This window comes from Pistacia vera, unplaced genomic scaffold (genome assembly GCF_008641045.1).
Source record: "Pistacia vera cultivar Batoury unplaced genomic scaffold, PisVer_v2 Contig837, whole genome shotgun sequence".
NCBI classification, from domain to species: domain Eukaryota; kingdom Viridiplantae; phylum Streptophyta; class Magnoliopsida; order Sapindales; family Anacardiaceae; genus Pistacia; species Pistacia vera.
The window spans coordinates 157802-229890 of record NW_022196709.1 but is presented as its reverse complement, the minus strand read 5'-3'; the positions used below and the strand labels follow the sequence as shown (position 1 = coordinate 229890).

Below are 72089 nucleotides of genomic sequence, written 5' to 3'. Positions count from 1 at the left end.
GAACTCTCAAGTCAAAAAACAAATACTCCACTCAGTTCAACAATTGTGGGTGGCAGCACTTGAAGGGGAAAGCTCACTCTTCATTCGGTCCATATGTAATAACTCCATTCTACGAATATACTCATAAAATTATACGTAGTGAAAACACATGTAAAATAACATAAATAGTTGGGCCTAAATTTTTCTTTTATTAAACATATACAATCTTTACACAAAAAGTTATATCATGTACAAAAGCATCAAACACAAGGCGGACAGTGTAGCCATTTCCCTTCGCTTATCGACGCCCATCCGACCGTGTTCTCACCTAAATCCTGCAAAACATAGAAAACAACGAGGTGAGCACAACTAATGCTCAGTAAGTAAATCCTCTACCCATCTATCCCCGTAACTCTCTCTCTAATTCTTTCCTTACAAATTCCCACTACTCTCTTTGCTTTCTCTACTAGTTTCTCTCTCTATGTTTCTCTTTCTTTTCTATTCACCCTCTCTCTCTAGCAAGTCACGGCTCCATCTGACCGGAGGCACGGCTGGGACTCACTCCCACTCTTCGTGACTTTTACTCAATCTAGCCGATCGGACTCGGTTATGCATGGATTCGGAACCCTTGGCCATGTGAGTACATAATCTCTCTCTCGGGTAAACTCGGGTATAGCCCTCATCCGCATGCACTCTCACGGGCTACACCACTTCTCTCTGATACTCATGCCGCTCTCTCAAAGCGGCGTACATGCGGGAATACTCTACCTATTACTCACAGGTTCCCCATCGCACAACCTACTCTATTCTCTTGTCTAGCACTACTTTCTCTTTATTCTCTAGTGCTCATTCTCTTTCTCTCTCTCTACTCTTAGAAATTTCTCTACTCTCTTTTCGTAATTATGCATGGTTAATGCATATAGATGACTCATGCTCATTAATGCACTTATGAGATGCATTTATGCTATGTAGCAAAAATTAAGGCTTTCTACTATTACGCATGCTTCTCTTGAGCATTTCATCATACAACTCATGTGCATATAAAGCTCTACTTTAACTATAACTTTTCTCTTTTCTTTAATTATCCAAAATGGGAGAAAGGCTCCCTTATACTCTCTAATTTCCCTGTCAAAGGAAAACACTTCTATACATTGCTCAAAACTTCATTCCACTTCAATCAAACTCAACCCAACATCAAGCAATCTCAACACTTCTCATATTTAAGTATATGCAATAACAAGTATAAATAACATCCATCTCATCTCAAATTCTCAACAACATACTTACACATATATAAATCTATACTCAAAAGATTTCTTGAATCTCAACTTGGTTGGATTTACTTACCTTGTGAGGAGATAGCTTCTCTAATACTTCTCCTTTCCTTTGGTAGCTTGATTTCTCTCTACAACTTTAAATAACAACCACAACATAAGACCTTAACCAAAACATAATAAAACTCTCATCTAAAGCAAGAATCCTTACCTTAGGATGCTTTAGATTAAAACTCTACTAAAAATTACTCAAAAAGTCCTTAGAAATCCTTGGAAGATTAAAGGAAGAGGCGGTGGAAAATGGATGAAATGAAGGGTTCTCCTTTTTAGCTCAAGTTATACACAAGCATTCCCATATTGCCCTTACTCTTTCTTGGAAATTCAATCCATATCCTTTGATTCCTTACAAACACACCCCTATACAACTATATTTTCCATGAAATTTCCTTACATTTTACTGCCCACTTTTCCTGCTAATTAGGGGTAGAATGGTCAAATTGCCCTTAAGGAAAAATATCTAAAACTTAACAAAACTTTTCAGCCGACCCGTCGCTGTGGCGAAGACAATTTCGTCACCGCGGCGAAACACTCTAGCAGCAACTCCATGGCTGCAGCACCTCTTCGCCGCGGCGAAGCCTGTAACACAACATTTCGCCAAGTCTTCATAATTTTCAGGGCAAACACTCAACCAACTCAACATACAAATTGAATCAATACACATGTAAGCAATACAACAAATCTTGAGTACGTACCTCAAGTGGGGCGTTACACCATAACACATGCATATTGCTTTCCCATTCAGCTTATTGCTTAAAACAGGCATGCCATGCATGTCACTTCTCCAAGTGTTTCAAGTTGTCTACTATGTTCATCTTCTATCAATTTATATTGACTCGGATGTGAGGCCCGAATTACATCGACCGTCGATCACACTGATAGGGCCTCGATACTTAGCATCTACAAATCTTTCAACTACAAGTGATTTACATCGAGTCGGACGTGAGACCCGAATTACATTGACAGTCGGTCATACCGATAAGGCCTCGATACATCTTCAAATAATTTCAACTCCAATGAATTTACATCGACTCGATCACGAGGGCCGGATTACATCGACAGTAGGTCATACCGACAAGGCCTCGAGACATCTACAAATAATTTCAACTCTAACAAGTTTACATCGACTCAGTTGTGAGGCCCGGATTACATTGATAGTTGGCCATACCGACAGGGCCTCGATACGTCTACAAATAATTTCAACTCCAATGAATTTACATTGACTCGGTTGCAAGGCCCGGATTACATCAACATTCGGCCATACCAACAGGACCTCGATACATCTACAAATTATTTTAACTCCAACGAATTTACATCGGCTTGGTTGTGAGGCCCGGATTACATCAATAGCCGATCATACTGATAGGGCCTCGATACATCTACCAATTATTCCAACTTCAACGAATTTACATCGACTCAGTCGCGAGGCCTGGATTACATTGAGAGTTGGTCAGACCAACAAGGCCTTGACACTTTTAACATCTACAAATTTTTTAACTACAATTGATATACATCGACTCGGTCATGAGGCTCAAATTACATCGACAGTCGGTCACACTGACAAGGCCTCAGTACTCAGTGTCTACAAATTTTTTCAACTATAATTGGTTTACATCGACTCAACCACAAGGCCTAATTCCTTGATTCTTTTTTCATCTACAAGTCGGTCACGCCGACTCGACTACAAGGCTTGACTCCTCGAATTTCAACTACAAGTCGGTCACGTCGACTCGGGCATGAGGCTTGATGCCTTGAGTTCAACTACAAGTTAGTCATGCCGACTCGATCATGTAACCTAAACACCTAGGTTTTCTATTACATGTTGATAACTTCTCCTAAGTCAGGTTGGCTAAGCGAGTCTTCATATTTCTCCCAACCTCGATTGGTCAAGCATTCACCTCCCAACTCAAGGTGGTCGAGCAAAATCCTCCCACCTCAAGTTGGTCGAGTGAACTTTCTCCAAACAACAGTCTATCTGACTTAACGAGCTACTAGCACTAATCTGTTCAGCCTGCACTCATTCGATTAAATCTACTCTCTAAGCTAAATACCTTCTAACTTAGAGAGTAGGGTTCTTGGGCTTGACGAGGTCTAATAACAAAATAAACATGTTACGGCCCAAGGCCTCAGCCCAATCCCGATTGGGCCTACGCTTAAAATCACCTTGTGAACTACCCATTCTATGAGTTTGGCTATCCTACAAGTTAAGTTGAACTAAGTTCTGGTCCAATAGCCTACAATAGTCCATAAATAGGAAATCAGAATCATATTCTATTTCCCCTTTTACGGAGATTCTGAATCTTCTTGTTAGGAAAACAATCATACATGGTAGCTAATTATTACCATTCTGATAGCTTTGAATAGAACTACGTTATCTCATCAAGGCTGAGGTACATAAATAGTGTCAACCTCAGATATCCTTGATATCTTTGTATTCAATTACTAGACTAATGATCAGAATAATAAATTAGATTGAGCAACAACTCAATCCCATTATGGTCATAGATTTAGTGTCATTGCCATTTACTGAATTTCGCAGTGAAATAACTTCTCGCTACCCTTGATGTAGCAAATTACTACCATTCTGATAGCTTTGAATAGAACTACGTTGGGCTAGTGTCAAACTCCACCAATCGGTGCACAAGGCACTCCGATGATCTCAAGTCTAAGGATCTCAAGTCTAAGGATAACATGCACCACCATTCGTTAGAGGATTTATTCCATAGACACTAGGGTTACTATCCATATGGAATCCTCTAGTGGGTCTATCCAATGAACTTGCCTACAGTAAGCACCCATGTGTTGCATCAGGTTGTTAGCAAACAACCTTGACAAGTGAGATCAGTCACTACCTTTCGATAGGGTCATTCAACACTATGATACCCTTACCATATTATCTGTGTCCTTAGTTAGAATAATACCGGGGCTATGGAAATTTCTAGAATGGCCACCATATGTGACATAGGGTTCTCACTATCAAGATTTGAAACACTTGATACCCTTATCATGGTTCTACCATCCTAAGGACATATATCAAAACACACAATTATGATTTACACAATATAGAAGAATATGGCTTTTATTGATAAATAAACATTATTATAATAAGTCAATTCTACAATAATTGATTGGCTCTAGGGCACCTGCTCTAACACATAAATGGATCTCTTCAACTTGCATACCTTTTTTGCTTGTCTATAAAAAACAAAACCATCAGGTTGTGTCATGTAGACGTCCTCTTCAAGATTTTCATTCAGGAAAACAGTTTTGACATCCATCTACTAAATCTCATAATCTTGGTATGTAGCAATTGCTAGCATAATCCTAACGGACTTCAGCATTGCTACTAGTCATAGTCAATCCCATGCTTTTGTTTGAAACCTTTTGCAACCAGTTGTGCTTTATAGGTTTGCACATACCTATCCATGTCAATCTTATTCTTAAAGACCTATTTACAGTCTATGGGTTTGACCCCTTCATGTGGATCCACCAGATCCCATACTTGGTTCTGGTACATGGAGTCCATTTTAGATTTCATGGCTTTTAGCCATTTTACGAAATTTGGATATGAGAAGGCGTCGTTGTAGGTTTTGGGCTCATCATCTTGATAGACCAATATGTCACCTTCTTGAGTCATGAGAAAACCATATCTCTCGGCTCACGATGTATTCTCCCAAACCTACGCGACCCTTGTATTGGTGGTTCGCTTTATTACACTCTCTATGGAGTGACCTCCTCATGATGCTCAACCATTTTCGTTGGCCCATCATCCTGTTTGTTATTTGATGCATCTTGTGGATCTACTAAGTTCTACCTTTCTAACACCATCTTCTTTTAGAAGGAAAACTTCCAGCTCATTTAGATTGTAGAAATAGTATCATGTTGTCTCTTTAGTATACCCCACAAAGGTACATTTCTATGACTTTGAGCCAGCTTGTTCGAAGTCAATTTCTTGACATAAGCATCACAACCCCAAACTCTTATATGAGAAAAAATAGGTTTTCACCTGTTCCATAGTTTATATGGTGTCTTATTTACTGATTTTGATGGTACATGATTCAGTGTATAAGTCGAAGCCTTTAGGCCATAACCCTAGAATAATGTGGGTAAATCTATGAAACTCATTATGGACTGAACCATATCAAACAAGGTTCGATTCCTCATTTCAGACACTCTATTGTGTTGAGGTGTATAAAGAGGTATGAGTTGAGATATTAGCCCACATTCCTTAAGGTATGAATCATACTCTAAGCTCAAGTATTCTCCTCCCCTATTAGATCTTAGAACCTTGATGTTCTTGCCTAGTTGATTCTTGACTTCATTCTTAAATTTTTTGAACTTGTCAAAAGATTCAGATTTATGTCTCATTAAGTAGAAATATAAAAATCTACTGAGGTCATCAGTAAAAGTGATGAAGTAAGAATATCCACCTCTCGTTTGTATTGTTAAAGGTCCACATACATCACTACGGAAGATGCCTAACAGTTCCTTTACCCTTTCATCATGTCTAGTGAAAGGTGACTTGGTCATTTTGCCTATTAGGCATGACTTGCATACCTCATAAGACTTAGAGTCAAATGGGTCCAAACCTTCGTCCTTGTGAAGTTTTGCTATGCGAGTCTGGTTTACATGACCAAGCCTACAATGCCAAAGGCACATTTGATTAAAGCCATCAACTTTGACTTTCTTATTCTCAATCATAAACATACCTGATGAAGAAGATGCATTCTTCTTCTTGCTTGCTAGGAAGGCCTTGCAATGTTTCTTCTAATGGTCTGGTTTACCACAATAGAAGAAAACTACCATCCATTGTCACATACAGACTTAAGAGTATCCTAAGGTTTGGACTTGAACTTGGGTTTGGTGTTAGCCTCACCCTTACTTTTGTCTGCCCTTCTATCAATATTAGTGACTACTATCACTACTGGCTTCAACCTTTTGCTCTACAATCCTTAAAAGAGCTAAGGGAGGGACCTCTCATTCATGCTCATGTTATAAATGAATTGAGAATCAGGTAAGGACTAAGTTAATTGCCAAATCACTATCCAAACCAGAACCCAAAGTCTCAACTCTCTTTATATACCCAATCATGTTGAGTACATGAGGACCAACTTTGGCACCCTTATCCATCTTGCTATTCCTAGGTGATGTCATCACCATGCTCTTTGAGGTAGAGCCTTCCCAATGGTATAATTTTCTTTCAAATGCCTAGTATAATCCAAAGGTATGAATACATGTCCGTAAAATTATTATCATCCAGCTTGTTTCCTTTTGATGATTGAATGCTATGGGTGTCAACCCATTCAATGGATTCTACAAGTACAAATTTTAAACAAAGTTAATATCTTTAGGAATTAATAAGGCCTTTTATTAATTAATTTACTTCCACTATTTTACTCAAGCTAATAGCCCTCACCATTAAACTTGGGAAGGCTTGTTGGTATTCCTAGTAGACCGAAATCCCATCATTCCTAATTTGACCTCTTAGGAGGGTGAGTCGATCAAAGTAAAATGAATAGGTAGGCCACAAACTTTAATTTACACAATATAATAGCACTAACATATTAAACTCAAATGTAAACAAAGCGGACAAACCAATTACACAATCCAGTGGCACCAGCCATTGGCCTCAAGTGTAACTTTTGGATCAATGAGTTTGAATACTACATGCCCACTCGAGCATTTTTAATATGCACTACTCTACCATGCCTCTAGTGTATTTATCAACCCTTCAAGGAGGCGAATCCGCAAAATACATCTAGTTAAGTCATAACCCATGACTATTAAGGAAAAACTCCAATGATGATTAACCTTCTAAAGGTAGAAGTGGCTCTTCATAGGGGCGAATGAGACCACGACAAACGATGGTTTGATTAATCCCATGGTGATGGAAGGCTCGTTTTAATGTTGACTTAATATCATTATAAGGGGTTTTTACTTTAATTAATCTAACAAATTTTATATTATTTAGCATGTTATAGTCTTGGCATTCAACCTTAGCATGCCTCTATAATAAGACAAAAAAATGTGGTGGTACATGGCCAACCTAAAACCAATTTCGTCGAGCTTTGTGAAATTTGGTAGGTCACCCTAGGTTCATACATTCTATTACAAAAATGTAAAATCTTCATGTAATGCCTACATCAAGGTACATAGCTTTATTTATGTCCTAATACTCTTAGTTGAATTTTGTTAAAGTTAACTTGAACAAGTGTGAAGAAAATTCCTTAAAATTTCATTAGGGGTAAAATGGTGTTTTCACTCATAATTAGTTGAAAAAGTGGGGAGTGAAAAAAGGTAGAATAACATGAAGAAGTTAATAAAAATGAGGGCAATATGGTAATTGACTAAGGGACATAGATGGAATTTCATAGAAAGTGCAAGGGTAAAATGGGAAACTAATAAGTAATATTTTGTTGAAATTAAGAGTTCAAGAATGAAACCCTAGCCACTCTTCCCCTTCCATTCACGCCATGTAACGCCCACATGGAGGTACGTAATTTAATTTATGCTCTTATACCTTTAGTTGATTTTTTTGCTAAAGTTATTTTGAGAAAATGTGAAGAAAATGCCTTAAACTTGCATTAAGGGTAAAATGGTCTTTTCACTCAAAATTAGTTGAAAAAGTGGGGAGTAAAAAGAGGTAGAATTTCATGGAGAATGTATTAAAAATGAGGGCATATGGTAATTAACTAAGGGACATAGATGGAATTTCAAAGAAAATGCATGGGCAAAATGGGAAAGTATGCATATTAATATGAGATATTAAGAGTTCAAGTAAAAAAACCCTATCATTCTCTATTCCCTGTCACGCCACTTCACTCTCAATTTCTCTCATCTCTTCAACAAATTTCCAAGGGATTTTAGAGGGCTTTTGGTTGGATTTTGGTAGAGATTTGATCATAAGCACCCAAAGGTAAGAATTCTTGCAATAGATGTGAGATTAATTTTTAAAGTGTTGAATTCTTATAGTGTTTATGCTTAGGGTTTTAGAGAAAGAACAAGTCTACCAAAGAAAGAGAGATTCTAGGGATTCTCAGCACAGGTAAGGAAATCCTACCCTAAGTATGATTTAAGTTATGTTGTGTAGAGAACTTTCTTTATGCATATATATGCGTTATATGTAAAATTGTTGATGGATTTGTGGTGAATATGATTAGAACCTATCCATAGAAGTTGTGTTGGTGTAGTTGTTATTTGATGAAGGTTTGGATGAGATTTGGAAGAATTGAAGTGAAAATTTTGAATTGTGTATTTTGGGCAATTTGGTGTTAATTATGGAGTTTATTCCAATTTTTTGTGGCCTAAATAGAGATAGAAGTGTAGCCAATTAGTGTTGATTTGTGCACATGAATTGTTTGATGAAATGCCAAAGAAGTGCATGTATGAGAATGATTATGTGTTACTTTGGTGAGTTTGTAGATGGTAGAGAGACATTTTGCATTCTATAATGCATAATTGCTGTAACAACTACTTCTTTCTACCAAATTAGTAATATCGATTAATAAAAAGTAGCATATTTATCAAGGTTGGGCCCAAAAATTTCTTTACTTAATAATCACATTCTTTACAAAACAAAACATCATATGTACAAGGACTTTCAAAACAAAACGAACAAGGGACAGTGTAGCCAAGTCTCCCCGCTTGCCGACGTCCATCTGACCAAGTCCTCACCTATTCCTTGTACAACAAAGAAAACAACGGAGTGAGCACAAAGATGCCAGTAAGTAAAACATTCTCTTACGCTATCATCCCCGTGCATTACTCTCAATTCTCGTTGTATTCTTATCAATTTCTAATTCAAATTCTCATTTCTTTCTTTTTCTTTCTTTTCTATTCTTTTCTTTTTCTCAATCTCATCCGCTTTCTCATGGCGGAAACCGCTCTCTCTCTCATAGCGGTTTACATGTATTCCGCTCTCTCATGGCGGAGTCTGTCTTCCTCATAACGGATCACATGCATTCCACTCTCTCATGGCGGACATCGCTCCTTCTCATAGCGATTTACACCATTCCGCTCTCTCATGGCAGACCGTTCTTTCTCATAACGTTTACATGAGGGTAACTCTATACTCACGAGTTCCCATCGCACAACCTAGTTTCTTCTCTTTTCTATAGCACTTAATAATCATTTTATCTTCTAGTGCTAGTTCTTTCTTTCTCTTTACTCTAAGAGAATTTGTTCTTTTCTTTATCTCTATTCATAGAGTGTTTCTTTCTCATTTCTCATGTGATTACTCAATTAAACATATGCATATGGATGACTCATGCCTAAAATCCTTCATATTCATTCATGAATGCAAATATGCTATGTTCATAAAGTAAGTTTCTCTAGTTCTACTTATGCTTCTTTTAGGCATTTCATCAAACAATATGTGTGCATACATAAACTCTATTCTAACTTTAATCATATTTCTTTCTTAACCATCCAAAATTGAGTTCAACTCCTTTAAATCATCACACATCCTGCAAAGAAAAACACACTTCAAAAATTCCTCTCAATTTCTCTAATTCTACCCATACTCTACCAAAATTTAACAACACAATCCACCTTCTCAGTGGTAAAATTCCTTCATATAACAACATTGAACTCATTCATGAATTCATCAACTCATTTCACATAAAAATTCAAGCATTAATCATAGATCTAACTCTCTACACATCATTCAATCAAGTAAATCACAACTTAGGTGAATTACTTACCTTGGACACAAGTAGAACCCACTTAAACTCCCACTCTTGATGGCTTGACACTTTCTCTTAACCTTCAATACAAAACTTAATAAGGATCCCATTCTTTCCACAAATAAAAAGTCTTCTAGAGTAATTATTACACTTTTAGTGCTTAGATCAATTTGTAACAATTCTGTCAAGCTCTTCAAGGATCCTTGGAATCTTGATGAAAAATTGAGAAAATAAGGATGAAGAGGCGGTGGTGAGAAACAAAATGAAGGGGTTTCTAAAGCTAACCCTTAAAATCACATATTTTTCTCCACTCTTTCCCAAAATACCCTTACTCTCTCTTTGAAATTCCATTTAAGACCTTTCATTCTTGCAAACACAAACCCAATCAAACTATTCTCCAGAATTTTCCTTACAATTCACTCCCCACTTTTCCTGCTAAAAGGGGTAGAATGGTCATTGATCTCAAAAAAAGAAATCTCAAAAACTCAAGGGGATCCAGCGGGTCTTCGCCGCGGCGAAGCTATTTTCTTCGCCCTCGGCAAAAACTCACAGAGGCCACCTGGGTAGAGCACTCCTCTCGCCGCAGCGACAAATCTTCTGGCCCCGACAAGACTGTAACCCTAAAATTTTGCCAAGTCATACTAACCTTCAGAAAAACACTCAACCAAACCAATACACCTTTTCATCCAAGATAACCAAACAATATTAAAACATGCAAACTCAACTAAGGATAATCAATAAACATTCGAACCATTCATCAATCTTAACTACGTACCAAGTGGGGTGTTACAATTCTCCCCTCCTTAAAAGAATTTCGTCCCCAAATTCAGACAAACACTCCGGGTAACGGCTTTGCATGTCTTGCTCTTTCTCCCAAGTAGCTTTTCAACCTTGTGGTTTCTCCAAAGGACTTTCACTAAAGGAATACTCTTATTCCGGAGCTCTTTAATCTTCTGGTCCAAAATCTGAATTGGACCTCCTCGTACAAGATTCCCTTCCCCAATTACATTCTCTATATTCAACACATGGGAGGGATCACTTACATATTTCCGTAACATCGAGATATGGAAAACATCATGCACTTTGTCCATGCTAGGTGGTAGTGCCATCTTAGGCTACCTTCCCCACTCGTTGCAACACTTCAAATGGACCAACAAATCTCGGTGCTAGCTTCCCTTTATTTCCAAACCGCATTACCCCTTAAGGGGGAAACTTTCAAGAAAACTTTATCACCCATTTGAATTCAACTTCCTTTCTCTTCATGGGCATAACTTTTTTGTCTATCTTGGGCTTTTTGCATTCTGCTTCTAATAGCTTCACATCTTCATCATTTTTCGGAGTCATCTCTGCCCAATGCTAATTTCAGCTCATCCTTCTCACCTATCTCATCCCAATGTAGTGGAGACCTACATCGTCTACCATAGAAGGCCTCATACGGTGCCATCTTAATCGTCGATTGATAACTGTTATTGTAAGCAACTCCATTAAGGGCAGCATCTCATGCCAGATACTTATAATCCATACAGCAAACTTGCAACATATCCTCAAGCACTTGATTTGTTCTCTCTGTTTGTCCATCGTTTGAGGATGGTAAGCGGTGCTAAAACCAATCTAGTACCTAGGTTCCTCTGTAAGCTCAGCCAAAAATGGAACAAATCTAGAATCTCTGTCTGAGATTATCGTCTTGGTACCCCATGAAGTTTCACTATCTCTCTCGATATAAATCTGGGCTAGCTGATTTGAAGTAGTGCTTTCTTTCACCAGAAGGAAATGGGCTGATTTTGTCATATCTATCCACAATCACCCAAATGGCATTAAAACCTCTCTGAACTCTAGGGAGACCTACAATAAAATCCATTGAGATACTCTCCCATTTCCACTCAGGAACTAAGTGGTTGAAGCAATCCTGATGGCCTTTGGTGTTCTGCTTTACTTGTTGACAAACCAGCATTTAGCTACAAACTCCGCAATCATTCTTCATACCTGCCACCAGTAGCCTTTCTTTAGATCTTGGTACATCTTGGTTGCTCTCGGGATGAGCAGTGTAGGGTGTGTCATGAGCTTCCATAAAATTCTCTTCTCAACTCCTTACCTGAGGGATGCACAACCGATCCCTAAACGGAGGACGCCCTCTACCATGGAACTCTGGTCTCTCATTCTTATGCACTCTTTGCAATAACTCCTGACACCACTTATCAACCACTTGCTTTTCTCTAATTTCGTCCAATAGGGTGGACTGAATTCTAACCTGGCAATCCCTCCTTGAACCACTTCAATTTGTTCTTTACAACACTCATCTATTAGCTCTCTTGACTAGTGAGTCGGGATAAATGAGCCTTTCTACTAATGCATCGGCTACGACATTAGCTTTCCTGGCTGATATTTAATCTCCACATTCATAGTCTTTAACTAGCTCTAGCCACTTCTCTGCTCATATTCAGCTCATTCTGAGTAAAGAAATATTTCAAGTCTTATGGTCTGTGTAGAACTCTTTGCACCCATATAGATAATGCTCCAGATTTTCAAGGCAAAGACTACCGCTGCCACTCTAAATCATGCTTAGGGTATCTTGTCTCGTACTCTTTCATTGCGAGAAGCATAAGCTATCACCCTACCTAACTGCATCAATACAGCACCCAGTCCTTGTAGTGAGGCATCTGTAAAAATATCATAATCTACCCCCTCTGAGGCAACACTAACAAGGAGCTGATGTCATTTTTTCTTTACCTCGTGAAAACTCCTTTCACAAGCCGTTGACATATAAAAGGAATTCTCGCTTGGTAAGAGCTGTCAATGGCTTAGCCAACTGGGCAAACCCTGCTACGAAGCTGGTATAACCTGCTAGCCCCAAGAAACTTCTCACTTCTTTTACCAATTTCGGCCTTTGCCACTCAAGTTGCTCTACCTTACTAGGGTCCACCGAAATCCCTTCATGAGAACAGTATGGCCTAAAACAACTTGATTCAACCAGAATTCACACTTGAAAACTTAACATACAACTTCTTTTCTCTCAATCGTTGTAGTGCAGTCTTAAATGCCCTCATGCTCTTCTCTCGACTTAGAGTAAACCAGGATATCATCAATGAAAACCACAATGATTGATCCAAGCATCATGAAGAACCCGGTTCATCAAGTCCATAAACACTGATGGGGCGTTCGTCAACCCAAAAGGAATCACTACAAACTCATAATGCCCATACCTTGTACGAAAGCGGTCTTCGTATATCTTGTTCAACCACTCTCACTTGTGGTACCCTGACCTAAATCAATTTTCGAGAACACTGCCGCTCCCTTTAATTGATCAAATAAATCTCATCCGAGGTAGTGGGTATTTATTCTTCACTGTCACCTTATTCACTCTCTGTAATCTAGACACATCCGTAACGATCCATCTTTCTTCTTCACAAAAAGAATTGGAGCTCCCCAGGGGGAATGACTTGGTCGGATAAAACCTTTATCTAAAAGCTCTTGGAGTTGATTCTTCAATTCTTGAAGCTCGGCAGGGGCCATTCGATAAGGGGCTCTTGATATTGGTGCTGTCCCGGGTGCTAGTTCAATACTAAACTCAACCTCTCTCTCTGGAAGTAAACCCGGTAACTCTTCGGGAAACACATCCAGAAATTCTCAAACTATAGGCACCCTCTGAATTTCTGGCTGAGGAACATCACCACTCTGCACTACATGAGCAATATATCCTGAACAGCCCTTTCTCAGCATCTTCCTAGCTTTCAAGCTACTGATCAACATACTTAATTGATGGCCCTCACCGAAGCTAAACTTATCTCCACTATCAAGATTAAACCTTGCTTTCTTCTTCCGACAGTCAATTTCTACTCCATACTTCCCTAGAAAATCCATCCCCAATATCACATCAAAATCAGGCATATCAAACACTATTAGATCAACTAACAGTTCTCTTCCATGAATCATTACAGACTCTCCTGGGAGCATCTCACGGGTCAAAACACTAATCCCATCGGGTAACTCTATCCTAATGGGTTGATCTACCACAACAGGCTTCAGACCCAATCTTTCTATCATCCCATGAGACATAAAGGAATGCGTGGCTCCAGAATCTATTAAAGCATAAAGAGGAAATGTATGAAAGAATAACTGACCAGTTACAGCTGAAGGACTGGCCTCTACCTCACCCTGTGCCACGGTAAACACCCTGGCATTCGTGCCTCTAGGGGCCTGTGCTGCTGGTGGAGGAAGAGCTTTACAATCTCTCATTAGGTGCCCTGGCTGACGACACCTATAACAGATATTCGGACCGAACTCTTTTAGACACTCCCCCAAATGATTTTTCCCACACTTAGGGCACAGAGTGACTCCAGCTGTTCTAGGCCGTTTACTCTGCCAATCGCCCCTGTTCTTCTTTTGTTGGAACCTCTTCTTGTTCCTCATGTCTCTACCTCTTCCAATCTCAACTCTTTCTTTCTGCGGGGCAGGGGGCGGTTCATTCTATACTATCATGGATGGCCCTTCTGAACTCATCTTGTTCACATAAATTTCTGCTCTCAAAGCCTGATCTAATGCTTCCATATAGGTATGTGGGGGCTCTGCTCCTATCATAACATCGCGGGCTATTTCGGACCTCAACCCGAGGACAAATTTCTCTCTTCTCAACTCGGGTGTACTCACTATCCCAGGTGCAAACCTCGCGAGAGAGTTGAACCGAATTGAATACTCCTTCACTGTACTCATCCCTTGCTTCAGATTAATAAACGCTTGTATTTTCTCATGGACCCGGTCAACTGTTCGATACTCGGTCTCAAACACTCTTCTAAAATCTCCCCAAGTCATGGTTGCCGTGTCATGAGTCTCTTCCATCAATTCCCACCAAATTCGAGCATCAGCCCAAAATAAAAAACTGGCATAGCTGATCCTCTCTCTATCATTCATGGGAAACAGGGCCACAGTCCGCTCAACAGACTTAAACCACTCTTCAGCTTCTAACGGGTCTCTAGTACCCCTGAATTCTGGTGGCCGATGCTGACTTGCAAGCCCCTGAATCGGATCCACCCGATTCTGTACTATCTGAGGTACCGGCCCTTCTGGCTCTTGCCTTACGGGCGGTACACTACTAGGGGTCTCATTTCTCTCCGGTGCAACTCTCCCCTGACTTTCTGCTAACACCTGCTGTACAATGGTTCGAATCATTGTCGCATCAAAGGCAAGGGGAGTTTGTTCCGGCGGGTTAGAGGGTTCTCCCTCATTCATCACACCCTTACCCTTCTTTCTATTATTTTTTTTTTTTTTTTTTTCTTTTTTTTTTTTTTTTTTTTTTTTTTTTTTTTTTTTGTTTTTTTTTTTTTTTTTTTTTTTTTTTTTTTTTTTTTTTTTTTTTTTTTTTTTTTTTTTTTTTTTTTTTTTTTTTTTTTTTTTTTTTTTTTTTTTTTTTTTTTTTTTTTTTTTTTTTTTTTTTTTTTTTTTTTTTGTTTTTTTTTTTGATGTTTGTTGGTTTTTTTTCTTTTTTTTTCTATGTCTCATCTCAAAAATAACCATTTTCACATCAACTTCAAATAATTCATTAATAGAAAAGGATTAACTATAGTGGTCGGATAAGACTCGTCGTAGCGGCGAGAATGACCACTGTCCCATCCCAAAATCATTGCTCTGATACCAAAAATGTAACAACTACTTTCTTTCTACCAAATTCGAATATCGATTAATAAAAAGATAGCATATTTATCAAAACAAGTTGGGCCCAAAAATTTCTTTACTTAATAATCACATTCGTTACAAAACAAAACATCATATGTACAAGGGCTTTTGAAACAAAACGAAACAAGGGACAGTGCAGCCAAATCTCCCCGCTTGCCGACGTCCATCCGACCAAGTCCTCACCTACCCCTGTACAACAAAGAAACAACGGAGTGAGCACAAAGATGCCTAGTAAGTAAAACAGTCTCTTACGCTATCATCCCCGTGCATTACTCATCAATTCTCTTGTATTCTTATCAAATTTCTATTTCAAATTCTCATTTTTCTTTCTTTTCTTTTCTTTCTATTCTTTTTTTTTTTTTTTTTCAATCTCATACGCCTTTCAGGGGGTATGAGATTGAAAAAATTGAGAGAAAATAGGGGATGAAAGAGGCGGTGGTGAGAAAACAAAATGAAGGGGTTTCTAAAGCTAACCTTTAATATCACATATTTTCACTTTCCCAAAATACCCTACTCACTCTTTGAAATTCATTTAAGACCTTTCATTCTTTGCAAACACAACCCCAATCAAACTATTCTCCAAGAATTTTTCTTACAATTCACTCCCCACTTTTCCTGCTAAAAAGGGGTAGAATGGTCATTGAGTCTCAAAAGAAAGAAATCTCAAAAACTCAAGGGAAACATTCAGCCGAGTCTTCGCCGCGGCGAAGCTATTTTCTTCGCCTCGGCGAAAACTCACAGAGGCCTCCCGGGTTGAAGCACTCCCTCTTCGCCGCGGCGACAAAACTTCTTCGCCCTGGCGAAGACTATAACCCTAAAATTTTGCTAAATCATACTAACCTTTAAGAAAAACACTCAACCAAACCAATACACCTTTCCATCCAAGGATAAACCAATCAATAATAACAACATACAGACTCAACTAAGGATAAATCGATAAACATTCGAACCATTCATCAAATCTTAACTACGTACCTCAAGTGGGGTGTTACACTAATACTGTTTAACTGACTGAAAACATATAAAGTCAGTACTCTTTGTATCTTGTAATCTATTTTTCTCAATCAAAGTATAAGAGAATTGTTTCTTTTATTTTTCGGTTCTCTCTTTTAACTCCCTAAATCACAAAGTTCACATGGTATCAGAGCCTTTCACTCACGTCAATAACAACGATCTCAGATTCTAATCTGTCTAGAACAAACTCTAACAAGATGATTCAGAGCTCATCCAACTCCTTCAATTCAGCATTTTAGTCAAGCCTTTAGGTTGTCACTCCAAAGTTGACCAGAGACAACTATAAAGACAATTACCGCTTCTGGAAATCGCAAATTCTCTCAGTTGTGGGAGCTCATGAGCTCGAAGACCACCTAACAGGTCTTGTTACTTATCCTGCACCTTTAATTTCATTAGAACATGAAATATTGAGTGAATTAGGAGAAATTAGGTCAAAAGAAAAAATTAATCCCGATTATGTTTCCTGGAAAAGACCTGATAAATTTCTGGTAACTTGGCTATTAGCCTCAATCCCTGAATGCATGTTCACTTATGTGCCAAAATGTCAAACCTCTACATCTATTTGGTTAACTCTTGAGAGTGAATTTCTGAATGACTCTAAATCTATAGGTCTTCATCTAAAAACTCTGCTTCAAACAACTCAAAAAGGAAATCTGAGTATTAGTGATTATGTTAAGAAAATGAAAGGGATAGTCGAGAGTTTATCAACTAGTGGCCAAATGATTTTTGATGAAGACTTATTTTAGTTTATTTTGGATGGTCTTGGACCTGAATTTGATGCTATGATAGTTAATCTCACCTCACGCACTGAATCTAAGTTTGACTTAATTACTTTACAAGAAGCACAATATTTGCTTCAGAAGTGTGAAATGAGGATTGAGAAATTTAATTTAGCTGATTTTCCAAATAGTTTTCTTCATATGGTTGCAGTTAGTACACCAAGAACCAATACACCTTACCCTAATCCTTTACCTACACCAGTTCCAGCATCATCCATTACTATTTCAACTGCTGGATCCTTTAACTCACCAAATAACTTTACCTCATTACCATTTGCCCTTAATACTTCCAATCCTTTGATGCCTCAACAATGTCCTTCCTATTATGGATTACCTGTACCAAACTTACACACATTAAGTGACCAATTTCATGCCTCAACCAACATAGGACAATATGGAGTTCCTTTTCAGAACTATAGACCATTTGGTGTTCCCCCCTTTGGTAGAGGAAGAGGTAAAGGAAATCCAAAGGGCAAACCTATATGTCAAGTCTGTAATAAGGTTGGGCACACTGTTGTTCAGTGCTACCACAGATACAACTCCATATATAATGGCCATCCCCCATCCTTTGGAGGACAAAGCATTGGTGACTCAACCTATCCATTCAATCTTTCTCACAGTGGACATCAGAAGTATGACTCTCATAATAGCTATTAACAACAGTAGCATGTCCAAAATTTTGTTCTTGCATCTTTAGGATACAAACTGCCCAGTTAACTAACACATTCACCTACTCTTGTACCTACCCCTGCTCCCAATCAAGCCTACTTTGCTGCTCAACATCCTCTCTCTCTTGGCATCCCTACTCACACTACACCACCTACAATCTAAGATTTACCTTGGTGCATGGATTCTAGTGCCACAGACCATGTCACCTCTAACTTGAACCAATTGAGTGCAAGAAGGAGCTATGATAGAGCTGAACAACTTTAGGTTGGCAGTGGTGAGTTTTCTTGATATTTCCCATACTGGTTTTTCTCTTTTGCCTAGTTCATTATAGTCCAAATCATTATATCTGAAAAATGTTCTTTGTGTTCCACATATAACCAAAAATTTACTTAGCATTTCTAAATTTACAAAGGATAATAATATTGTGGTTGAATTTTTTGCTAAATGTTGTGTGGTGAAGGACAAAGTTACCAAACAGGTGCTACTGTAGGGAGATCTTAAGGCTGGCTTGTATCAGTTGAACTTGACTTCTACCTTGTCTCCAAAGTCTTCACCAATCAATGGTTCAATAGCTAGTCTTCAATCCACTGCTCAATGTCCTTCTAATAAACCACATCGTCAATTAGATAATTCAACTTAATTTAGGAACATCAATAAGTATAGAGACATTCTTGTTAATACCAATCCTGTTTTATTTCCTACCAATAATCCTCCTATCAACCCATGTCTTGTTAAGTCAAATGTCAACAAGTCTACTACTGGTCAATGTACTTCCTTTTCAATAAATAAAACTGAAGATTTGAATAATGCTGATGATCTATACTTTTGAATGTACTTCTGCTATATTGCATTCTGTTCCAACTGCTCCATATACTTCTATATCCACGAATCAAACTAAAAAATTGCATAATGATGATGTGTTGTCATGTAGTCATAATTCTAACACTCTGTTTAAGACTGATGCATTGCAATCTACTCCTACTAATCAATACAATTCTGTTGCACAAAATCAAACTAAAGCACTTCATCATACTGCTCATCTGGTTTTTTATTACAATTCTGAAAACTTACTTGATTCAGTTAACTTACATTCTTCTTCTAACCCTTTATATGCTTATGATTCATTGTGACTCAATAATTCTTCTAATATTTGTATGTTTAGTAATTTTTCTAATCCTATATCCCAACCTGCAGCCGCTTTATCTCAAGCTAACAATCTTAGTGCTAATGGCACCTTAGTTTGGCATAGATAATTAGGACATCCTCATAGTGAGGTCTTTATCAAAATCATAACTCAGATTCCTAAATCCTCTTTACCTTTAGTCAAACCTGGTGGCACCCCATTACCCTTTTGTGATGCTTGTCAGGTTGGGAAAATGCATAAGAATAACTTTCCCATATCACATTCTCGAGCCACTTCACCTTTAGAACTTGTGCATAGTGATGTTTGGGGACCTGCCCCCATTGTATCCTTTGAAGGGTTTAGGTACTATGTACAATTTATTGATAACTTTAGTCAATTCACTCGGCTATTTCTTTTAAGAACTAAAAGTGAAGTGAGGTTTGTCTTCATTAGGTTCCACCAAGTTGAAATGCAATTTAACACAAAACTTAAGTGCTTACAAGGGGGGGGGAATACAAAGGTCTCACTTCTTATCTTGTTAATTCTGAAATTCAATTTAGATATTCTTGTGCATATGTTCATCAACAAAATGGTATGAGTGAAAGGAAGCATAAACATACAGTTAAGACTAGTTTGACCTTGCTTGCACATGCCTCTATGAGTTTACAATTTTGGTATTTGAAACTGCAGTCTTTTTTATTAACAGAATGCCTTCTTCTGTGTTGAATTTTATCTTACCTTATCAATTGTTATTTAATCATTCTCCTTTTTCCTCTACATTGAAAGTGTTTGGCTACTCTTGTTACCATTATTCGAGAGACTATAATTAGGAAAAGTTTAATTTCCACTCTAAAAAATGTGTATTCCTAGGGTATAGCTTAATACATAAAGGCTATAAATGTTTGAGTTTAGTTGGGAAGATCTTCATTACACCACATGTCAAATTCAATGAATTAGAGTTTCCCTTTGTAACTGATTTTAGTGTCTCTAGTTTATCTTCCCAAACTTCAGCAGAACTTCAGTCTAATACTCCTATCACCAGTTTTACCTTTGTGTTTATCAAGACTAGTTGTCCTACTTCAAGTTCTACTAATACAAGCTCAATTTACAGACCTTCTTCTATTGCAGCACCTTACTCTCATATTAATCCTTGCTCCACCATTGGGCAACATATTCAACTACACCTTTTTCATCCTTTTCTCCAAACTTAGTTGAATCCATTTCTAATACTTCAGACTTACATTTCTCTTTACACTCTCCACAAAACTCAAATTCCTTCTCTACTTCTCCATCTCCTTTATTAGATACCTCAAATGGTTTTGATTCATCCTCTTGCCCATTACTAGTTGACCTCATCCCTTACACAAACTTAACTACTTGTACCTCTACTTTATCCCAATAAGAAACATCATGCCACCTGGAAGTTGATTTAGGTTTATTACAGTAGCCTTCATCACTCTATGTTCCACAAGTCAACAAAATATTCATCCTATGGTGACTCAAACCAAGTCTAAAACCATCTCTCAAAACAAAGAAAATCTCCTTACCTTAACCTTTACTACTTTACCATCTACTTCAATCACTATTCTTGAGCCTTGTTTAGTTCAAGAAGCCTTGAATTCTCCTGCCTAGTATGAAGCAATGCAGAATGAATTTAATGCTTTTATTACAAACAACACCTGGTCTTTAGTTCCTCCTACTAGTGATATGAATGTGGTTGGGAACAAATGGGTATTTCAAACTAAGTTCAATTCAGATGGATCTCTTAAAGTACAAAGCAAGGCTGGTTGCATGCTAAGGGTTTTCAGTAAGCTCCAGGCCTTGACTATTTTAAAACATTCAGCACCGTCATAAAGCCATCTACTATCAGGATTATCCTTACCCTAGCTGTCACTAATAGTTGGGACATTCAACAAATAGATATCAATAATGCCTTCCTGAATGACACATTGAATGAAACTATCTTCATGAAACAACCCGAAGGATTCGAGCATCCTGATTTTCCTGGTTTTATGTGTAAGGTGCAAAAAGGCTCTTTATAGGTTAAAACAAGCACCCAGGGCTTGGTTTGACAAATTGAAGCAAGCTTTAATTGATAAAGGTTTCAGGAATTCAGTCTCAGATTCTAGCCTGATTATATTAAAGGAAGCTGCACAATTGACCTATATCCTCATCTATGTAGATGACATTTTGATCACTGGCACAAACACTACCTTTATACACAGCCTGGTTCAAGATCTTAATGTCTAATTCTCTCTTAAAACTCTTAGTTCAGTCCATTATTTCCTTGGAATTAAGGCTACTAGAACTGATCAAGGTATTCACCTTAAACAAACCAAGTACATTCTTGATTTGTTGATGAAAACTAAGATGGTAGATGCACACTCTTGATCCACTCCCTTAGTAGTTGGCACTAAGCTTTTCTCTACTAATAGTGAGATATTTAAAGACCTGACTTTGTATAGAAGTATTGTGGGGACTTTGCAATATCTCACCCTAACTAGACCTGACATTAGCTTCATTGTCAACAAGCTAAGTTAGTTCTTCCAAGCTCCTACTGAAATTCAGTAGCAAGCTTGCAAGAAGATCCTTCAATATCTAAAAGGGAATCAAGATCATGGCCTCTAATTTAGACCAGCAGGCTCAATGTGCATTGAATGTTATGCTGATGCCTATTAGGGCGGCAATCTTGATGATAATAGATACACTAGTGGGTATTGTGTATATTTGGGTCCCAATCTAGTGCAGTGGAGCTCTCGCAAGCAAAAGGTTGTTGTTTTGTCATCTACTGAGGCTGAATATAGGGCCTTAGGTCATACAGCAATTGAGGTGGCCTGGCTGAAAAGTCTTTTCTCTGAATTGGGTCTAAATCTGCCTCAAGCTCCTATCATCTAGTGTGACAACATTAGTGTAAGAGCATTGCCTGCCAATCCCGTATTTCATGCTTGAACCAAAGACATCGAGATTGACGCCCATGACATAAGAGAAGAAGTCTTGGCTAAGCAACTTTTAGTTCAATATGTGCCTACAAAACTCCAGACTGCAGACATTTTAACGAAAGCTCTTTCCAATGCTCAATTTCAGGAGTTAAAGGAAAAACTTAATGTTGTAGCTGTTTCTAGCTGTTCTAACTAATTCTTTGCTGCAGTTTTCAAAGGCAAAACTGGTTTTTTGACCTCTGTAAGTAAGAAGTATGTAACTTCCATTTTTGGTTTCCTTTGGTTATCTAAAAGTATTGCAGCTTGCTTTGCTGTAAGCAAGAAGTATGCTACTGCAATTTTTGGTTTCCTTGGTTATTTGGAAGTATTGCAGCTTGCTCTGATTTTTTTTTTTTTTTAATTCATATTTTGGGTTTTAGAGCTAATTTTTTTACCTTTGTGAGCAAGAACTGACTTTCTAAACATAGTGTGCAAGTTTCTGCAAATTCAGCTTTCATCTGGCAATGTTGCAACTCATCTTACTGGATTTTTAGCATCACTTATTGCGTCCTACTGATTCTGCTAACATCAATGTGCAACTGTTAGAGCTTTTTAGCTTCCCAGCTTCCTAGTGCAGTTGAAATTTTTAGCTTTATTTTGCATAGTTCAGCACATAGTGCAGTAGCTCATCTTACTGAAGTAATGTTTGAATAGGAATGTGGACCAAAATTTTGTCGAATCAATTGTCACAATCACAAAATTAAACCTAAATACCGTAGTTAGCGGTAAGCAGGGTCGAATCCACAGAGAGCAAGACTAATAACCTAATGTATGTTTGAGTAGAGGAAATGAAATTGGTAATTTTGATGAATTAAACTAAACAAACTAAATGCAAATAATAAAAGCGTGAAATAAAAACTAATGAAGACTTTATAATAAAAATGTTGCCGTTACGATTTTGGTTCGACACGAGACCAACTCACACAATTCTCCTCCACCCTCTACGATCCCCTAAACCTATAAGGCAAGGTAAATTAACGAAATGACTTTCTAGCACTCTAGGTGTAATCTATCCTGCCTCACTCGATCACTCAAGTTTGATTGGTTAAAGACTATTATTGAACGCCGATCAACACTACAAGATAATACCACTAGTTGGTACGCGATTAACAAATACAATTTGTCAACATGTATCTTCCAATCAACCAACTTCACAATAAACGCAACAACAATATAAATGAAATTAAATCCGAACAGAACTCAATTACAGTTGATGCGAAGTAATGAAAAACAATATTCATCATTTAATTATCTCAAACTCAGCGAGTTCTATGAAACCATTAAATCACAATGGACAACAATATTCGTCACAAATTATGCTCAAACCATATTAAAGTATCGAAATCAAACATGAAACGAAAACAAATATAATTCGAAACACAATACTACCAAATGTCCTACAATTGGGCTCATCCAACAAGTTGAGAGCTTATGAGCAGAGCCGTGGAGTCAATCTCAATCTTGCCAACGCCGTAACAGACAACCGGGAACTCAACCGCTCATGGTGGTATCGATGGAGGCTGAAGCTGTAATAGCTGCTTCCACTCATATACTCATAAAATATACATAATAAAAATACATGTATGATAACAAAAATAGTTGGGCCCAAATTTTTCTTTATTACTAAATATATACATTTTCTACATAGTACAAATATATCATATACAAAAACATCAAAACATGGTGGACAGTGTAGCTATTTCTCCTCGCTTGCCGATGTCCATCCGACCGCGTCCTCACCTAGATCCTGCAAAAACATAGAAAAACAACGGGGTGAGCACAAATAATGCTCAGTAAGTAAATCCTCTACTTCTCTATCCCCGTAACTCTCTCTCTTCAATTCTTTCCTTACAATTGCTCCATTCTCATTTACTCTATCTCTTTTTACAATCTCTCCATTTTCTGTTTCTGTTTCTCTTTCTTATAACTCTTTTCTACTAACTCTCTCTCGTATGTCACGGCCCCATCTTACCGAAGGCACGGCCGGGACTCGCTCCCGCTCTTCGTGACTTCTACTCATTCTCAGCCGATCGGACTCGGTTATGCATGGATTCGGAACCCTTGGCCATGTGATTGTATATTCTCTTTCTCTCGGGTACTCTCGGGTATAGCCCTCATCCGCATGCACTCTCACGGGCCATACCACTTTCTCTCTCTCATACTCAGGCCGCCCTCTCTTTGCGGCGTACATGCGGGAATACTCTACCCATTACTCACACAACCTACTTTATTCTCTTCTTTTGCACTCTTTTCTATCTTTTCTTCTCTAGTGCTTAAACTCTCTTTTCTTTACTCTTAGACTAGTTGCTTCTTAAAATTCTCTACTCTTTCTTAAGCTATTACTCCAATGCACAATTAATGCATATGGATGACTCATGCTCATTAATGTACTCATGAAAGGCCATTAATGGACTCATGAAATGCAATTATGCCATGTAACAAGAACCAAGGTTCTCTACTCTTACTCATGTCTTTCATAAGCATTTCATCAAACAACTCATGTGCATATAAAAAACTCTACTTTAACTATAACTCTTCTCCTCTCTTTCATCATCCAAAATGGGAGAAAACCCCCTCATATACTCTAAGTTCCTATCAAGGAAAGCACTCCCAAAAAGATTCACGCATAACTCCTCCAACTTCAACTCAATTTCAATCTCTCTTCACATATCAAACACTTCTCAAGATGTAAACATACCCAACAACTATAAACTCAATACACATCTCATCTCAATTTCTAAATAACATAACATACACATGCATACATAAATCTCTACTCAAAAGATTTCTCAAATTTCAACTTGGGTTGGATTTACTTACCTTGTGAGTGAGTGACTCCACTAGCACTTCTCTTTTCCTTTGGTAGCTTGACTTTTCTCTACAACTTTAAACAACAATACTATAAGACTTCAACATATCTATAAAGGAAATTTCACATCTAAAGCAAGAATCCTTACCTTAGGATGCTTTAGATTAACTTTCTACCAAAACTACTTAAAAAGCCCTCTAAAATCCTTGAAAGATTTAATGAAGAGTTGAGAGAAAATGGTGAAAGGGAATGGTGGTGGAGTAGAGAAAATGAAGGGTTTGCTAAACTTAATCCCTTATTAGCTCATAATATAACCATTCTTTCCCATTTTGCCCTTACTCTTTTTTGAAAATTCCATCTTTGTCCTTTAATTCATTGCACTCACACCCCCAATTCTAACACATTCTCCATGAAATTTTCTTACATTTCACTCCCCACTTTTCCTGCTAATTAGTGGTAGAATTGTCACTTTACCCTTATGGAAAATTCTCTAGAAACTTCATTACACATTTCAGCTGGCCCGTCACCGCAACGAAGACTTTTTCTTCGCCCCGGCGAAGTCTGTTACACCAAGATTTCGCCAAGTCTTAACTAATTTCAGGGCAAACACTTAACCAAACCAAAACACTAATTCAACTAAGGGCCAACCAAACCATATTAACAACATACAATCTCAATTAAGGGCAAATCAATAAACATTTAAGCAATGCAACATAAATGAGCTACATACCTCAAGTGGGGCGTTACAGAAGCGGTGGAAACGAAGTTGATCATGGCGGAGAGGCATTAACCGATAGCGATATGATGTGAAGAAGGAGCGAAAACAACCAACGGACAGCCTGGAATACGAACAGTCACACTCGCCAAAATATGTTAGTTTTTGGGTGGGTCTTCCGGCAAATGGCTGCGGAAATGAGATCCAAAGGTACCAATGGAAAGCTCTAGTAATGGGGAGTTCAGATCAGGTCCTGGGGAGATGAAAGATCATTATAAATGGGAGAGATCGTGACTGGAAGGTGAAACGTTGCGACAACGAGATGGCAGATTCCTGCGGTTTTGGCAACAACTAAAGCTTAGAATGGATAGATCCGGCCATAGGGAAGCTAGATCGACCACCAGGGAAGTGTAACGTCACTGAAAAATGGCAAAATCATGGCTAGAATGCAAAAGGTCGCGGCAGCAGAACGCGTCTCATGATGGTGATTTGCAGTGGTGTCGACGAGATGATGATGATCGGTGGACGGGGAAGCCGAAAGGTCGTCAGATGTCACCGGAAAAGGAGATGGAGAGTCACCGAAAAAGTTGGGTGAACAACCTCCCTTGTTTTGCGACCCTTCGTTTTCTTTTTATAGTGAGGATGGCAATTATCATTTTAGTCCCTGCACAAATAAAATGTGACAAAATCAACCCCAAGTTTTATGACAATTTGACCCCTGAATAACATAAATGAGACAAAACTAAACATAAATGAGACAAAACTAACTCTAATTAAAAAATCACACTCTAATATTAATTTACACAATCTCAAAATTCATCTCAAACATGACAAATTGTAAAGAAAAATTAAAATGTGATTCTTCATAAATAATTTCGCAAATTCTTTAAGTGCCTCACTATGATTTCATTATTGAGCACAAATGGTCTTTTTATCACCAAAATAGAGTCACTTTCATGACTTTAATAGCTTCCCAACTTCCTAGTGTAGTTGAAATTTTTAGCTTTATTTTGCATAGTTCAGCACATAGTGCAGCAGCTCATCTTATTGAAGTAATGTTTGAATGGGAATGTGGACCAAAGAGTCAGAAACTCAAACCTTATTGGAGGAGCTCAGTTTGAGTGGGAATGTGGACCTAAGAGTCAGAAACTCAAAACTACTGGAGTTAAGTTTGAGTGGGAATGTGAACCAAAGTGTCTGGATTGAAATGTCAGTAATCAAAGTACTGAGACTTGTTTGTAATTTACCTAAACCGATGTCGTGTTAAGCTACACGGTTTGTACAAAGTTAGTTTCTCCTTCACACTCTTTGCCACTACTGTTTAACTGACTAAAAACATATAAAGTCAATACTCTCTATATCTTGTAATCAATTTTTCTCAATCAAAGTATTAGAGATTTGTTTCTTTTATTTTTCGGTTTTCTCTTTTAACTCCCTAAATCACAAAGTTCACATTAATATATATAGACTGTCCCAAATCAAATCTTGAATCCAAGGATGGGGATGGTAAAGATCCTCCTGCCATTATAACAATTTTGTATGGTATATAATTATTATATATATTGATTATTATAAATTTTTAAAAGGTCAGACATATATATTGACTTATTGTTAAGTATTGCAAAATTATAAACTTAACCACCACTGGATGGCCTGATAATAAAAGAGCAAAATTCAAGGAAGAGAATTAATAAGGCAAACTTACCTAAATGCACTGGGAGAAAGGAAGGCAGGATCCAAAATTCTGGAGGCATTGGGTTGCTTCCAGACCACTCATATACACCAAATATCTACAACAAACAAAGAAAAAAATTAATGAACAAGATTGGGAAATTATATCAACATTTTAAATTAAAAAATTGAATTAATCTTTAATGAATTTATATATCACTATTAAATTTAAATTTCAAAAGCCCAATAATTAAAAGCCCAAGACCACACCCTAGTGTGCTAGTTTTCTTGTGCATGGAGGCCTTTTATTTTCCTAATAAAACCCACTTGCTTACAAATGAATTCCGAGTAAAGAGTGAGAGGCTGTATTTTTTTTTTTTTTTCTTTTCTTTTCTTTAGGAAATTGAGATACCCAAACTCATATTAGAGTCGGTCTAATCTCTAGGGCTATAAAATACCCTACAAACCTAATAGACCAAGGTAATTGGACAAATGTGATAAGTATCTATCCTGCAACTCGAACACAAAACCCTTTGAGTATAGTTAATCCCAGTAACTAAAAGGTTTGTCATCTGACTACAAGGGGAGAGGTGAGAGGTTGTTTTTGTTGCCATAATAAAAAAGAAAGAGACACCCACAAATCTTTGGATAATATTAGATGTACAAAGATTATATATAAAATGATGTGATATTGTACTTCTCTATTGACACGATATTCATCCTAATTTATTGTGTATTTATTAAAATTATTTTTTATATTAATTCATCTATTCATTACGTCACTTGGTATGTGTAGTATTAATCTTAAATTTGTTTTCCATTTTTTGCCAAGCTTCAATTGGTAAGAGAAATCGTTACATATGATAAGAGATATATAAAAAATTAATGGACAAATTAATATATAGAGTGATAAGTACCGAAAGCCAAGTCTTTCCCCAAGAGGAATGTGAGTTGCACCAGCACGGTGAAGAATCCATTTTCTCGCTCTAGCACAAGCATTATCTTCACCACCATCAGGTCCTTCTCCAAGTATACGCATGCATATGTAGCTAAGCACTGTACAATACATGATGCTATGTCCTTCGATATGGAATTCTTACCCTCCATCTTCATTCTGATGATACACTGTTCAAATGCCCTGTAATGTAAGTGCATATCACCAATGGTTGAAGGAAATATAAAGGACCAGCATTTTCAGCTGGCCAATGGCCGTCCGAGGCTTGCAAGGCTGAGAAGAAATGGACCGCTCTCCTCAACGACATCGTAGCTGTTGCATAGGTCATTTCTTCTCCATCCTCCACCTTTACTGCTGGGATTGTTTGTTTGAAATTCTTCTCTCTAAGAAACTTAAATTTTCCACACGTACGATTGTAAAAACAAACAATATTTAGAAACTGAGATATTTATTACAAAAAGAAAGAGAAAGAAAAGATCATTGAATGCATTGAGAATATCTTACGACATTTAATTATTTTGGCATTCAATTTTAGTAGTACTGCAAGTAATTTCAATAAGTTGGGACTTGGCTTAAAATAGAGATAAATTACGTGAAGGAAAAGAGAAATTAAAAGAGACAATGGTACTTATATAAATAGAAATAAAATGGTGGCTACCATTACCAACCTGCATCCGCCAGAGAAGATTGGCACGGGGCTTGAGCTGAAATCAGTTTTTGCAGAAATTTTGACGAGCAGCTTCAACCTCAGCTCGCTCCTTGGTAGTCCCTGATTCAGGATCGAACTCCCATGTTTGCCTTCCCACAAAGTTGTTTGTGCTGTAAAGATACGGATCATTGCCACCCTCCGCAATCTTCAGCTATATATATATCTTCATTTTGTTAAAACCAGCAATGTAAATCACTCAAGATCAACATGTATATATTCATATCATTATTCATATACATGTTCATATATTCATGGAAATTTGCGGAAGTAAAATAATTTAACCACTAACCTCCAACCATAGGAATTTTGTTGTTGTTGTGTTCTTCAAAAGTTACAGACTCTTCCAATGTACTGCAATTCTCAGAATGATGGTTTTTGAGAATCAAAATAATTGTGTATATTGGGAATCTGTAACTGTTCCCTTTTTAAAGCACAAAGAAGTTTTTCCATAAAAAACAACTGGTAGGGATAACTACTGAAAACTACTCAACAGTTTAAATTTTTATATAAAACTAATATATATAAAGTGAAGGACCAAATAGTAATTTTAGGGCAATGAATTTTAACTAATTAAAATTCTAACATTCTCTCACTTGGTCCAAACTTTATTACAAAATCCACAACATACTAGTTGTATATTCTTTATGTTTAATTAGAAAACTAGAATTGCATAAATCATAGCGATAAGTCTTTTTTCAACTAGTATTACCTTCCATGTATTACTATAAAATTTTCTTCTTCTAAATAAATGCTTAAATGTGGAATATTACTTTATGAACAAACCTCAAATGGTTGTTCCAGGTCCTCCAGAATGTTTGTTTGTTTCCAACCAAAATATATACAACTTAAAAAGAGAAAACAAACTAAATTACAAAGCTTTAGAGAATGAAAGTATTACCTCTCACAGTGACAAAGCGGGACATAGTCCCATTTGTACTACATGATTCTCGAACGTCTTTGGTGGCATGCCTTTTGTCAAAGGATTAACAGTCATCTGCTCAGTGTGTATGTGTTCAATGAGCACTTCTTTGGCTTTAATGTTTAATGTCGATGTGTTTTACTTCGACTTCCGCTCTTGTTATTCTTAGCAAAGAACATTGTCACAATACAACCTTATTGGCCTAGAGATAGACTCAACAACTTCAAGCCTAGAAATGAAACTTCTCAACCAAATACCTTGTGTAGTAGCCTCAAAATAGGAAATAAACTCAGCTTCCATGGTAGAAGTGGCAACCAAAGATTGTTTGGTGTTTTTCCAAGATATAGCACCTTCGGCTAGCATAAAAACATATCCGAATGTTGATTTTCGAGAATCAACATAGCCAGCGAAGTCTGAATCTGAATATCTGACAACTTCTAAAATGTCAGATCGCCTATAAATAGGCATGAAACCTTTAGTTCCTTGAAGGATACCTCATGACCTTCTTTCCAACTCTCCAATGATCTAAACATGGATTACTTTGACATCTTCCTAACATGGCAACTGTAAAAGCAATGTCAGGTCTAGTACAGACCTGAGTATACCTTAGGCTTCCAACAGCTGAGATATAAGGAATAGTTTTCATTTGTTCCTTTTCAATCTCAAGTGTAGGACATTGGTTCAGATTGAACCTATCACCCTTAACAATGGGTGCAACACTGGGTGAACAATCCTTCATCTTAAATCTCTCAAGAATTTTATTAATATAGGCTTCCTAAGATAATCCCAAAACATGTTGGGACCTATCCCTATGAATCTTAATGCCAATGACATAAGACGCCTCACCCATATCTTTCATGCTAAAATGTTGTGAGAGAAATTATTTTACCTCATGCAGCAAACCCAAATCATTGGTTGCAAGCAAAATATCATCTACATATAACACAAGAAAAATGATTTTGCCCCCACTGACCTTGTGGTATATACTTTGATCCATGACATTCTCTACAAAACCAAATGAGGAGATAACAGTATGAAATCTTAAATACCACTATTGGGAGGCTTGTTTAAGTCCATAAATGGACTACTTAAGCTTGTAAACCAAATGCTTACCATCACTTGAAATGAACCCATCAGGTTGTTTCATATGAACCTCTTCCTCCAAATCTTTATTGAGGAAAGTTGTTTTCAAGTCCATTTGATGTAAATCTAAATCAAAATGGGCAACCAATGCCATAATGATATGGAAGGAATTCTTTTTAGAAACTGGAGAAAACATTTCTTTATAATCTATCCCTTCCCTTGGCATGAACCCTTTGGTAACAAGCCTAGCCTTGTATTTCTCAATGTTGCCTAATGAATCATTTTTTGTTTTAAATACCCATATACAACCAATAGGTTTCTTTCCAGTAGGCAACTCAACAAGGTCCCAAACTTATTATCCGCCATAGAATTCATCTTGTCAATCATTTCAATATACCACAACTCATATTTACTACTGCCATAGCTTGTAAAAACGTGTCTGGGTCATCCTGAACACCTATGTCACAGTCAAACTGTTGCATATACACTACATAGTCAGTAGGAATTGTTGATTTCTTTGTTCTAATAGATCTCTCTATAATGTTGTATCAACAGTCTCTTGTTGAGATTGTTGCACAACTAGTTGTTCCTCCTATGGCGGAGGTTGTTCATAATGATCTTCTAAAACAATCTCATTAGAACGTGGACTTTCATTGATTGGTTCCTCATTGTTCACCCTATTTGGATGAACAACCAATCTTTTACTTGATATAGGAGCATTATCTGAAACATTAATTTTCTCAAGGACAAAGTCTCTGAGTTGATCACTCCTACTAACCACGTCATTCTCAAGAAATTTGGCATTTCTTGATTCAACAATTCTACTGGAATGGTTCGGACAATAAAACCTATATCCCTTAGATTTTTCCGCATATCCAATAAAATATGCACTAATAGTCCTAGGATCTAACTTCCATTCTTGTGGATTATAAACTCTAACTTCAACTGGGCAACCCTAGACACGTAAATGACTTAAACTTGGTTTCCAACCTTTTCATAAATCAAATGGCATTTTGAGAACCACCTTAGTTGGAACTCAGTTTAATATATACAATGTAGTTTTAAGAGCTTCAATCCATAAAGAATAAGGAAGTTTAGAGTTACTCAACATACTCCGTACCATATCCATTAATATTCTATTTGTCCGTTCTGTTACACCATTCTGAGATGGTGTGCCATGCAAGGTGTATTGAGCCACAATACCTTGCCCATAAAGAAATTTAGCAAATGGACCAAGTGCTTGTCTTGTACCAATGTATCTACCATAATATTCACCACCTCTATCATATCTCACTAGACCTGGCAATCCATGACCCGTACCCGTGGGTAAACTGGTACCCGTACCTAATGGGTAGGTATGGGCCTAGTTAGTAAATTCGCGTTTTATACGCGAATTCACGTATTTTATTAGGGCTGCCGTATAATTCGCGAATTATATACCCTATCCGTATAATTCGCGAATTATACCCGAATTTTTGCCGAATTTTTGCAGACAAAAAAATAATTACATGATAAGGCAAAACGACGTCGTTTTGGTGGGGTTTGACTAAAATTAAAAAAAAATCTTCTTCTCCTCTTTCTCGGTTCTCTCTTCCATAGTCTTCATCTCTTCTTCAAATCTTCAACAATTCAACTCTTTTTTCTTCATCTCTTGACTCTGAGTCTTGATCTCTTCTTCTCTTCTCTTTTTAAATTTTAACTCTCTTCTCTTTTTAAATTTTAACTCTCTTCTCTTTTTAAATTTTAACTCTCTTCTCCAAGCTTTAAGTCCAAAACTTCAACTCTTCAAGCCTCAAGCTACACACTTCTTCTCTTCTCTTTTTAACTCTCTTTGAATCTTGTATGTTGGTGATTTGTTTGTGTTTGTGTTGGTGTGTGAGTAGTAGTAATAGGGGCTGGTGGATTGATGGATTTGTTATGTTGGTGGATTGATAGATTTGTTTGAAACATGTTTGATGAAATGCTTGTGAGAGTTATATTTGGTATCTGTTTTAACATAATATTTCATTTAGTTCTGTTGTTTTGTGTTGTATGGGTCAAAATGAAAAGACTAAAGATCATCTATGAAAGCAAAAGGTAAAGGCAAAACTGCAAAAGAAAAGCATGAATTCATAAAAATAATATTGTCGGGCTTGGATTTGGAATTGGCAGATACTTAAAGAAGAAGAAAAAAGCAACAAACCATCAGTTTACAACCAACGCCAACTGCAAATTGTAAACCCATGTGCACTTTGTCATGTTTTTAGATTTCATAACACTATTATTATTTGACCTTTGAATGTACTGTCCAATTAAATTCAGAAAATAAAACAACTATACTAATTGGAATCCAAACTTTGTATGCGTAGCTATAAAATTAAGGATAAAAATACTAGTCTTAGTTATTGTTCAAATATACTTTAAATTAAAAGGAAAATAAATTGTAGGGTCGACCACAATGGATTATTTAAATGGGGATGTTTTGAAAAGTGCTAAAACCAAGATTGCTATTGCCGTATTTTTCAAAACGTATTATTGACAATGTGTCGTATTAAACCCGTATATATCCGAATCGTATTTTTTCCGTATCCGAATTTTATGACCGAATTTTTACAAACGTATTTTTCACCATTTGCCATATCATACCCGTAAAATTCCCGTACCGTTTTTTTGCCGTACCCGTATTTACTAACTAGGGGTATGGGTATATCATAAAATGACCCGTGTAAAATTGACCCACACCCGCCTGCCCGTGACATTTGCGGGTGGACCAGGTAATGCCCGCGAGTACCCGTGTACCCGCAATTGAATTGAAAAAAAAAAATTTCAAATAAAAGAATAAAGAAAACAAACCCAAGTTATCACTGAAAAAAGTCAAAAAAAAAAAAAAATTGCAACTCTCACTCTCTCAAACTCAGACTCACAGACACAGTACTCATCACTCAACAACTCTCTTCTCTCACACGGCAGTTCAACACAGCAGCGGCAGCACACGCTGGCAACTGAACTCTCCTCTCTTAGACTCACACAGTAGTAGAGCACACTCATCAGTCAACTCTCTTCTCTCACGCAGGTGACGCAGCACAGCAGTAGCACGGCAGTAGCACTCTCTCTACCAAACAAACAAACAAACAAACAAGTATTTTTAATCTCTTTTATCGAGATTCAATTCAAAGTTTGGAATGATGATTTCAGTTTCAACTTCAACAATTCCTTCCTTGAGCATTAAAGCTCCTTTTAGAAACCTCTCCAAACTCTCATCACTATCTTCTCTGCAGTCCCTGTACAGTTCCGTCAGATTCAAATTATTAACAATAGTCGAATTTGTACTGATTTGATTTGTGTTTTGTTCAGCTAAAGAATAAGGGGTTTGTCTAAAGAAGAAGGAAGAGAAAGGTTGTTGGGATTCTAAATAAACAAAATCTGCTAGTGATGGAAGAGAAAGAGAAGGTGGATTTGTATGAAGAAGAAGGAAGAGAAAGGTTGTTGGGATTGTTGAACTTTCTCTCTCTTTTTACTAGTTTTTGCAGGTGGCAGAATTCAGGCTTTAACAAAGAGAGGCGGTGGACTAAGCTTAGTCTCCAATAGGAAATAACAAAAAATGCATAAAAGTCCACTTTATGAGGGTGACCCACGGGTGACCTGTACCCGTGCGGGTGGGTACGGGTCATGTATTTTTCGACCCGTGAGAATTTTTTACTCATGCGCGTTTCACCCGTTACCCGTGGTTACCTGGTCCATACCCGCCCGTTTGCCAGGTCTAGTCTCACGATCTTAATTTGTTTTTCACATTGTTTCTCTACTTCTGTTTTATATATTTTGAAAGCATCCAATGCTTCATCCTTGTGATGAAGCAAATAGAGATACATATATCGTGAGTGATCATCAATAAAAGTGATGAAATATTTCTGACCACTAGAGTTCATGTCAAGGCAACAAATATCTGTGTGCATGATCTCTAAAAGTTGAGAACTCTTCTTGGCACCTTTCTTGGATTTGTTAGTTTGTTTTCCCTTAATGCAGTCTACACAAGTATCAAAGTCAGTAAAGTCAAGAGTTTCAAAACTCCAACATTTACCAACCTTTTAATCCTATCAATAAAGATGTATCATAATCTCTTATGCCACAAAAAAGAAGAGTTTTCACTTATAACAATACGTTTAATACCAGCACTAGCATGTGAAGTCATTAAACTATAAGGAATAGTATCACTTAAATGAATTTTAAATAAAACATCACCCATAGTATCATTTCCAACAATAGATGAGTTCTTAATTAAATTAAAAAAACTACTGTAAAAGTTGAAAGAGTATCCACAAGGTACAAGTTTAGAAAATGAAATTAAATTCCTAGAAGAACTAGGAATATAAAAGGTTCGTTCCAAATCCAAAATAAAATTAGTGCTTAAATTAAGTCTATATTTTCCAACAACTTCAACACGTGAAGGCATCCTGTTTCCCGAATATATGCTGCATTCACTTCCCATCGGTTTCCTTTGATCTAGAAAACCCTGTATGGTATTAGAAACATGGATTGTAGAACCAGAATCAATCTACCAATCATTATGAGAAACACAAATCATATTAGATTCATAACATATAAGAGATGTGAGATTACCTTTCTTGTCAAGCTAGACCTTTTCTTTTAGGACAATCCTTCTTCATGTGTCTTTTTTTTGTATAGAAAAAACACTTCGTGTTTCCTTATTTCCTTTGCTCATAACCTAATGCAACTTGCCTTCTCCCTTCCACTTCTTATTCTTGTTTGAAGTGTGCTTGACATTTCCTATCACCAGATGTGCAGTTTCATTTACTTTTTGAAGCAATCTCTCCTCCTCTTGAACACACATCTTCAAAAGCTCATTGATTGACCATGTAGCCTTTTGTGTGTTATAGGATATCTTGAAAGGAGTATAATGCGATAAGAGAGAGTTTAGGACATAATGCACCAGGAAATCATCATTAATCACCATCTAAAGGGATTTCCACTGAGCAACGATGTCCCTCATTTTCATAATGTGCTCACGAACTCCATTAATATCATTGAGCTTCATGGATGTCAATCTACTTATTAGGATGCTGCCAAATGCCTTATCTGATGTTTCAAACTGAGCATGAATTGCATCCATTAGATCCTTGACATTCTCACACTTTGGTATTGACTTACCAATACTACTCATAATGTGAGATTTGATAAACATCATGCTTAAACAGTTGGATCGCTCCCACCCTTCATACAAAGCAATCTCAACCTGAGTGCTACTATCCGTAGGTGTAGGGGGCTTTTCCTTACAAAGAGCATAGTCAAGATCAATGCACCCTAAATGAAGAAGGATAGCCTCCCTCCAGGATTTGTAGTTATCACCATATAAATAAGGAACTTTATCCTCAACCATCATCAAAGTTTGATCAACTATAGGTATATCAATATATATGCTTACTAAATAAATTATGAGGCACAAATCATCAACAACAGTTATAAGTTTACCAATGTAAAACAAATAACAAATCATAAATGAATCGATATATCATAAAATCTTCCTATAGGTAAAGACATTACGTATTATAATTCACTATCCTTTAATGATGAAATTAGAAATCAATAATATTTCATAATACCTATAGGCTAATTAAGAAATAAGAATAATTTCTATTTCATCCTAATTAATCATGAAAATATAACATTCCATGTGGGTAAAATGATTATATTAACATGATTAACTACAAAACGATGTTATTAACTTTAATATGATCATAATTAATATTCCTTAATGCATATATTATCATAACTTAGATGTTGTGGCTACTGTAAATTAATCAAATATATACGATTATAAAACATCATATTGTTATAACATGGATTACTGCATATAATACAACATAACATAAATCAAAACAAGGATAACACATTATTTATGCATAACAGATTAATACATGACATAAAAACTATCACACGCACTGTCATTGACTCCCACACGCCACCGTGACTCAACCACACACACCACGTGTCTTCACGTGCCGTCACGCCCCTTCATGGCCCTCCAACGCACCTGTACGCTCATGCCCCAAAACACACCTCCCCCATGCGCCTAACGTAAGCACACGTGCGTACATGTGCCATAAGTCAATGCGGGTCAATTTGACCTCGTTTGACTGGGTCGTGTTATCCTTTTACCTGGTTCATTGACCTAGTTTGACCTATTTGACCAGTTCAATGACCCGTTGACTGTCTGACTCGTTGGTCGATTCATTGACCTGGTTCAAATTGTTGACTGTGTTGACCGGGTTGGTTTGACCCATTGGGTTATTGGGTGAGTTTCACCAGGTTGGTTTGACCTTTGACTTTGACCAAGTCAGTTTGACCCGTTTTTATCCTTGACCGGGTCAATTTGACTCATTGACCCAATTTGACCGAGTCTTCTTAATCCATTTTCTGTAACTTTTAAACCCTTTTTTTGCCCTTTTTAACAGCCCAATTCCAGCCATTATATCAGCGTTTTAGAGGGGAAACTTGAATGTGGACGTATGGTCTATGTCAGTGACATCCCAAATGACATTTTCATCCTAATACGGCGCCATGGCTGTCGAAATCATCCAAATGGTAATTTTAACCGAAATTTAAACTACCATTACTTTGCAACCACAACTCCGTTTTTAACAGATAATATATCGCTAGAAAGCTCTTTCAACAAGGATTCCAGTGACACCAAAATCGAAAACAAATTTGATTTATTCAAGACGTTATGTCCTATTAAAATTATAGGTTTAAAAATAAAAATTCCCAATTTTATGCAATATTCTCTAAATTTGCCACAAACAATTAAATGCCAGGTAGTGATTAAAAGAAAGCTCTGATACCACATGTTAAAACCAACAATGTAAATCACTCAAGATCAACATGTATATATTCATATCATTATTCATATACATGTTCATATATTCATGGAAATTTGCGAAAGCAAACTAATTTAACCACTAACCTCTAGCCATAGCAATTTTTTTGTTGTTGTGTTCTTCAAAAGTTACAGACTCTTCCAATGCACTGCAATTCTCAGAACGATGGTTTTTGGGAATCATAATAATTGCGCGTATTGGGGACCTATAACGGTTCCCACTTTAAAGCACGCAAAAGTCTTTCCATCAAAGACAACTATTGGGGATAATTGTTGAAAACTACTCAGCGATTTAAATTTTTATATAAAAGTGAAGGACCAAATAGTAATTTTAGGGCAATGAATTTTAATTAATTAAAATTATAACACATTTTACATGCAACAATAATAATTAAGCTCAATGTTAAATTGGTGATTCCAAAGTTCATGCGTATATTAAAGTACTATTTCAGCTAATCTCTAGAGATAAAAAAAGAAGTAACTTAATTAGATAATATATGTGAACGCTATACCTATAAGATATATGTAGAGACTTGATGTTGAGATGATAATGTTAATTAAGTTTTGGATTTTGAGCTATGAAAATGGTGCAAATTGGAATAATTAAAGAGGAAGAAGAAGGGAAGAAAGAATTGAATGGTTTAGGTCCAGAGAAAATATACAACATTTATATAAAGGACATTTACCCACCCAAGGTATGTGGAATCTACAAGTTTCCACCCGTGCTTTCATACATTGCAAATTCCCACCCAATTTAAAACTCTGTTAAGGTAAATTTTGCTTTGACCAGGTTTGACTAGTAAAATACCCTTCTATACCCTTTAATATAATAATGAGTAAATTAATAAATTATTTTCTAACCCTCAAAATAATAGAATTAGCAAGATCACCATATTCCTTTCAAATTTATTCTAATAATAACCCTTCTTCAACCTTTCTCTTCTCATCAGTGTGCAGATTTGGTCATCGGGATCTTCTCCGCCTCTTTCTCTCTTCTCTTTCTCCTTATCTCTTCTCCACCAATCTCTCTCTCTCTTTTCTCTCTCTCTCTTTCTACTTTCCTCTTCTCCAGAGCAGCCAAATCTAGCCGCTGCCGCCTCTTTCTCTCTTCCCTTTTTTCTCTCTTTTTCTCCTTATCTCTTCTCCGCCTCTTTCTCTCTTCTCTTTTTTCTCTCTTTTCCTCCTTATCTCTTCTCCGCCTCTTTCTCTCTTCTCTTTTCTCTTTCCGCAGTGGCCAAATCTGGCCGTCGATGGTGTTGGTGTTGGTGGTAGAGTTGGAGTTGGAGTTGGAGTTGGAGTTGGAGGTGGAGAGGTAGGGTTGGGTTGGGTTGTGATAAAATTTTAAGATGTGAAGGGTTATTTAAAGTTTTACTAATTTGGGGAGTTAGAGAGATTAAGGTTTACTAATTTTTTGGATAAAAAAACCTAAATACCTTTTTTACCGTAAAACTTAACGCTTAAAATTTAAAATTGGGTGGGAATTTACAATTTATGAAACCACAGGTGGGACAGTAGATTCGCCAAACCTTGGGTGGATAATTGTCCTTTTATAAATGTTGTATATTTTCTCTAGACCTAAACCATTCAATACTTTCTTCCCTTCTTCTTCGTCTTTAATTATTCCAATTTCCACCATTTTCATAGCTCAAAATATTCAACTCCAAAACTTAATTAACATGATTATTAGCTGATAATTAATTGAATCTTTTCAAGCATGATTATTGCAATAATTAACAAATATTATCCTAATAATCTAGCAATTTATATCGAATGTACTTATATATATATATAATTAAAAAAATTATTTCTTCGAAACAATAGAGGGAAGCATTAAGAAATAACTACCAAATTAATCATTTGTTTTTAGTTAATGAGAAAGTGTGAGAGAATTTTGATTATGTTGGTGGACATGATGGTGGATCTTGTGGTTATGTTATTTTTTATTAAGTTTAGGGAAAAATATATGGGATTTATGATTTATAATAGCCACAATTAATTGTCATTTCCAATGTCACCTCATTTTCTCTTTCTTCTTTTCACTTATCACCTCATTTTTTTTCCTCTTTCTCCCCTCATTTTCTCTTTCTTCTTCTCACCTATCACCTCATCTTTTTTTTTTTTTTTTCTCTCTCTTTCTCCCCGTCCTCTTCTCTTTCTTCCTTACTTCTTCGTAGAGGTGAGCATTTAGGACTAGGTCTAAAAACTCAGCTTAAAAACCCGATCTTAGGAGACCTGATCCCAAAACGGGACCAAACCTAAAAAGGAGGGTCTGATCCCTCTACTAGGCCCTCCTCCACGGCCCGGGCTTAGGACCGGTCCCAGGCTTGGGCCCAAATTTTTTTGTATTTTTTTAGTTTAGTCCCTTGTACAATTACATAAACCCTCATATAAATTTTAAAATAAACATAAATTATAAGGGTTAACATACAATTTTACAAAATTTATTAGAAAAAAAAAAACTGAGGTTAAGAAAATTAATAACAATATTATGAATTACAGTTGGAAATATATAAAATTAATTAAGAAACTTTGTCACAAGTCTTATAAATATCTCTTGACTAATAATTCACTTTGAATAATAACAAAATCAAATGCCATGAAACATGAAAGATAGCGTGGTGATAACAAGTAATATTAATCATAAAGGACAATAGAAATTCCCATATATCAACATAAAATTTAGAAAAATCATAATGTGGAACTTATAAATTAAAAACATAAAACTCGTCAAAGATCGTTGATTTGATGATCATGAAGCTCTCTTACTCAACCCCCAACATCTTTCTGATCTCCATAACGATTTCATAGACCTTCTTCTAGTCACACATGGAGTTGGAGACACTGGTTTTTTTATTTCTTAGCCATGAAACAAGCTTCGAGAATTCTTCTTCTACCTTGAATTTTCCCAGAGTCTCATACTTCGAAGCTGAAGACTGGAATCAATACCAAATCCACAAATCCAAAAAGTTCTCACCTCCAAAATAATGTTTCTCTCCAAGCTCTCCTTCCACTACCTTTAAGTTACTTATCACTTCCTTCTTTGCTAGTTCCTACACTTCACATTTCGATTCCAAAACGTCTTCACAACATCAAAAATCTATACAATTATCGAACCAGTTTCATGCTAGTTAAGGAAATCATAACTGAAAACTGAAAAGATTTTTTTTGTTTTTTGGAGTGATTTTTAAACCTCATATAATTTATCATTATCCTCGGTTGCTAAATACACTTCTTTTATATTTAAATAAGTCTCTTTAAACTCCATGTAATACCAAAAAATAGTCTTCTAACCTTATCAGTTTTCTGTTTACACCACTTTTCCTCATTTTTAAATTTGAAACTTATTTTTTCTTCTTAGATCCATCTTGTTATACAATTACTTTCTTCATAGTTTTAGTAATATATGTTCATCGAACAAACAATTATTTGAAATAAAATAAAAGGTTTCAATTATTATTAAAATTTAGAATTAGGGTATAGGGAAGAATTAAAAATTATAAAATAAAGAATCAATGGGTGTAGATGCTAAAAATCTACGGTTGTAGAAATAAGGTCTGATCCTGTGAGGTTGAGGCCACTGACAATCCGTTGTACCTACACATACAAAGAAACCAACATGAAGCGAACGAGAAACACCGGGGCAATGTTTGCCATAGGCAATCTAACGCTCAAGTCAGTAAGGTTGATAGAAGGCTTTTTAGTGAGGGGTAAGGGAAGGAAAGGTTACCTATGGACTTTTGTCGGCGACTAAAACTATTAGAGTAGGTGCTCTAGAGCCAATCAATTATTGTAAAATTGACTCTGTAATAAATGTTTATTTATCAATAAAAGACATATTCTTCTATATCGTGTATGTAATGATATATGTCCTTAGGATGGTAGAACCGTGACGAGGGTATCAAGTGTTTCAAATCTTGATAGTGAGAACCCTATGATCACATATGATGGTCATTCCAGAAACGTCCGTAGCCCTAGTATTATTCTGACCAAGGACACAGATAATACGGTAAGGCTATCATAGTATTGAACGACCCTGTCGAAAGGCAGTGACTGATCTCACTTGTCAAGGTTGTTTACTGACAACCTGGTGCAATGCATGGGTGCTTGCTAGAGGCAAGTTCACTAGACAAACCCACCAGAGGATTCCATATGGATGGTAACCCCAGTGTCTATGGAAAAAATCCTCTAATGGGTGGTGATGCATGTGATCCTTAGACTTGAGATCACCGGAGCGCCTTGTACACCAATTGGTGTAGTTTGACATTAGCCCAATGTAGTTCTATTGAGAGCTATCAATATGATAGTGATTGGCTACATTGAGAAGTGTATCGAGACTATGGTGGATCGACAAAGGATTCATCACTCCTGGGTACGAGAGAAGTTATCTCACTGGGTAATTCAATAAATGGCAATGACACTAAATCTGTAGCCACAGTGGGATTGAGTTGATGCTCAATCCAATTTATTATTCTGGTCATTGGTCCATTAACTGAATACAAACATGTCAAGGATATCTGAGGTTGACACTATTTCTATAACTCAGTCTCAATGAGATAACAAATGATGAAAGGATTGGATTGCACGGTAACCAAACCGTTGACAGGCTGCGGTTTCGTTGAATCAGAATCTATCAGGTGGTCATGATGCCTTGCTAGGGGCCAATCTTGGTCTGTGTGTAGTGAGACGATTAATTGGTGTTAATCACAATACTACACACTGCCAATATGATAAGGAGCCTACGGGTCACACACTTAGAAGATAATTTAAGAATCAATTTGCGAGAAGGGTATTTTCGTCTTTAAGGATGAAAGGGTATTTTGGTAATCTCACAGTGCAATTAAATTTGCTGAGGTTGTTGCCTGTAATTAATTTTAATATTAAAATTAAATTAGTGAGATTATATTTAAATATATCTATGTATATATATTTAAATGAATTATTATTATTAATTAAATGTTAATATAGTATTATATATATTAATTGATTTTAATTATAATAATAATTAATTAATTAAAATACCATAAAGGGTGTGTTTGGTTGCAAGGGTGAACAATAACCGGTGAACAGTAGCCGTTGAACAGTGTTCGTGTCCAAAATCAGAGATATTCGGAGGAGCCTCCAAACGTTAGTATAAACTAAATCCTTGTATGGATTTGTTTTAATACTGTTTTATTTTACGTTTCAGTTTATGCATGAAAACGTTATAAACTGTACTCGGATCTTGGTTCGTGTAATTGATTGATTCGTTTTAAATATTACGTTTTTTTGTTGCGCGAATCCGGTCAGTTACTAACAGTGGTATTAGAGCCTCAGGTACCAGATTATAATGTTTAATCGTTGATTCATAACATGTATATTTGATTGATAACATGTTGATGCATAAATTGATTGTTCTTTAAATCTGTAAAATTATATTTAATTGATCAATCGACTAAGGATATGTTGATGAGTGACTTATTGGTTAGTTGATGTCCTAGTCGAATGCTTGTGCATTCTATTCGATTTGGATCCATATCGTTATATGAAAAACTGCAAAAAGGGTTACTGTGCGATTCACTGTTTTGCAGCGTTAGCCATGGTGAAATAACACTTCGCCGCTGCGAGACGCAAAAAGTGAATCTGGCCGCGACGAAATAAACTTTCGCTACGACAACCTGCCGGAAAAGTAGATTTGGTCGCGGCAAAATAAAACTTCGCCGCGGCATAAAAGTCTCTTGAACGTTTTGTGTTTTCTGGAAGTTTATGGTGTTTACTGCGGCGAAATAAAATTTCGCCGCAACAACCATGTGTGTATGAACTTCGCCACGGCGAATAAATTTCTTCGCCGCGACAAGAAAGTTACTGTTCCGTTTTGCTTTTCTGTTTTTCGCACATGGGGCCAAATTGCAGTTTTTGAACCTATAAAGCCAATAATTCTGCACATGTAAAAAGGGTAATTTAATAATTCCACCCACCCAAATTCAAAATATTAATTTTGGATGTATGCAATGTTCTTGTTTGAAATTGCATGGTGCCCAGTACATGAGCCTTAGACCTTTGGTATGTTTTTGTAATTTTGGGTTTGCTTGTAATTTTATAAAGAAATAGGACCTGCGTGTCCTACCACTCTCTCTTATATCTCCATGTATTTCTTCTTCTCATCTCACTCCCCTCGTATGTAACGCGGGGTTTCTATTTTATCGATGTAAATTAGAATAGGATTTTTATTATAAAATACTTTGTAATGATCGTGAAGAAGAAACGAATGAGCTATGAAGAGGAATAACTTAAAGACCCAAGATTTACTTTTAAACCCCTAGGTTGACCAATCGATTCCTCTAGGCTCAAGGAAATCAATTTTAGTGAGCCATGTATCGGCACGTTTTATTTTGTTTAAAATGCATGCTAAGGTTGAATGTTCAATAACATGCCAAACAATGTCATTCTAACAAAGATAATAATTTGGTGAGACATTAAATAAAAACCCTCAAACAAAGGATATTAAGTCACTTGAAATGTCTTCCATCACCATTTCTTTAATCAAACCATTTTTCATTGGAACCTTGCTTGCCAAAGTGAAGGGTACACTTCTACCAGTGGGAGGTTAAAGCTCATTGGAGTTTTCCTTAATAGTGATGGGTCGACTTAAAATGAATGTTTTGCTTGTTCGCCAAAGCGAAGGTTGATAAACATGTCATAGGCATTGTAGAGAAGTACACTTGTTATATGTACGTGGTGACATGTAGTGTCCACTCTACTGATACTGAGAATCACATTTGAGGACAATGGCTTCGGTCATCGTATTGTATGATTGGCTTGTTGGCTTCTTTCACATTTGAGGTTGATAGTGGGAGCTATCAACTGGTGTGGATTAAGTTTGTTAACCTACCTAATCAACCCATTTTGGCTTGTTCGCCAAAGTGAAGGTTTGAAATGGGCCAGATGGGATCTCAGTCCACTAGGGAAGCCAACGGGCTTTCCTGAGTTAATAGTGAGGGCTATTAGCTTAAGGAAAGTAGTGGGAGCGTTTTTTAATAAAAGACCATATTAAGGAATAATAAACATTATATTGACTTTACTTTTTTGAATTGTAGATTCACTTAAAAAATGAGCATTATGAACTTGCGATCGATAATCGAGAAAGAAAACAGGTTGGATGGATCTAGTTTCTCGGACTGGTATCGTAATCTTCGGATTATACTCAAGTCCGAAAAGAAATTGTATATCCTTGATAAGCCATATATGGCTAAGCCTTATCCTAATGCCACTTAGGAAGTAAAGGATACTTATCAAAAGTTCATTGATGATGTTGATGGCGTTCAATGCTTAATGTTAGCATAGATGACACTAGTGCTGCAAAAGCAACATGAGAATATGGACGTTGCTATCATTATTCTACACCTCAAGGAGCTTTATAAAGGGAATGCTCGACGTGAGAGGTACAAGGTGTCAAAAGCACTATTTGGAAGTCGCCTAACCGAGGGAGCCCAAGTTAGCCCTCATGTGCTCAAAATGATTGAGCACATGGAGAGGTTTGAGACTTTGGGGTTTGAGCTGGATGCAGAATTACAAGTGGATTTAATTCTGCAATCCTTGCCTTACTCTTATGCACCATTCAAAATGAACGTCAATATGAACGCAATGGTGAAAACCCTGTCAGAGCTTTTGAACATGCTAAGGACTACAAAACAGGACTTGAAAAAGTCTAAGCCTATTTTACTAATAACTGCCAGTAAAAGAAAGGGTAAGGGTAAGGGTAAGGGTAAGGGAAAGGCCAAGGCTAATCCCAAGCCCAAGCCCAAAGGACAGGATGCTCTCAAGCCTGTGGGTGGCGTTGGGAAAGGTGGGAAGGTAGTCTGCTTCTATTGTGGCAAGCTTGGCCACTGGAGGAAGCACTGCAAGGCTTTCCTCGCAAACAAGAAGAAGTCAGATACTTCGACTTCAAGTATGTTTATGATTGAGATTAACTTCTCTTCTTCAACATCTTGGGTCATTGACACAGGGTGTGGTATTCACATTTATATTGATGTGTAGGGACTAAGGCAGAGTAGATTGCTCGCCAAGGGAGAAGTGGACCTACGAGTTGGAAATGGAGCACATGTGGCTGCATTAGCTATAGGGACTTATTGTTTGTCTTTGCCTACGGGCTTATTATTAGAACTCAAAGACTGTTATTTTGTACCTGCGATTTCTAGAAATATTATTTCAGTAACCGCTTTGGATAATATAGGATATCGTTTTGAAATTTCTAATGGATTGTTGTCCTTTAGTTTGAATGGTATTCTATTTGGAATTGCAAGGTTATATAACGGATTATATGTTCTTGATTTAAACAATAAGAATATTCTCAACATTGAAACTAATAAAGCTAAACATAGCGATCAAAATCATACATACCTTTGGCATTGTAGATTGCATCATGTTAATCAGACCCGCATTGTAAAACTTCAAAGGGATAGAGTTTTGGACCCTTTTGACTTCCAGCCATTTGAGGTATGCGAGTCATGCCTTTTAGGCAAGATGACCAAGTCACATTTTACATGACAAAGTGAAAGGGCTACTAAACTGGTAGGCATCATCCATAGTGATGTATGTGGTCCACTAACAGTTGAAGCCAGAGGTAGATATTCCTACTTCATCACATTTACTGATGATTTCAGTAGATATGGTTATGTCTACCTCATGAGACATAAATCTGAAGCCTTTGATAAGTTCACAGAATTCAGGAATGAAGTATAGAATATGTTAGGCAAAAGTATTAAGGCTCTTCGGTCGAATCGAGGAGGTGAATACTTGAGCTCAGGGTTTTTTGAATACCTAAAGGTGTTAGGAAACGATCCATTGAGGCAGCGGAAAACAAAAGCAAATAACAACACGGATCATTCCATAGAACCAAGATCAAGGCACAAATTTACAGTTTATATATAAAATAAAAATCTGCAGAAAATCTAAGTATAGGATCAAACCGTAGTAGTCCACACGAAGATAACCTCAAGGAACTAAAGAGGGATTTGCTAGATCCTCTTTAGCCTTAAGAACAAAGAAGAAATGAAGAGTATTTGATTTAAAACCAAAACTCAAATCTGGCATGAGATAGTGTTTTTGGGGCTGGAGGTTTTTGTTTTTTCAATGAATGAATGAATTGAAAAAATCTAACTTATTCACAAAGAAACCTTTTCTTTTATAGTGCAAGTTTAATTGCCCTATTCCCTTATGGAATAGGCTTGGGCTCCAACCCAAACACCTCTTGTTTCCAAACACTCCCAATTAGATATTTTAATATTAGTTCAACATTATCTCAATTAAAATCAATTAATATATATATTTAATATATTAACATTTAACAATAATAATAACTTATTTAAATATATGCGAACACATATTTAAACGTAATCTCACTTATTTTATTTTTCTAACAAATTAAATAAAGGCTACGACCTCAGCAAATTTAATTATACTGTGAAATTATCAAAATACCCTTTCGCCTAAAAAGATGAAAACGCCCTTCTTACTTCTTGAGTCTTAAATTATCTTCTATGTGTGTGACCCATAGGCTCCTCATTATACCAATAGTGTATAGTATCGCGATTAACACCAATTAATCGTCTCACTATACACAGACCAAGATTGGCCCCTAGCAAGGCATCATGGCCACCCGATAGATTCGGATTCCGCAAAGTAGCTACCTGTCAACGATATGATTACCGTACAGTACGATCCTTTCATCATCCGTTATCTCGACGAGACCGAGGCATAGAAATAGTGTCAACCTCCGGTTACTCTCGATATTATGTATTCAGGTACTGGACCAATGACCTGTATTATAAACTAGATAGAGCAACAACTCAATCCCACTGTGGCCATAGTTTTAGTGTCATTGCCATTTACTGAATTGCGCCGTGAGATAACTTCTCCCGTACCCAGGAGTGATAAATCCTCTATCTATCCACCATAGTCTTGATACACTCCTTGATGTAGCCAATCACCACTGTATTGACAGCTCTGAATAGAATTGCGTTAGGCCAGTGTCAAACTATACCGATCGATGCACAAAGCGCTCCTGTGATCTCAAGTCTAAGGATCACATGCACCACCATTCGTTAGAGGATTTGTTCCATAGACACTAGGGTTACCATCCATATGGAATCCTCTGGTGGGTCAGTCTAGTGAACTTGCCTATAGCAAGCACCAATGTGTTGCATTAGGTTGTCACCAAACAACCTTGACAAGTGAGATCAGTCACTGCCTTTCCACAGGGTCGTTCAACACTATGATAGTCTTACCGTATTATATGTGCCCTTACTTCAGAATAATACTGGGGCTACGGACATTTCTAGAATGGCCACCATATGTGCTCATAGGGTTCTCACTATCAAGATTTGAAACATTTGATACCCTCGTCATGGTTCTACCATTCTAAGGACATATATCAATACATATTACAATAATAATGATTTACGCGATATAGAATAAAAATTATTGATTAATGAACATTATTACAAATAGTCAATTCTACAATAATTGATTGGCTCTAGGGCACCTACTCTAACAGAAGGAATGTGGGATAGTATCACAACTCACCCTTCCGTATACACCCCAGCACAATGGAGTGTCTAAAATGAGGAATATGACCTTACTTAACATGGTTAGGCCCATGATGAGTTTTAGTGATCTACCTACATCATTCTAGGGTTATGCCTTGGAGACTATGACTCACGTATTGAACCGTGTGCCATCAAAGTCTATAGATAAGACTCCATATGAACTATGGAGTGGGCGAAAGCCCAATTTGTCTTATCTAAAGATTTGGAGTGGCGAAGCTTATGTCAAGAAATTGACTTCAAACAAGCTGAGCCCAAAATCTGAGAGATGTATTTTTGTGGGGTATCCTAAGGAAACCAAAGGGTACTATTTCTACCACCCAGAACAGCGCAAAATTTTTGTCGCTCGTACTGGTGTCTTCTTAGAAAAAGAATTTTTCTTCAGAAGAACTAGTGGGAGAAAAGTAGAACTCAATGAAGTTCTAGAACCACAAGGTACATTAGACGCAGAACGGAAAGATGTGTCACAAGAAGTGGTTGAACATCTTGAGGAAGCCACTTCACAATCTGTGGATCAAAATGAACCACCTCAAGTAGCACAGGAGCTACGTAGGTCTGAGAAAGTACGCCATGAGCCAGAGAGATACAGTTATCTCATGATTCAACATGGAGACGTACTAGTCTACCAAGACGATGAACCCAGAACCTACGAAAACGCTATATCGGATCCAAATTCCATTAAATGGCTTGAAGCCATGAAATCTAAGATGGACTCCATGTACTAGAACCAAGTATGGTCTCTAGTGGAACTACCTGAAGGGGTGAAACCCACAGGGTGTAAATGGGTCTTCAAAAAAAAGACTAACATGGATGGCAAGGTGCACACTTATAAGGCACGACTGGTTGCCAAAGGTTTCAAACAAATTCATGGTATTGACTATGAAGAACCTTTTCGCCGATTGCCATGATTAAATCCATCCGGATTATGCTTGCGATTGTAGCATATCATGATTATGAGATTTGGCAAATGAATGTCAAAACGACTTTCCTGAATGATAACCTTGAAAAGGATGTGTATATGATACAACCCGATGATTTCGTTCTTGATGGGCAAGCTGAGAAGGTATGCAAGTTGCAGAGATCTATTTATGGACTCAAGCAAGCTTCAAGGAGCTGGAACATTCGTTTTGATGAAGCCGTAAAAGAATTCAGTTTATCAAGAACGGAGATGAGCCCTGTATTTACAAGAAAATGAGTGGGAGCACGATGGCATTCCTGGTGTTGTATGTCGACGACATACTTCTGATCGGAAATGATATACCAAACTTGCAGTCGGTAAAGACTTGGTTATCCAAGTGCTTCTCCATGAAAGACTTAGGAGAAACAGCCTACATCCTCGGAATAAAGATCTACCGAGATAGATCACGTAGGTTGCTTGGCTTAAGTCAAAGTACATACATTGACAAGGTACATAAGAGATTCAGTATGGAAGAATCCAAGAAGGGATTTCATCCGATGTCACATGGTGTATGTCTCTCTAAGGATATGTGTCCTAAAACACACGATAAGAGAGATAGAATGAAGATGATCCCATATGCGTCAACAATTGGATCCATCATGTATGTCATGTTATGTACTAGGATTGATGTCTCATATGCATTGAGCACTTGTAGTAGATATCAATCGGATCCAGGTAAGCGTCACTGGATAGCTATCAAGAACATCCTAAAGTACCTGAAGAGAACTAAGGACATGTCTTGGTTTATGGAGGGGAAGATGAGCTCACTGTAAAAAGATACAGTGATGCTAGTTTCCAAACAGATAAAGATGATTATCAATCGCAATCAGAGTTTATATTTTGTCTCAATGGGGGTCCAGTGAGCTGGAAGAGCTCCAAGCAAAACACTGTAGCGGACTCTACAATAGAGGCTGAGTATATTGTATTATTCGATGTGGCCAATGAGGCAGTCTGGATTAAGAAGTTCGTCACCGAACTTGGTGTGGTTTCTACGATTATTGATCCATTAGATGTCTATTGCGACAACAATAGAGCAATAGCTCAAGCAAAGGAACTACGGTCTCACCAGAAGTCCAGACACATACTCAGACGTTTTCATCTCATCAGAGAAATGGTTGAGAGGAAAGATGTACAGATCAGTAAAGTGCATACTGATGACAATCTCGCCGATCCACTAACGAAGCCTATGTCGCAGCAGAAGCATGAAAAACACTTAAGGTCATTCGGTATTAAATACATGAATGATTGGTTATAGTGCAAGTGGGAGATTGTTAAAATAGGTGCCCTAAAGCCAATCAATTATTGTAAAATTGACTCTGTAATAAATGTTTATTTATCAATAAAAGGCATATTCTTCTATATCGTGTATGTAATGATATATGTCCTTAGGATGGTAGAACCGTGAAGAAGGTATCAAGTGTTTCAAATCTTGATAGTGAGAACCCTATGATCACATATGGTGGCCATTCTAGAAATGTCCGTAGCCCTAGTATTATTCTAACCAAGGACACAGATAATACGGTAAGACTATCATAGTGTTGAACGACCCTGTCGAAAGGCAGTAACTGATCTCACTTGTCAAGGTTGTTTGTCGTCAACCTAGTACAACGCATAGGTGCTTGCTAGAAGCAAGTTCACTGGACAAACCCACTAGAGGATTCCATATGGATGGTAACCCCAGTGTCTATGGAAAAAATCCTCTAACGGATGGTAGTGCATGTGATCCTTAGACTTGAGATCACCAGAGCGCCTTGTACACCAATTGGTGTAGTTTGACACTAGCCCAACGTAATTCTATTCAGAGCTATCAATACGATAGTGATTGGCTACATTGAGAAATGTATTGAGACTATGGTGGATCGACAAAGGATTCATCACTCCTGGGAACGGTAGAAGTTATCTCACTAGGTAATTCAGTAAATGACAATGACACTAAATATGTGGCCACAGTGGGATTGAGTTGATGCTCAATCCAATTTATTATTCTGATCATTGGTCCATTAATTGAATACAAACATGTCGAGTATATCTAAGGTTGACACTATTTCTATACCACAATCTCGATGAGATAACAAATGATGAAAGGATTGGATTACACGGTAACCAAACCGTTGACAGGTTGCGGTTTCGCTGAATCTGAATCTATCAGGTGGCCATGATGCCTTGCTAGGGCCAATCTTGGTCTGTGTGTAGTGAGACGATTAATTGGTGTTAATTGCAATACTACACACTGCCGATATGATGAGGAACCTACGGGTCACATACTTAGAAGATAATTTAAGAATCAATTTGTGAGAAGGGTATTTTCGTCTTTAAGGATGAAAGGGTATTTTGGTAATCTCACAGTGCAATTAAATTTGCTGAGGTTGTTGTATGTATGTAATTTTAATATTAAAATTAAATTAGTAAGATTATATTTAAATATATCTATTTATATATATTTAAATGAATTATTATTAATTAAATTTTAATATATTATTATATATATGAATTGATTATAATAATAATTAATTAATTAAAATACCATAAAGGGTGTGTTTGGTTGCAAGGGTGAACAATAACTAGTGAACAGTGTTCATGTCCGAAATCAGAGATATTCGGAAGAGCCTCCAAACTTCAGTATGAAATAAATCCTTGTATGGATTTGTTTTAATACAATTTTATTTTACGTTTCAGTTTATGCATGAAAACATTATAATCTGTACTCAGATCTTGGTTCGTGTAATTGATCGATTCGTTTTAAATCTTATGTTTTGTCACTGCGCGAATCCGGTCAGTTACTAACAAAAACTACAACGAAGGTGTATGTTCTTAGAGCAAGAACTTTAGGACCAAGTAGGTGGTATTGATGTTGAATGAATAATGAGAGGCATGACCTCTGTTTATATAGTAGTTGTAGGATCTTCATGTCCTAGTAGGATTTTGAGTCCATAGTGGTAAAGGTTTAGTGAATAGGAAAGACTTTGGTTCACTTACCTTTAGTGTAGCAAGAGTCCCAATTCATATAAGATTCAAAATCTTAAACGAATTAGGATAAAAATAGAAATAGAAAGTAGACGTACTAGAATCTGAGTAAGACTCTGGGCCCTTAGTAGTTAACATGGGCCAATGGGCCGGATCCTTGGTGGCTTGAGGATAAGACCCAACCCGGATGGCCCAACTTAATAGATGTATTGGGCCCATGACACATATCTCACGGTAGGCTCAACCGAAATTGGGCCACGTCCCTGGGCCACGTCCTTGGGCCAGGTAATAGGTGTCTCACGCTCAAGACCTGGAAGGGCCTAAGGCGATATTTTAGCCCATAAAATGTGCTTAGAACTTATAATGTCATTAAAAAAAAAAAAAAAGGAGGATTAACAGGCTAAAAATCGCTTTTTATTCTTTTAATTTAAGCATTTAAAAGTATTACTTGGTGTTAACGAAGTCAACCCAAAACCTAGCATGAGCTCGGTGGTGAGGATCTGAATGAAGAAATGGAGATTTTTTATTCTAGACCTCATCAATGTTAGTGAACAATGTTGAGAGATTCACAAATGGGTTTGCCACTATAGATCAAAACTAAGACTAGTTTATGTTAGTGTATGTGCCCTTAAACCAATGATAAATGTAAGGTTTAGGCAAAAATTATATATATAAACGTTGTAATGATTTTATCATTAATAAAATGATGATTATTCTACACTTATTTTGTGTCATCTATATTTTAAGTTGCGTATGTCCCTGAGTTTGTTCTAAAAAGAATTCTATTTTCAAAGAGTTTGAGAATATGAGTATCAGGATTATTTCGGTATGACTCACTCTTAAGTATGATCCTGATTAGATGTGATAATAATCGGGGGTAATGTTATCACAATATCAGCATTATTATGTTGCACCATTGATTAGCGTGAGATGTTGATGGTTGGGTGATGAGACTCATATCGAATATGATCAGTGGACGATTGTTCACATGGGCATAATACTTCAGTCAATGATCATCATTATGTGCATTAGTATTACTTTATCCTTAGACATGAGATGTGATCACGTCTTGTGCATGGGTGCTCATGGTTTTCAGTACATTATCACTAGATTATTTATATCTAGTTGATGTGCAAAATTAATACTCGCAAGCGCACTAATCACTAATAGCTAGTGATAAGTTTACTTAAACTAAACAACTAAATTCAATGGTCGAAATTCTTAATTTACTTAAACTAAACAACTAATACTCGCAAGCGCCCGAATCACTAATGTGCAAAATTAATACTCGCAATCACTAATCGCTTAATTGCAGTGGTCGAAATTCTTAATTTATTTCCTTTAATCAATGAGAGTGATAGTGGGGATTCAGCTAACTTCTCAATCATGTATTGGAATATTTGGCAAATAAGCATTTAAACCCTAAATTCAGATTGTTGGTTTTTCCACTAACCATAGAGAATTCCAATGATCATGTTTATTCTCCGTTTATAATTAATTAATTAAAGTCTATAATCAAGTTGTTAACTAATTATCGTAATCTGCCCTAGGAAATAACACAACCATCCAAATCAAAACAATGATCATGTATTCAATTTGAACTCTTGTTTAATAGAGCTTATTAGCAAGATGATCACTAGAACCTTATTCTCATTTTTATTAAAAAATTAATTTAGGGGTTTTTTTTTGGGAAAGTACAAATCAAGTTAAGTTGAAAAAGGTGAGAATTTTATTTTCTCCACGATCCATGCCGCGGCTTGATTTTATGGCTCCACGGCATCGAATCTTTTCACAAACCTTAAAATTCTCACAAAATTACACATATAGCTACGAAAATTACTGCATAAAGAAAAATTGTCCCAAATACATATTACATTACAAAAGACATTTTATGGCTAATTGAAATTTTTTTAGGGATAAGACTTCCCCCCTCGAAGCTAATATTCAATCTTGCTTTAACTATTAAAATCATGGCAATAACTAGTCATTTAGCTACATATATCAGCTATGGTAAACATTGTAGCTAATTAATGTATTTAGCTATTTGTTTACATGGCAATATTATCATTATTAGCTACAAGTTTAACTATATAGCTATTATTTGTGCATTAGCTATAAAATATTGAAATTTGTAGCTAATTAAGGTATTTAGCTATACAAATTTTATTTCATGGTAATAACAATATTATAGTATCATTTTAGCTACTAGTTTAATATATAGCTAGTATGTATGTATTAGCTATAAATTATTTGAATTTGTAGCAAATAAAGAATGTGAAACTTAATTTGCTACAATCCTTATAGTATGCAACTATAGATATTCTAATTTATCATGTGAGTAATTAATTTTTATTACTATGAATTAAATAATTATAGTCAACATAGTGTTAATCACACACTAAGGTCAAAAATAATTGAAACTTTCAACCAATAGCTAATTTAAAAGAACTCTTCAACGAAAATAATTTGGAGTTAATAATATAGTATTAATATCATACTTAGTCGGCTGTTAATATATTCTAATACTTTTATATGTTTAAAGTGTACAACTTAACTTTCTAGTTTTCATCATCATGCTTCATTTCATATTACGGTTATTTTTTATCTAACCCTAAAAGATATGAAAAAAACTAAAAATACCCCTGAATATATTACAAGTTCTTGTTTTAACCACTAATATCGAAAGAAGTGATCATTCTTATATTATGATCAATGAAATTATATGTCAATTTGAAATTCTTGTTTGTTAATCATGACATCAATATATAAAAAATAATCATATGGCACCCAAAGGAGATGCAAAGGTCCAACCCACAATCCGAGGTTCAATTCCCTGTTGGGCGTAAAAGTAGTACCTTTCTCATGATTTACCTAGGGGGTCACGATGGTGGGTTATTGTGGGATACCTCCCCCTAAAGAATAGTCGATGTATGTAAAGTTAGTATAGACACCTCAGTTATAAAAATAAATAAATAAATAACAATAATAATATGCTATAAGAAGATAGGATTATCCCTCTCATGTATGTTGATCATTGAAATAAATGAAATTGTAGACAATTAGATACAAGGGTGCGTTGGAATATTATTATAATATATACAACTTGAGCAAAATCTCATACTAATATAAATCATGTCTCTTGTTAACGAACTAAAATTTATACCTTACAACTAAGACATACTAGCTTATTGCCAGGCACATTCTTTTAATTTTCCCAATTTCTTAGTTAGAGAAATAGAGAACATGACCCAATTGAAGAAGCTATGAATATACCCAAAATAATCAACATTAACTAAGTGTTTGATTATAATTTACTTGGATTAAGTCATGAATGGTCAATGGATAGGCATACCCAAATTGAGCTTATTGAATGTATTAAAAAACTTGATTATAATTTTATCACATGGTACATAAAAGTTTGCTAGGAGTGGTTCATGTGTCCCCTAGATTCCTACCAACTTTCTATAAATAAAAACCCTTAATTCATGAAAATAAGTTCAACAAATAAATGCTTTTATTTGTAGTAAATTTTTATGCATTTAGCTAGCACTAACTAATTTATTATGCCAATTAATAGGAATAAATTCAAAATTTTAGTATATTCACTATTTTCTTATAATAATAAATACCATCTTTGTGTATATTCATATTAATATTACTTTAATTCAATATTGACATAATTCTTAGTATTTCATTCAATTATTTTATTACTAGCTTAGATTCATATATAATATAGTCTAAAACTATAAATAATTTTGTTTTTTTTTTTCATTGCCATGATTTATGAAATGAAAAGTATTTTACCTTTTAAATTAATTTTTTAAAATCTATAAATGTGTTATATATGGAATTTGTTACAACTGTTTTTGCAAAAATAGAAAAATAAATTTATTTCTCTTAATTTCCTTGCTTGAAGCCTTTCCCTCATCCTTAAACCTTTGCCACTTCTCATCTCCTCTTTCTCAAAACTCTCACCCTTAACCCTAAATTTAGCCAAGCCCAAGCATGCCAACTTTTAATCTCTTTTCTTAGCAAGCAAAACCCTACACCCTTCTCCTTCTTCCTCCCTCTCACAACCCACATGTTAACTATTTCAAGCATGAAGTCTCTTATAGCCCCAGCATTCCACACACACCCTTGTCTCTTTACCTCACAAAGGCCTCACCTTCGCCTCAAATCCAATTTTTGTCACCCTACAACTCTCAATCTCAAATCATTATCTACACTAACCTAAACCCCCAATGGCTTCGCCTAAATTCCTGCTTTTTTTCTGTTCAAAATCGAATCTTGCAAACCAAGGCCTCTAATTCTTCATCATCAGGTGAAATTCACGTGATTGTAGGACCCATTTTTGCCGGCAAAACGACCGCGCTTCTTCGAAGGATCCAAGCGGAGAACGAGAAGGGCAGGTATTTTATGAACTGGGTGGGTTTGCTTTTAATTTAGGTTTTTTGTTTGTTTATCATCGTATGATTTTATGTGGATGGGGTTTGGCTTGAATTTAGTTTAATCATCTATGTTTGGTTGAAAAGGAGAGTTGCGGAATTTTTGAATTTTAGTTTTCGGTTTTGTTATTGTCTTTATGAGTCGATAGTACAATAAAAAGGGAACAGTTTTTCACATGAAAGGTCAAATTTTTGTAATTTTTGAATTTAATTTGATGGAATAGAATGTAAAACTGTTTTTGTTCCATGGTGTGGTGGGATTATCACGAGTGAGGTATTCCCAGCTTTCAGGTTGGCCCGTGTAAAAATTTCTGCCATTTGGATAAATTAATAAGCCTTTTTTTTATTCTAGATTTTTTATGGGAAAATAAGTTTTGTATTTTTTAATTATCTTTAATGAATTCCCTGCAGTTCATGTATACACAGATTAGCGCAGTTTGGTTCAGGTGCCCTCTATGTAAATCTGAATGTCGTGAAGCGGTACTGTTGTTTATTTGTGATCTTGATCAAATCCTTGGATACGATTGAAATACAATTCAAAAGAAAATAAGCACTAGTAACTTTTCTAATGTTGTAATATGTTTGGCAGATTTAAGGCCTTTGCATTTTGTGGAAATATAGTGACAATCTTTAAAGGATTAGATGCTTTTTCTGGGCCAATATGAATCATTCTCTTTCTTCTGGTAGGTTTATTTTTATATCATTGTTTGATGCATTGTTTAATTTTTTTTTCCTCCTGTAGTTTATTTATTCATTCTGTAAATCAAATATTGCAGTTGTTGGGAGGGTTTTGGACCAATGCCGGTCTCAGAGTGTATTCAAGTGAACAATCTGTGTCAGCAATATGCTAGGTCAAGTTTATATATAATCATTATGTTTGAGGTACAAAAGTAAGGATTTGAGATGCTTGGTAAGGGACCAATTGTATGTATAATGGTCAGGTCCTGTATCATCACAGCCAAGTACCCAGATACAGAGTGAAGGCATTCAAGATGTGGAGCTGGCAAAATTGATATGAATCGTGTGGAACAGACATTGCTTGGCAGTCCTTCTTCATTTGATAATATTAAGGGCTCAGCAATGAAGTGGTGGCAGAGAAGTGAGCATGTGAGTATCTGATGATTGTTGCCTTCCTATTGATGCCTTTTAGTTGACCGGGTAGTGATCATGTGCATTAATTGTATGGATTTTCTTTTCTCATTGTGTGTGCTTGCACTTGTACAGGGTTAAATATTGTTGGCTTTTCATTGCTTAGCTTGGTATACTTCTGTTATCATGGACTAATCAGAACATTAATGTTAGATTTTGTAGTTGAGTCATACTGCCTTTTGCCTATAGGATAAATTGTAAGCTATTTTGAAAACTGTACAGGGTTAAATATTGTTGGCTTTTTCATTGCTTAGCTTGGTACCTTCTGTTATCATGGACTAATCAACCATTAATGTTAGATTTTGTAGTTGAGTAGCATACTGCCTTTTGCCTATAGGATAAATTGTAAGCTATTTTGAAAACTGCATATATTACTATGAAAACCATTTTTCTTTTACATTAAACATAAAGTGATACAATCATTACATTAGTCTATATGATTAATATTATTATTTTTTTTCTTCAAATTTGATATTACAGGTTGTTGGAAATTCTTAAATGGTTAGGAAAGGTTGCTATGACATTTAAGCATTCATATTTTGTAAAAAAATCAGTTGATAACATTTTAAATTATGAAAGATTTTATGAGTAAACAATTATTTGGTTGAAAATGACTTTATCAATGTTTTATTTTTTATATTAGAATTTTTCTTATGACATCATATTATCTATTCAATATAAAAATATTGCTATAAATTTGTAATTAACATTAAATTTGTTAATTATAGCAATATTTGTTACAATTGATTTTAATCAAAGCAATAAATTATAAATTCTTGATATAAATTATTTGTTCCATTGCAAATAATTATAATATTTAGCTACAAATCAAAAACATTCATAACAAGTAATTTCAATATTTAGCTATTAACACATTATATCTATAGCAATATCTTTTCATATATAGATACGACTTCTATATACCCGTAGCAAATAATTTAATGTTTAGCTACGAATTCACTATATATGTGGCAAATGATCTTTTTCTTTAGTTACGAATTTAGTGATCACATGGCCAAAATGTTAATATACTTGCCATGGATATTATTTTTGTAGCAAGAATTTTCAAGTTTTAGTTATAAATTTATATTTGTGCAGCTAAAATGCAAACATAGTTATGTTGACTATTCTCCATAGCTATAAAGGGTTTTTGCTATAAGCTTCTTATTGTTATAGCAAAAACATTTAAGTTTTTAGTTATATATTAATCTCATCCATAGCAAAAAAATATTAACTGTTAGCTACATAAGCAAAAAGTTGCATAGCTAACTTTTAGTTGTGTCACTTCTAACTACGATAAGCTACAAAACATTGCATTTGTAGCTAAGCTATTTAGCTACGCAAATTCATACTTTTAGCTACAATGAACGTCATGGTTAGAAATACATAATGTTATAGTAACTCTTTCATGCCGCAACGTCGAATTCTTCTTGCCGCGGCGTCAATTTTCTGTTCAGATAGCTTTTTCGCGTCATGGTGCAGAAAACTCTATCGCAGCACCATCCAATTGCTTCGCATTCTTCTTCCTCTTGTAAACTCCGATTCTTGACCAATTTTGCATGATTTCTTCCAAATGCATTCCAAAAGCTCATGTACCTTCAAAACAGTAAAAATCACCTCAAAGTAACATATTCTTAAGGTAAAACACATAAATAACAACAAAAAACATAACAAAATACTAGGGCAAATATTGGTTTATCACTAGTGTGTAATACTTGTTGGTCATAAGTTAATCAATCATGTATGGAGTCAGATGCATATTCAATAAGGAATCTGATGGCTCGGTTATTATGAGATTGAGTGTTCCAAAGGATTAACGAATGTGGAGGAAGTCTTTGGCCAAAGCATTTGTGTTTTATAAATAGTTTCATAGAAACACTATTCCGTGTTCAAGATTATCCGAATTATATGATCAAGTTAGATATTTGACTATAACATGATCCTCACTTAATCAAAACACAACATCGGAGGGAATGGTGACATGACTGAAACGCTTAATTTATAGGTTCATATGATCCCACTTCATTCATTGATTAAGGGCTATAATATACTGCTAGGTGTCACTCATGGTTCGTAAGGAAGATGGATATCAAGAGTTAATATTTACTTTACCGCCAATCAATAAATGAACCTAAAAAGGTCACACACATTATAGATTTCTAAGTTTGATGAGAATCATGGATTTTCTCATTAAAGAGTTGATGATGATATTAAAGTTTCCAAAAGTCCTAATTGACTAATTAGTAGAATTGGCTAAAAGGGCATTTTTGTAATTGGATAAATTAATTGTTGATTAATTATTGATTAATTAATTAAAAATAAGTGCAAATAAGGAGACTTTATAAATGGGTTTAATAATTAAACTTTGATCTAAATTCGGCTAGCACCCAAATGGGTCTAAGTTTAGTTATTAGTTAATCCAACATAAAATAACTTAAACCAGAATAAGATATTCTAGGGATAGCCTACAAACCCAATATTAGATGGCTAGTTAAAGGAGGCTTAGGGTTCATTATACCTAAGAGTAAAAAAAAGAACAAAAAAAATTACGAAAGGAGAGAACCCTAGCCACCAAATTCACACCAAGAAGATTAGGAACCTATTTGCTATTCTTCTTTGTGTTTAATCTCCATATTCTCTGTCATCCCAAAGGAGAAGTTGTTCTCATTCCATTGTAGTGGAATAATCTCCATCAACGTGAGATCCTGTGTATCAATCTAGAGGTACCACACTTGGGATACTTGAAGAGTATTCCATTGTGAAGTGTGTGTGCGTGTGCGTGTGCGGGTGCGGGTGCGGGTGCGGGTGCGGGTGCGGGTGCGGGTGTGGGTGCAGTTGTGTGGGTATGTGTGTGCGTGTTATTTGCATTAAAACATCATCACCACAATCATAATGGCATTATGGGGAGGAAGTTTTAAAATCCGGACAACCCGCGCTTCTGCTAAACATTCCTAACACCAACACCTCGTATGTATAGCACAATGCATAAGAGAAATAATGACACCGTGCGTGGCGTCGGGGTAAAGGTTTGCCATACAAAGCTGCTACAACAAAGAGCTAAACTTGACATATAATCACACAATATTTAAAAGAAAGAACAAGGAAACAAAACCACTCACTCTCAAGGAAAATTACACAACTCTTTAACATTGATAATAAATTAATAATAACCTAGATCTCTTATTCAACCACCAACTTCTTTTTGAGCTCCAAAACAACTTCATAAACCTTGTGTTGGTCACATAGAGACTTGGAAACACTGGTTTTTTGCATGCATCTCTTAGCCCAAGAGACAAGCTTTGGAAACTCAGCTTCAAAGCTGAAGTTTCCCAGCATCTCAAATGTATGAAAAAAAGCGTAGTAGGGAATGAGGGCCACATCTACAAAGCCGAAGGTGTCGCCCCCATAATAAGGCTTATCTCCAAGCTCTCCTTCCAGCACTTTGAAGATCTCTATGAGTTCCTTCTTTGATGCTTCCTTCACTTCATGATCCGATGTTATTGGCAAATGATTTTTTCATGTTAGTTTGAATTTATTTCATTTTAGTCCTTATAATTTATACTTATTTTAGGGGGTTTAAATAATTTTACAAAGGACTAAAATGATAAAAGGCAAAAAAATTTGGGCTTAGGCCTGGTCCCGTTTTGGGACCAGGCCTCCTCAAGGACCGGTCCTAGGACCGGGTTTTGGAGCTGGGCTTTTGGGCTCGGTCCCAAATGCCCAGCTCTAATCCGAACCACTATAAAAACCCCTCTTGCCAATCTTTTATTTATGTTTTCTGCAACATATATAATCTCAGCTCCATATTCAAATCTAATGGATCCATCACCTGTGATTTTTAAGTTCGCTTAGCGCTTCTCACGTGTAAGTCGTTGGCGTCCAAAATCAAGCATCGACAGCTTTTAATTTATGTTTTTGTTTTGTTTTATCATCGTATGATTGTATGTGGTAAGGGGTTTGGCTTGAATTTAGTTTAATCATCTATGTTTGGTTGAAAAAGGAGAGTTGCGGAATTAGTTTGAAATTTATGTTTCGGTTTTGTTATTGTCTTTATGAGTCGAAAGTACAATGGAAAAGGCAACAGTTTTTCACATGAAAGGTCAAATTTTTGTAATTTTTGAATTTAATTTGATGGAATAGAATGTAAAACTGTTTTTGTTCCATGGTGTGGTGGGATTATCACGAGTGAGGTATTCCCAGCTTTCAGGTTGGCCCGTGTAAAAATTTCTGCCATTTGGATAAAACATTAATAAGCCTTTTTTTATTTTCCTATGAAATTATTTTTATCCTAGATTTTTTATGGGAAAAATAAGTGTTGTATTTTTTAATTATCTTTAATGAATTCCCTGCAGTTCATGTATACACAGATTAGCGCAGTTTGGTTCAGGGTGCCCTCTATGTAAATCTGAATGTCGTGAAGCAGGTACTGTTGTTTATTTGTGATCTTGATCAAATCCTTGGATACGATTGAAATACAATTCAAAAAGAAAATAAGCACTAGTAACTTTTCTAATGTTGTAATATGTTTGGCAGATTTAAGGCCTTTGCATTTTGTGGAAAATATAGTGACAATCTTTAAAGGATTAGATGCTTTTTCTGGGGCCAATATGAATCATTCTATTTCTTCTGGTAGGTTTAATTTTTATATCATTGTTTGATGCATTATTTAATTTTTTTTTTTTTTTTTTCCTCCTGTATTTTATGTTATTCAGTTCTGTAAATCAAATATTGCAGTTGTTGGGAGGGTTTTGGACCAATGCCGGTCTCAAGAGTGTAATTCAAGTGAACTATCTGTGTCAGCAAATATGCTAGGTCAAGTTATATATAATCATTATGTTTGAGGTAGCAAAAGTAAAGGATTTGAGATGCTTGGTAAGGGACCAATTGTATGTAATAATGGTCAAGGTCCTGTATCATCACAGCCAAGTACCCAGATACAGAGTGTAGGCATTCAAGAATGTGGAGCTGGAAAAATTGATATGAATCGTGTGGAACAGACATTGCTTGGCAGTCCTCCCTCATTTGATAATATTAAGGGCTCACACAATGAAAGTGGTGACCAGAGAAGTGAGCATGTATCTGATGATTGTTGCCTTCCTATTGATGCCTTTTTGGTTGACCAGGGTAGTGATCATGTGCATTAATTGTATGGATTTTCTTTTCTCCTTGTGTTGCTTGCACTTGTACAGGGTTAAATATTGTTGGCTTTTTCATTGCTTAGCTTGGTATACTTCTGTTATCATGGACTAATTAGAACATTAATGTTAGATTTTGTAGTTGAGTAGCATACTGCCTTTTGCCTATAGGATAAATTGTAAGCTATTTTGAAAATTGCATATATTACTATAAAAACCATTTTTCTTTTACATTAATCATAAAGTGATACAATGATTACATTAGTCTATATGATTAATATTATTTTTTTTTTCTTGAAATTTGATATTGCAAGTTGCTAGAAATTCTTAAATGATTAGGAAAGGTTGCTATGACATTGAAGCATTCATATTTTGTAAAAAAATCAGTTGATAACATTTTAAATTATGAAAGATTTTATGAGTAAACAATTATTTGGTTGAAAATGACTTTATCAATGTTTTATTTTTTATATTAGAATTTTTCTTATGACATCATATTATCTATTCAATATAAAAATATTGCTATAAATTTGTAATTAACATTAAATTTGTTAATTATAGCAATATTTGTTACAATTGATTTTAATCAAAGCAATAAATTATAAATTATTGATATAAATTATTTGTTCCATTGCAAATAATTATAATACTTAGCTACAAATTAAAAGTATTCATAGAAAGTAATTTCAATATTTAGCTATTAACAAACTATGTTCATAGCAAATAATTATAATATTTAACTACAAATCAAAAGCATTCATAACAAGTAATTTCAATATTTAGCTATTAACACATTATATCTATAGCAATATCTTTTCATATATAGATACAACTTTTATATATCTATAGCAAACAATTTAATATTTAGCTGCGAATTCACTATATATGTGGCAAATGATTTTTTTCTTTAGTTATGAATTTAGTGATCACGTAGCCAAAATGTTAATATACTTGCCATGGATATTATTTTTGTAGCAAGAATTTTCAAGTTTTAGTTATAAATTTATATTTGTGTAGCTAAAATGCAAACATAGCTATGTTGACTATTCTCCATGGCTATGAAGGCAAAGCTTTTGCTACAAGCTTATTATTGTTATGGCAAAAAATATAAACTGTTAGCTACATAAGCAAAAAGTTACATAGTTAACTTTTAGTTGCGTCACTTCTAGCTACGATAAGCTACAAAACATTGCATTTGTAGCTAAACTATTTAGCTACGCAAATTCATACTTTTGGCTACAATGAACGTCATGGCTAGAAATGCATAATGTTGTAGTAACTCTTTCGTGTCGTAGTGCCGAATTCTTCCTGCCGCGGCGTTAACTTTCTGTCCAGATAGCTTTTTTGCGCCGTGGCGTAGAAAACTCTGTCGCGGCACCATCCAGTTGCTTCGCATTCTTCTTCCTCTTGTTAACTCCGATTCTCGACACATTTTGCATGATTTCTTCCAAATGCATTCCAAAAGCTCATGTATCTTCAAAACAGTAAAAACCACCTCAAAGTAACATATTCTTAAGGTAAAACACATAAATAACAACAAAAAACATAACAAAATACTAGGGAAAATATTGGTTTATCACTAGTGTATAATGTTGTTGGTCATGAGTTAATCAGTCATGTTTGAAGTCAGATGCATATTCAATAAGGAATATGATGGCTCGGTTATTATGAGCTTGAGTGTTCCAAAGGATTAATGAATGTGGTGGAAGTCTTTGGCCAAAGCATTTGTGTTTTATAAATAGTTTCATAGAAACACTATTCCATGTTCAAGATTATCTGAATTATATGATCAAGTTAGATATTTGACTATAACATGATCCTCACTTAATCAAAACACAACATCGGAGGGAATGGTGACATGACTGAAACGCTTAATTTATAGGTTCATATGATCCCACTTCATTCATTGATTAGGGGTCATAATATACTGCTAGGTGTCACTCATGGTTCATAAGGAAGATGGATATCAAGAGTTAATATTTACTTTGCTACCAATCAATAAATGAACCTAGAAAGGTCACACACATTATAGATTTCTAAGTTTGATGGGAATCAGGGATTTTATCATTAAAGAGTTGATGAGGATATTAAAGTTTCCAAAAGTCCTAATTGACTAATTAGTATAATTGGCTAAAAGGGTATTTTTGTAATTGGATAAATTAAATGTTGATTAATTAATTTAATTAATTAATTAATTAAAAATAAGTGCAAATAAGGAGACTTTATAAATAGGTTTAATAATTAAACTTTGATCTAAATTCAGCTAGCACCCAAATGGGTCTAGGTTTAGTTATTAGTTAATCCAACATAAAATAACTTAAATCGGAATAAGATGTTCCAGGGATAGCCTACAAATCCAATATTGGATGGCTAGTTAAAGGAGGCTTAGGGTTCATTATACCTAAGAGTAAAAAAAAGAAAAAAAAAATTACAAAAGGAGAGAACCCTGGCCACCAAATTCACATCCAAGAAGATTAGGAACCTATTTGCTATTCTTCTTTGTGTTTAATCTCCATATTCTCTATCATCCCAAAGGAGAAGTTGTTCTTATTCCATTGTAGTGAGATAATCCCCATCAACGTGAGATCATGTGTGTATCAATCTAGAGGTACCACACTTGGGGTACTTGGAGAGTATTCCATTGTGAAGTGTGTGTGTGTGTGTATGTGTGTGTGTGTGTGTGCGTGTGTGTATGTGCGTGTGCGTGTGCGTGTGTGGGTGTGCGTGTGCATGTGCGTGTGCGTGTGCGTGTGTGTGTGCGTGTGCGTGTGCGTGTGCGTGTGCGTGTTATTTGCATTAAAACATCATCACCATAATCATAATGGCATTATGGGGAGGAAGTTTTAAAATCTGAACAACTCGGGCTTCCGTTAAACATTCCTAACCCCAACACCTCATATGTATAGCATAATGCATAAGAGAATACTGACACTGTGCGTGGCGTCGGGGTAAAGGTTTGCCATACAAAGCTGCTACAACAAAGAGCTAAACTTGACATATAATCACACAATATTTAAAAGAAAGAACAATTAGGAAACAAAACCACTCACTCTCAAGGAAAATTACATAACTCTTTAACATTGATAATAAATTAATAATAACCTAGATCTCTTATTCAAACCCCAACTTCTTTTTGAGCTCCAAAACAACTTCATAAACCTTGTGTTGATCACATAGAGACTTGGAAACACTGGTTTTTTGCATGCATCTCTTAGCCCAAGAGACAAGCTTTGGAAACTCAGCTTCAAAGCTGAAGTTTCCCAGCATCTCAAATGTATGAAAAAAGGCGTAGTTGGGAATGAGGGCCACATCTACAAAGCCGAAGGTGTCGCATCCATAATAAGGCTTAACTCCAAGCTCTCCTTCCAGCACTTTGAAGATCTCTATGAGTTCCTTCTTTGATGCTTCCTTCACTTCATGATCCGATGATGCCCACAACATCCTTCCTATAGGATAGATCTGCATTCATAATACCCAATTGTCAGAATATTTAAAGAAGATGTAATATCATATAATAATTTGGAATATTTTGTCATAGCCTTTTCTTTTGTCTATTCTTCTCTCTATAAACCTCCCTTGTATACTACCGGAGGGCTAAGGAGAAATATCCGTATTCCTCCAACGCCATCTGCCTGCGTTGGAGGAAAACTGTTACCCCGATGCAGGTATCAATCTCATACGCCGTTGCCCTGTATGGCCTCCGCCTATGGGGAAATACCAATATTCATCTGGCAAATTTTGTCTGCGCTAGGTCCCAGCATCTGGTTTGGCGGCAGTGTATTTAATAGTGCGCCGTTGTCAGGTCACAGCGTCGGGCTTGGCATCGGTGCATATAGGTCTTTTTGGTGGTTCTTACTAAATAATTTATGAGAATAAAGGAAATGTTACTTACCTTCTTGTCGATGTAATCACCCCAAAATCTAGCATGAGCTCGGAGGTAAGGATGAGAAGGCAGCAATGGAGATTTATGATTCCAAACCTCGTCGATGTACTCAACTATGATGAGAGATTCACAAATGGGTTTGCCCTTATGAATCAAAACTGGGATTTGCTTATTCACAGGGTTCATTTTAAGAAGCAAAGGACTCTTGTTGCTCAAATCTTCTTCTCTTGATTCAAACTCAACTTCTTTCTCTGCCAAAGCTATCCTCACTCTCGTTGCAAAAGGACTATGCAACAAATGCAGTAAAACTACTTCACTTGCCATTGTTACACAAATCTAATAACACGATACTTATAGAACTAAGGAAATTAACTAAGGCAAAAGCCAGTATTTATAGCTGAAGTTACTGACATTATTCATTAAATAATTTATCTTGATTTTCTGGGGTTGATTATAGTTCGTCATTGCTTGCATCAAAAAGTGCTAGTTTCTATCCGAGTTCCAACTTCCAATTCAACAAGCATTTTTTTTCAAGTAATATATAATCCACTTTTTGACCATTGATTTTTCTCCTGAAAGATTAAAAAATAAGATTCTATGAGGGATTATACAGTCTTAATTGTCAAAACAACAGGAAAAAAAGTCACAAAACTCTGTTAATTGTGGTATTATCTTGCTTAATACAGGTTAATTGTGTCAATTATTTCAAATTCAAAAGCTAGGTGTTAGGTTTTTGCTTGAGAAGTTGATGAAGTTGCGGAAACAAGAGCTGACTAATAGATTCAACTCAACTCAAACATTCAACTCAAATAATATTCTATGAAAATATATATGTATTAATTAAGTACAATGTTATAGATTTTCTTTGGTAAACAAATTATAAGTTATAATATTAATAAGTTTAATAATTATGAGAATTACAAAGCTTGATTTCATATTACTACATATATAGTTAAAAAATCAATTATAAATATATAGTAAACTAGCTATAGCGAAAATTTATTTATTGGACCCTTTAGAAGGCAATTAATAAATAATCCAACTTCAAATGGATTTGTAAGCGAGTTTTCTTATAAGATTTTGGACACTTCTATCCGTGTCTTTCACACTTAAAACATGAAATTGTGTTCGAGTTTATTCAATCTTCTCGAGTTTGTTCATCATTTTCTGAAAATTTTAACATTTTAAATCTTTTTTTTTTTTTTTTTTACTAAACACAATATATGAGTTATTATAAATGATATATCACTTAATTAATTAACAACATGATTAAAAAATTTAATTTTGTTTTGTAAATTAGAAAAGGTAAGTAAGAGAAAATAATAAGCTTATTTTTGCTTGAAGAATCGGTTATGAAGATGTAAATTAAGGTAACTAGTTTATTATGTCCAAGATGGATGCATTATATAAACTTTAGGGTGATATGGGGTAAGTGACAAAAAGAAGAGCAAAAATACAACATTAGTAACTTATTTGTAAAGTATTCAATAGTCTTCGAGGATTAATTGAAATACGTGCAAGTTAGTACGATATCCTAATTATAAAATAAAATAAAATAAAAAAGTGAAGTGAAGGAGGTTTTAAAATAGGGGTAAAATTGTGGAAAAAACTTGTATACGAAAATTTTGCCCACAATTCAATTTGAAACATGTTTTTTTAATTTACTCTAAAAAATGGTCTTTCAAGTAATTATTTCATACTTGTAATAATACATAGTTATATTGTTCTACCATAGAAACTGCACCTCAATATTGTTAACTCATTTCACATAAACACCCATACTTCAATTCCAAAAACTTAAATGTAGTTTATGTATTAGGAAACATGCATGTGATTGGTAAATGTTATTGATAAAAAAAAAAAATTATCAATTTAAGTACAACTTTTTTATGAAATGCTAAAAAAAAGATAAAAGTTTCAATTTATTCAATTTAGGGACATTAAATTTTAACTTTGTTCAATTTAGAGACAAAATGGACACAAGTTTCAATTGTCAATATAACGGACACCAAATAGTAACTTCGTTCAATTTAAGAACATTTGTTGTTAATTTTAATAGGAAACAACATAAAGACTTATTACCCTCTATTATTTGGTTTAGTCTTTCAATTTTAAATTTAAAAACTAAAAAAAAATTAAACATTTAGAAAAATTGTTTGATTTCACAGTTTAATTATTAAAAATAATAATAAACTAACAAAAACAAAAAATTTAAATGAAAAAAGAAAACCATGTCAACGTTTTATTGGATGAATTATTTAGTAGACTTTATTTCTTATAAGTTATCAATTATGATTTGCCATTGTTTTCCTATTAAAAATAATTGCAATTAATAGTAAGTGTCTCTAAATCAAGCAAAGTTACTATTAGTGTCTCTAAATTGACCACAATGAAGCTGTGTCGTTTTTTTTTTGCATTTCATGAAAAATTTGCACTTAAATTAATAATATCTATTCAATTGCTCCGGACATGATGAACTTTATATTTAGTATTGATATTCTAGTTATATTTAATTCCATTTTAATTTATACTATCTGAAAATTACATTTTTCAATTTTCTTCATATTCATTACTAAAATTCCAATAATTTAATAATATATGAGTAATTATCGAATATTTGCCCAGGGCCGGCTCAAGAGGTCCCCCCAAAAATGGGGTCCAAATTTTTATAAATTTTTTTTTGAATATATTACAAAAATGAAAACGGTGTATAATTTTTTATCTAGGCCAAGGGGCCCAAAAAAAAGCCAAAAAGACCAAATTTATTATTACTTTTACATATATTCCCACCCAAAGTTAGACGAAATTGCAAGGTTGTATTTCTAGTTTCATATATTCTAATTTACACCCCTAAATTAACACATTGGATTTCTTTTAAAAATGAAAGGCTAAAATAGTCATTTACATGTCTCAAATTACCCACCCCAATTCCATCCCAAAATTCAACATTCACATAAATCATTTTCACCGCTCTCTCTGTTGCCAGCCATTTTGAGCTGATCGGTCGATTTTTCACCAAAATCATCACTTTCATTTCCCAAATGTTTCTAACCTTGATAACCCTCAATTTAGCCGATTTTTTACGAATCTCGCAACCCAACTCCACAGCGTGCGACAACCATTTCTGGCCTTGTCGGCATGTACCCAGCGTTGTTGGCCTTCCCCGACACACCATCTTCCCCCTAACCCTCTCACCAAAACCCCTATCATACCTCATTTGTTTACTCGTCAATCGCTAGGCACAGATACTTTTTAGGCCGCACTTCTCAAGCTTTCCAGACATCCTAGCATTAGAAATTACCCATTTCACCACCCCGCTTCTCTAACATCTACTCTCCCAAACACCCCTACCAACCTGACCTTGTTAGCTTGTTGCCCACCTCTCCTAGTGATTTGCATCTCAAAAGGCAAAAAAAAAAAAAAAAATTTAATATTTTTTAATATATACTTATATTTTTAGAAGGTCCCAAAGTAATTCTTACCTAGGGTCACAAATGTTCTAGAGACGACCCTATATTTGCCTTATAGTTATACCTATAGTTGTAGTTGAAATTAATGAACTAAATAAATTTTATCTTCATGTTATAAAAATAATGTTTAGTTAAGCCGTGTCATATTTATGTCTAGATATAATCTAGTTGTAATCATATAATGTTATACTTTCCAAATTTTTTAATCTAAAGCTATACTATTTCGCATTAGTTTCCCAAAGGTGAAGGTATTAATAAAACTTTTAATTAGTTTTTTTAAACAAGTAAAATAAAACTATATTATATGTGTGTGTATGTGTGTGTCTATATATATACCGGTAGGGGCGGATCAGCCACTTTTGGCCCACCCTCAAATTTTTTTTTAAATATTAAATTGTATAATTTAATATTTTGGCTCACCCTAAAAGAAATTCCTGGATCTGCTACTATATATATACTTATATATAATATACGTATCTAGCACACACACAACATTATTAATAATTAATTAAAAATTTAAGTCCAAATAAGGAGACTTTATAAATAGGTTTAATAATTAACTTTGACCCAAATTGTGCTAGCACTCAAATGGGCCTAGGTTTATTTATTAGTTAAACATTAGCGAATAACTTAAACTGGAATAAGATATTTCAGGGATAACCTACTAATCAATATTAAGTGGCTATTTAAAAGAGACTTAGGGTTCATTATACGTAGGAGTAAAAAGAGGAAAAAGAAGAAAATTACAAAAGGAGAGAACCCTAGCCACCAAAGACACATCCAAGAAGATTGGCAACCTGTTTGCTATTCTTCTTGTGTTTATCCATATTCTCTGTCACCCAAGGGAGAAATTGTTCTTATTCCATTGTAATGGGATAATTTCTACAGGTACCACACTTGGGGTACTTGGAGAGTATTCAACGAGGAGAGAAAAATAGCAAAGGAGTCGTAACCTTTTTGCTTACTCTTTTATGTTGTATTTTTATGTTCTTTATATTGATATGATATGCATATTTATTCTTGATACATATGTATATGTCTGTGTGTTATTTGCATCAAAACGTCATTACACGATCATAATGGCATTATGGGTAGGAAGTTTTAAAATATGGGCAATTGGGCACTTCCACTAAATATTCATAACCCCACGATCAATATGACGTTTTATGTTCTGATTTTTTGTTAATTCATGCCTTCAATGATAATATTTTTTGACTAAAATTTTAGTTGATATAGTTAACATGTTGTGAATGATTCTAGAAACTTTTAGCTCAATCCGATATCGGGAAGGTTGTTTTTGGCCAAAACACGCAGCCCTCGGAAAACAGTCTATTCATTGGTGCAGGGGGCTGTTTGACAAAATTGAAAGTTTTGGGTTTTTTAGAAATTCCAGAACTGAAATTTTAAAGTTAAATTAATGAAAAATTACAAGGGGTCAAAAAAGTAATTTCTAACGATTAGAGTTTGATTAGATTTGAGGTTGTTGTAGTTAAAATTACACATAGAATGGATTATGAAAATTAGATTTTGCATGAAATTAGGATTCTAT

At 35.6% G+C, this 72089-nt stretch overlaps 3 protein-coding genes and 1 pseudogene across 6 annotated transcripts; all 4 read right to left on the bottom strand.

Annotated features, from left to right (window-relative positions):
- Positions 1-12737: 12737 nt before the first annotated feature.
- LOC116118084 lies at positions 12738-14401 on the bottom strand. The gene is made up of 2 exons (XM_031404058.1): positions 13836-14401; positions 12738-12942 (listed from the first exon to the last, which is right to left on the bottom strand). The coding sequence occupies exons 1-2, from the start codon at positions 14399-14401 to the stop codon at positions 12738-12740; spliced, it is 771 nt and encodes a 256-aa protein (XP_031259918.1).
- Positions 14402-27197: 12796 nt separating this feature from the next.
- On the bottom strand, positions 27198-30077 carry LOC116118082 (annotated as a pseudogene).
- Positions 30078-36036: 5959 nt separating this feature from the next.
- Positions 36037-36459, bottom strand: LOC116118081. The gene has a single exon (XM_031404057.1). The coding sequence runs from the start codon at positions 36457-36459 to the stop codon at positions 36037-36039; it is 423 nt and encodes a 140-aa protein (XP_031259917.1).
- A 24773-nt stretch (positions 36460-61232) lies between these two features.
- LOC116118093 (probable glutathione S-transferase) lies at positions 61233-67410 on the bottom strand. 4 transcript variants are annotated; one of them, XM_031404070.1, is made up of 3 exons: positions 67080-67410; positions 66602-66646; positions 61233-61529 (listed from the first exon to the last, which is right to left on the bottom strand). In XM_031404070.1, the coding sequence occupies exons 1-3, from the start codon at positions 67392-67394 to the stop codon at positions 61233-61235; spliced, it is 657 nt and encodes a 218-aa protein (XP_031259930.1). In that variant the 5' UTR covers positions 67395-67410. The 4 variants fall into 4 exon arrangements, with proteins under 4 accessions (XP_031259930.1, XP_031259928.1, XP_031259929.1 ...); XM_031404068.1 differs by having other exon boundaries at positions 61233-61548; positions 66615-66646; XM_031404069.1 differs by having other exon boundaries at positions 61233-61548; positions 66618-66646.
- Positions 67411-72089: the final 4679 nt, after the last annotated feature.

Excerpts from the sequence above, each read along its gene's own strand:
- LOC116118093 (XM_031404068.1), bottom strand. The coding sequence starts at position 67,394 with ATGGCAAGTGAAGTAGTTTTACTGCATTTGTTGCATAGTCCTTTTGCA. Across the intron at positions 66,647-67,079 it reads GTGATTACATCGACAAGAAG|ATCTATCCTATAGGAAGGAT; the intron begins GTAAGTAACATT and ends TTATGAATGCAG. Across the intron at positions 61,549-66,614 it reads GGAAGGATGTTGTGGGCATC|ATCGGATCATGAAGTGAAGG; the intron begins ATCGGATCATGA and ends TTTGCCAATAAC.
- LOC116118081 (XM_031404057.1), bottom strand. The coding sequence starts at position 36,459 with ATGGTTGAGGATAAAGTTCCTTATTTATATGGTGATAACTACAAATCC.
- LOC116118084 (XM_031404058.1), bottom strand. The coding sequence starts at position 14,401 with ATGAGGAACAAGAAGAGGTTCCAACAAAAGAAGAACAGGGGCGATTGG. Across the intron at positions 12,943-13,835 it reads GGGATGGATTTTCTAGGGAA|GCCATACTGTTCTCATGAAG; the intron begins GTATGGAGTAGA and ends AAGTTGTTTTAG.